At 42.8% G+C, this 72,089-nt stretch overlaps 2 protein-coding genes across 2 annotated transcripts in view; both read left to right on the top strand.

The window, feature by feature from the left end:
* Window positions 1–7,789, top strand: part of LOC125311624 (serine protease HTRA1A) — a 22,045-nt gene extending 14,256 nt beyond the window's left edge. The window contains exons 4-9 of the mRNA XM_048269856.1: window positions 3,608–3,802; window positions 4,466–4,498; window positions 4,678–4,792; window positions 5,023–5,080; window positions 5,333–5,428; window positions 7,099–7,789. Coding sequence (XP_048125813.1) covers window positions 3,608–3,802; window positions 4,466–4,498; window positions 4,678–4,792; window positions 5,023–5,080; window positions 5,333–5,428; window positions 7,099–7,267 — 666 coding nt within the window. The 3' untranslated portion in view covers window positions 7,268–7,789. The remainder of the gene's footprint in view (window positions 1–3,607; window positions 3,803–4,465; window positions 4,499–4,677; window positions 4,793–5,022; window positions 5,081–5,332; window positions 5,429–7,098) is intronic.
* A 6,681-nt stretch (window positions 7,790–14,470) lies between these two features.
* wapla (WAPL cohesin release factor a) lies at window positions 14,471–38,417 on the top strand. Its single transcript, XM_048269723.1, has 20 exons — window positions 14,471–14,754; window positions 15,480–15,892; window positions 17,594–18,227; window positions 18,696–18,997; window positions 20,004–20,116; window positions 21,243–21,332; window positions 22,044–22,256; window positions 22,811–22,947; window positions 24,461–24,572; window positions 24,866–25,093; window positions 25,466–25,577; window positions 25,767–25,864; window positions 26,289–26,365; window positions 26,872–27,044; window positions 30,458–30,573; window positions 31,117–31,329; window positions 33,087–33,297; window positions 34,005–34,093; window positions 34,593–34,688; window positions 35,811–38,417. The coding sequence occupies exons 2-20, from the start codon at window positions 15,502–15,504 to the stop codon at window positions 35,874–35,876; spliced, it is 3,471 nt and encodes a 1,156-aa protein (XP_048125680.1). The 5' UTR covers window positions 14,471–14,754; window positions 15,480–15,501; the 3' UTR covers window positions 35,877–38,417.
* The last annotated feature ends 33,672 nt before the right edge of the window (window positions 38,418–72,089 follow it).

Here is a 72,089-nt window from a genome sequence, read left to right as displayed (position 1 = left end):
GGATGCTGGGTAACTTCTCCTGTCAGCCAGGACTTAACTCATCTGACCTAGCCGATTATGTCACTTCCTTTGCCAAGTGTGGCGTCATTTGACTGGTCAAATTTAAGGCTGTGATTAGTTGGGTGTTTATGAGAGTTTTTTGCAACTGCTTCAGTAGAGTCCACCACATGCCAGACTGCTCTTTCATCCACCAATTTTACACTCCTCCATTTCACACACACACACACTCCTCCATTTCTCTCTCACACACACACACACACACACACACACACACACACACACACAATTTCACACATACAAACAGATGCTCACAAAAAAGTGCGATCCAGCTGTCTCACACGAACAAAACATCTGCCGCACACCCCTTTTCGATACTGTTGCCAAACTCTTGTTTATCTTCAGCCCTGTCAGCCATCTTATGGATCTTTGTCTTTCCATCTCTCACCCTTTCTCTCTCTCTCTCTTTCACTTTCACTTTCACTTATTTTTCTCCTTTAACCAGTTTCTGGGCACCAAGAACAACAGTGTCTGTGTGTGATGGGCAAGATTATCATGCATCTTTGGCTCTGGGTCTTGTGGTATGCGCGGCTCTTCACAGTTGGTTGACTCTGGATGTGTCAGTGTGAATGCATGACTCTACCCTCCTTCTCCGCCTTAATGTGAATAAACACACAGAACCAAGCTGCAGCACTAACACAACACAGCCATAATGCAGCGCTTAAGGCAGGCTATCTGAAACAGCCTTAGGGCTGCATCTTTCCATCGCCGAGGTCTTTAGCATTGAGTCCCTCTGGTAGTCCTCTGTGCTATGCACAGGGATGGATTACTGCACGGGCCTACCGGGCCCAGGCCCAGGGGCCCAAGGGGTCAGGGGGCCCTGAAGCCCAAGCCTTTGCATGGAATCATTGCCTCAATATCAACAAATCAGGATGTAGGCTATGAATCTGATTGAATTTAGTGTTGGCCATCCCCAAAATGCACCAGAATACAGGAAATCACATCAAACAAATTGAAAATACGACAATTAGTGGGGGGCCCTTAATACATCTGGGCCCAGGGGCCCGAAAGTTCATAATCCGCCCATGGCTGTGCACCGAGATCTTTTTCTCCAGCAGTGGGTGAGATAAGTGCGATCGTAACAATGTTTATGCAGCATTCTTAGCATGTGACACGAGCCGCTGTAAACACACGCACCTGAGTGCATAGGAGGTTTATGGGCCAGGTGCTTGTTTGATGTATAGGGCCGGCTGAGGTGACCGGGGCACTGGCAACCGCTGGACAGAATGCACAGCTGCCTCCTCTGGCTCAAGGGATGAAAAACAAAACGGGCCTCTGTTGGAAAGAGATTTTTTTTTCATCTGCAAACGCTACTTATTTCTGGAGATGCTGACTGGGGTTTTTTGTTCAAAATTAATTCTTGAGTCGCAATTGTGGTGAGAGACAGAGAGAGAAAGAAAGTTGGGGGTTAGGGCACTGGCATCTCTTGAAATGGCTGACTAATGTGCTTCTTTAAAACAAAATGGCCCATAATTTTCATTTGTGGTTGTTAAATGACACCCAATTTTGACCTCTGGCTTTTGAGTCATTTCCTGCACTTGCTGAGCAAAGCAATCGATCCACCTTCACACTCGGGAGTAGACCCTGACTCACACTCACTTTCAGGAAGGAAAAGAAAGAGGTCCTTCACACCCATGACTTTATACCTGTCTGTTAGAACCACACCTGTGGACAGCACAAGATGCACAGAAGTATACTCAGGTCTGAGTGTGTGCATGGAAATGCAAATTGGAATTGCTTTGATTGTTTTTTTTTTTCATTCTTTACTTTTCTTATTTTACTCAGAGCTAAAAGTAGTTATAATATAATAATAGCAATTATGATTTCAGAAAATATGACAAGCAAGCAAAGCAAGTCTCTGCAAAAAGAAAGAATAGTCCTAATATCTGGACTTCAGCGGACTTCCTGTCACAGTCCCTCACAGTGTGTCCCTCTCCTCCCGTCTTTCTCTGTCCATCTGTTTCTCCTCTTACCCTCGACTGGGCTCGTAGTGTGTGGGTGGTGGGGGGTTGGGGTAGAGCACGGAGAGAGGTTGTCTGCTAATTCTAGTGCCAGGTCTCCAGGAAGGGGGGAGGGATGTGAGATAGAGGAACGAAAGGTTTCTCTTCTCATTTGCCCTCACCATCAGCACTCTATTTATAAAGACACCTCGTACCTCACGGGTCAAGTTCGCTCTGAACTTCACCATATGACAAACCGCGCTATCCAAACTTTGTGTCCTGTGGCGATTGGACAAACTGATATCGAAGGGCAGTTCTGTCATGCCAGTTCTCAGCTAAACACATTTTCAAGAATGCTTTTGATGCACTTTAAGATAATCATTAGATGATGCATTCAAATATAAAAAAGATGCAATTGCTGATTTTTGCTTTTAGCTCAGATAAATTTGGCACACAACGTGTTGGCAGCACACCCAAACAGGGACTGCCCTGTATGGAAATGGCCTTCATGAGTCAGTGGGAGCAAAGAAATAAATGCATAAATAGAGCACCTAGTGGGAGGTCACTGTTTGTCAAGTAAAGCCTTAACGTGTTGCTTTTTAAGTTCTTACATAATTGCCTCTCAAGGGGAATAATTTTATCTCTTTTTAACTCCCTTTTAATCCATAAGCTTGGCAAGGTTTGCGTTGTGTATGCAAGCCTGTTCCTTCTATATATCTCATGCAACATATTTTATTTTCTCGCAACGGATGTTCTACTAGTGAGACAGTGCCCACAGATTCAGGGTCAGTTTTTTCGGTGTCCAATTTGCAAGCGCTTCTCAGTTACCACGTTGGTGCGGTAACACTATTTTTACCATGAGTAAACAAAACAGACTCGGCCTCATTGGAGGACAGGTCTACTGTTGTCTAGACTTGTATGCGCCCACCCCCTCCTTAGTGATATGTATTCACGAAGAGAGAAGATTCCGGAATTGACTGGAAATGTTCCGGCCTGGAATTTGGAAAGCACATTTCGATATTTGTGTCCCCCAGTGTCCTTGTGTTCCATGACATCATAAAGGTTACCCGGCGATAAGGTTTCAGAAGTACCCCTCTGTGTCTAAAACGCCCACTCCGTTTTGGGAATCAACAAGAGTTGATAGCGGAAATGGGCTGCTAGCGTGCTGACTGAGGACAGACCCAGGGACAGAAGGTTGTTGAGGTCATCAGGGAGGTCACACAGTGCAATTGATGGTTTAGTAGCCTACAATACAGCAGCTTCAGTACCAATCATACATTAAAAAAGCACTAAAAAAGCTTATCAGTAAATGTTGCCCATCTCACCTGTTTTCTTATGAGATGGAGACAGCTGGTCAGTCATTTCACCATCTGTGCATGGCAATTTGTCAGGTATTTCTTGTGCTGGACACTGGACAGTATTTAATGTGTTTAATGTATATTAGGGGTAAATACTGCATCTGCTAATTTAGACCAAGTGCACTTATCTTTTATATGTGACTCATGGCTTATGTATTGGGAGCGGGGGGGGGGGGGGTTGATGGTAAAAATACATGCCAGCTTTTAAACGTTTCCTTAATAATGAAGCCCTGCTGTGTTCCTTTCTCACAGAAAAAGCTGCCAGTGTTGTTGCTGGGGCGATCGGCTGACCTGAGACCAGGAGAATTCGTTGTTGCCATTGGCAGCCCATTTTCCCTTCAAAACACCGTTACCACGGGGATTGTCAGTACCACTCAAAGAGGCGGCAAAGAATTGGGCCTTCGGAACTCTGACATGGACTACATTCAAACTGATGCTATTATTAATGTGAGTCCTCTCTCTCTCTCTGCCACACTCTCCCACTCGCTCTCATGTATTCCCACATGTCAAAATATAGCTGTATTACATGCCTTTAAGTTGTAATAAATCAAAGTGACAAATTTACCTTGATAAGAAATGGTCTAGCTCATTGGTATAGCTTCTTCAGATACCATATCTGATGGTTACGTAGACGTGGAAACATCTATTGATCTGTTTGGCCATCTTTTCTTAAAGCTATAGGCTTTTCAGTCCACACACGTCCTGTACAACCCTTCTATGTGTAAAACCATGGTCAATGACACACACACACACACACACACACACACACACACACACACACACACACACACACACACACACACACACACACACACACACACACACACACATACAGGCAGCCACACATGCATTGATTAAGATCGCCTCTAGGGTTGTGAATACAGTTGCACCGCTGACATGGATCAAAGAGAAGATTTTATCCCAAGTGTTGTGGCTATGACCGTGTTTGACCCGCCTATATCAGTCCTCATCAGGACTGAAGGAATTTACATTGTAAATGACCACCGTGAAATCTCCCGTCTCATCTGTCTCAAGTACACAACCTCAGGCTTTCTCCAGCGCCTTGAATCTAATGTGTTTTTCTCATGGATTCTTCACTTCTTTCCACAGTATGGCAACTCAGGAGGACCTCTGGTCAATCTGGTGAGAACTGTACTCTTTAAAGTTTTTATTTTTATGTTAGCCTTTGTATATGTCAGTATTGGTTAGTGCACAGGGTTTCAAGGGTACTCAATGTTAATAGAGAACTGATAGCAGCTGAATTGATGTAGGCATCCACAGATTTGCTAAGTTGTGCCTGTAAAAACATGTCTGCCTGACAGGACGGAGAGGTGATTGGGATCAACACTCTGAAAGTGACAGCTGGGATTTCCTTTGCCATCCCCTCTGACAAGATTCGCCAGTTTCTTGCAGAATCTTATGACAGGCAAGCCAGAGGTAAGTCCTCTGCATGGAATAAAGTCATCGTGCTGTCACGAATTAATAAAATTGTTTTTCAAAAAGCATTAACCACATTAAGGGGTTAGTCCAAACAGCCCATAATACAATGCCTAGATTATGAAGACAAGGCAGAGAGTATCAAGCCAATAGAAACAGGATTAGCTGCCTCAAGCCAAGAAGAGTTTGTTGTAACTGGCCTCATACCATTGCAATGTTATTGTGTCCAGGCAGAGGAACGGCAAAGAATAGATACATTGGAGTGAGAATGATGACACTAACTCCAGCGTAAGTACGCCAGTCTCCTTCTTTCTAAGAAGCCTGCATAATAGGCCACATCTTCACTTTCCAATTATGAACTTTTTTGAAGTTGTTAAATTTGGTCATGTGTGCTTTATTGCAAGCTATAAAGTTGATTTCACTCTCTGGTCAAATAGTTTTCTGTCGAATGAGTGTGTCCACAAAATGGCTCTTCAACATAACCTTCTTGTATAAATTAGAAGAGCACAAAGGCATGACTATTTGTCCTCTGTTCGCCAGCTTGGCCAAGGAGCTCAAAGGACGACAGCGAGACTTCCCTGACATCACTTCCGGGGCGTACGTCATGGAGGTCATCTCCAAGACACCAGCTGCAGTGTACGTGTAATCAATTCATGGTTACGGGGGTTCTGGGAATTGTAAACTTGATGCAAAAGCAGATTTATTTGTCAGGTTTTTTTTTATTTCACATTGATACTGCAAACGTGACCATGTTGTTTCAGCCACTCCTTGTCACGGTATGGGGGATATTGTCTTTGGCTCCGGACGACATGCAGATGTTGCAGATTTATGAGGCATACAGCCGTCATTGCACGCGCATGCGATCCCACACCCCTTCACAGGCACCCACCCACACACACAGACTCAGACACACACACACACACACACACACACACACACACACACACACACACACACACACACACACACACACACACACACACACACACACACTGCACACCAAGAACACAAATCAGCGCCAGACACACACATATGCACACAAGCCTTTACTAAACATATGGGCCCTCATGCACAGCAGTCAAAACACTGCAACACAAGCCTGTCTGCCATGTTTGTTCACCACACAAGAATCCCCTGCCTCTGTGTTTTCTGTGACCACAGTCATGTAATACCAGGAAGAGTAGGTGGGAATGAGAGAAGGACAGAGAGAGAGGACAGAGAAAGAGAAGGAGATAGAGAGAGAAAGAGAGGAAGAGAGTGACTGAAAGAGAGAGAGAGAGAGAGATAGAAAGAGAGTGACCGAAAGAGAGAGAGAGAGAGAAAGAGAGGAAGAAAGTGACAGAAAGAAAGAGAGAGAGAGAGAGACCAAAAGAGAGGGAGAGAGTGGAGAGGCAGAGGGGAGGGGCTGGAGGGTTTGCACTGGGCTGCTGAGGCAGCATTTCCTAAGCCTCTGGAGAAGCTTTTCTGTGGTGTCTCTCTGCGGTATCCTCCACTATCCGCCGGCTCGCGGCCCCTCTCCCTTTCCCCTCGGCCAGGCCGATTAGGCTCGCGAGACGCGCCCAGGCGCCCCTATAGCCCGCCGCTAGCCGTTATGTGTGACGGCGCATGGGCACAAAAGGGGCCAGAGGCACGCTGGGAATGTGTAAGTCTGGGGCAGAAATGTACAGGGAGTCTGAGGTCTCTGATAACATGCGCTTGCCATTAGGGTTTTGGTTCCATCGTAAAGCGACGCGCTGATAACGCTTCCCGAAAAAACACGCTTGCATCAGTGTAACTTGGCCTGACGAATTTCCACTTTCAGTTCTCCACGTGTCCCAGTGCCTCATGTGTCATGATTTTTCTCTCTCTCTCTCTCTTTTCTCTCTCTTTCTCTCTGTCTCTCTCTAGGTCTGTGTAGGAAGGGGTGGTTATTAAGGGGTCTAAGGAACAAAGGGCTCCTTTGCAGACAGAGCTTGCAGTTTGCATATTTTAAATCTCAGAGCCTTGGTTCTCATGGGTCATTGTGCCTGCAAGTTTTTGACATTTGTATTTCACTTTACGATTGATCGTTTCCAGTTTGAGACGTGTTTTAGTAGAACTGCAAAAACTGGTGATTACTGCCCCTCAATGGCTTTTGTTCTGACATATACTGCTGGCAGGGGACTCAGGTCTGCCAGAGACAACACTGGTATACAGAACAGTTCAGGTCAGAGCACAGGTGGTCTGAAAGTCTTCAACCAATTCTGTGGCCCTTGCCACATTTTTCCAATAAATAACTAATTTATCTAATAATAACTCATTTATTTCTGTTTCTCTCTCTTCTTCAGTGGTGGATTGAAAGAGCATGATGTCATCATCTCAATTAACAGCCATCGGATCTCAACCGCCACTGATGTCAGCAGCGCCATCAAGAGGGACACCACGTTACGTATGGTTGTGCGCCGTGGTAATGAGGATGTCATCCTCACAATCATTCCCATGGAGATTGACCCTTGACCTCAGCTCTAATGACCCTGGCGATCAATAGTGTCGCCGCAGCCATGAACTTAAACAGTAAAACTGGTTGTGTCTGAGACCACACCCTATGGAGGCTATGTGGCCAATACACTCTTGCCTCCAATATGACTGGCTTGTATATGCTCCGCCTCCGCCTGTAAGTGGTAGATTGTACCTGGCACCTATGGGGCTGCGTTTTAAGTATTGTCTCTGATACATTGGATCACTTTTTTAATTTTGTGTGCATTAATAAAATTTACTACTGTTTGCTGTCAAACACAAGCCATTTGACCTGTGTTTAAGGATTTTGTTATTGTTACTGTTTTTTTTATAAGTGAGTTCTCTACTATTGCTCAAAAAGACCCAGCCAAACAAAAATAAAGTGCTCTAGAGGAATATAAAAAAAAAATGAGCACTGAATAGCAGTTTTGTACTTTTTTGTAAAAAAAAATAGTTAATGTGCCTTTGTTCTTTAACAGTTGTTATTTACACAGAACACAATAAAAGATTTTTAATAGTGTCCTTTCATTTTGCAAATATTAAATGGCATTTCAGTGATGTCCACGCCAGCATGGGACAAATAACATTAGGCACTGTAAAAGAGAAATAATGATGTGGGAATAAAGAGTTTGCCTGTCTCTTACCCCAGAATCTACTTTGACCTCAGCTTTAACAATATTCTCACAGGCCCTGCAGAAGCTGTAGAAATTCCTCAAGGCTAGACTCAGAAGTGGAGCCACAGCAGTGCATGGTTTCAATTTGGTTTTACTGCTGTCCAATGGACTCTCAGTCAGTCTGGTGTGTGGGTTAGGATGGAGGACTGTGTGTGCTTGTATGTATGTCTGTCAGTGTGTCCCTGTGTGTGTGTTGGAGAGGGGGCTGCAAGTTTAAAGGTGTGTTTGTACTGACTAGTGTTGGTCTGGGTACGTTATCTATCTGTGTCTACGTGTGAGTTTGTTTGTATGCCTGTTTGTGTGTGTGTGTAATGCGCAGTGCACGTGACCACATGCACTTTTGTGTGTGTGTGTGTGTGTGTGTCCATGTTCATATGTCTGAAAGTGTGTTTGTACTGACTAGTGTTTGTCTGGGTGTGTTTTGTATGTATTTTATCTATCTGTGTCTACGTGTGTGTGTTTGTGTGTGTTGACTCATATTGGGACAGGCAGCCTCTGGAAATATGATTCAGCACACACTTCCCCTCTGACACAGGGCTACAGAGCACTCCCTCACTGCCCCCTTCCCCCTCTCTCACCACAGCCACGGCCACTGTTTCAACCCCCTCATCGGGTTACAGGGACCAGCAGACTCTTACTGCACATAAAACCCTCCAGTATAACATGAGGTTCAAGGTCTATGCAGTCTGTAAACGCATTAGGTGGTTGTATACCAGACACCCTTATAGGGCGAGGGGTGTGTGGAGATAATGAAAAATCTGTAGTTGACTATACTATGAGTAGTCATTTTTCTGTTATACAAATGCACAGAATTGCGGGATAATTTTCATAAAATGTGGGGAAACTATGGCAATTACAGAATTTGGTCCTTGGAGTGGGATAGTATACAGACTCACTTTAGAGTTTTATTATTTTTCTTCATACATTCCCATGTTTAATTAATGCACACCCATAGCCAGGAGGACATCAAATTTTTGTATTTGTTATTCCAAATACTACAAGAAACGCAGATAGGCACAATGTGATTGCATTGCGTCCCTCTGCCGCAAATCACACACTAACAATATATTTGGAGGCATCTCTTGACAAGTGACTGCCTCATTGCAATAACATAAAACGTGTAATTTAATTGTGATGCCTGCAAGCATAGGTGCCATTCCAAGACGTGCACTCTACAGCGTGCTTAAAATAAAGATGAACATGCTCAAGAGAAACCAACATCAACAGTATACCCATAAACACACCACACCATCCCACAACATTAGAAGCATATGGTTCTTATAATTGGATACTAACCATAACTTTGTATACATACACATGGGAGTTATTTTAGTGGGGCACTCTCATTTTGTCTTCCGACAAAATGCTTGCTTAAGATCTTTGTTCCAGTGGCAGAATAGGGGTTTAATGGAATGATTTTTGTGAGGCATAATAAGATACATTCATATCTGCTGGGGGCCTACCTGAAAAGCAGTCAGTCGATAATAAAGCAAATACCTATTTGAGTAAATGAATGTCTGAACAATAAACATTCTGTGTTCTAAATGAATCCATAAAGGCTACTACTCGCCTCATTCTGGGAAAGAGCGTACTGACAAGAGACTGCCCCTCAGTGGTGATCAAAGGACAGTGCAGATTGTGTCTTTTCCCCTCTCCCCCCAAGATCTGCTGCAGCATGGTAAAAGGCGTGCTTGGTTAATTAGGGTGTTGTAGGGTTAGCCTTCTTAACACTATGCAAATTGAACGTTAAGTATTTTCAAATTGTCCAAAGAATTTAAAAGTCTTACCAAATGAAACTGATTTCAAGTACTGAATTCATGACATTGGACATTAAGGAACTACTTGTACTATGTACATATGTACATATGTACATATGTTGCATATGTTGTAGTCCAGAAGATCAGACATGAATGACCTCACAGCTCTTAGAGCAGGGTGTCGCCCCGTTTGCAGTGTGAGCTCAAGCTTTGACATGCTGACCTCTGCCAGCAACAGCAGTGGAGCCATCAGTCACACGCAGGACGGTGACCGCGTTAGGTCACTTCTCACCCCCTGCTCAAAGGAGATGGACACTGTTCAACTGAACGCTACACCGGGTCAGATCAACCGGCACCTAGGTGTCAGAGGTGGATTTACCCACCAGGGCTTGAATGCCTGCCAAGCGTTGACTGGAGGTTGTGGCCTGCCATAGCTGTTGTCGCTGCAAAGACTTCAAAGACTTGCAGCTGGCCAGTGAGGAAAAGGCTGTGTTCTGTCCTCCTTCGACTGACATTTGTTGTCTCCAGCAATAAAACACCTACCAACACAGTCTTAATTATGGGGCAATTACTGTGTCCACCTTCGCACCTGGCCTGTGTGAAATGGGCCTTTCAACGGCTTTTATTCTCCCAGGTGGGAATTTCATTTAGCTCAGCTTGGTCACCGCATTCATCAGTCTCAGGCACAACTGTGTTCATGTTCGGCCAGGTATTTAAGGGAATGGTCATTTAAAGGGAACAGTTACAAAAATAGAAAAAAGGGAAACACCTTTAATGAGTCAGAGTGTATTCACTTTCACTTAGTCTGACAGACTAGTCTGTAATGTGGAGGAAGTTGCAAAGCCACCTCAGTGAGTAGGTAATAAAATGTTTTATTGGGTCAGTACTTCCATGCAGACTAAGGAAGTAGCCTATATGGCTGACTAGGGGGCTACTTTTTAGTTCTTGCATGGTATCAAGGGACCTATGTAAAATGTGTTAAACTGAGTTCAACTGAAAGGCTTTTGTTTTGACAAGGTAACTGCAACAGTGCTTGAAGTAGGTAATTGTTTTCTCATTAACTTCAAGGATGTTAGGCACAGGTCATTCTTAGGGCAATGAAGACTCATCACAACCATAAACAAATAGTGCTTTACAGAGAACAGATGCCATCTCCTGACCTCTCTAAACTGAATGCCACTGTACACAGTATGCTTCTGTTCTCTCTGTGTGTGTGTTAAAGTATTATGGTGTTTGAATACAGCTCTGGCTCTGTAAATGAGAATAAAAAATTGTGTCGTAAAATGATTCCAGTCAAATACATTGCAACAGTAGTACGAAAGCGACATTAGGGACATAATTTGATTTGGTGTTGAGGTTAAATGTACTGTAAACAGAACTTAAACACCTTCCAACATGTATCTATCTACATATCAACCTCCTAGGTATCATAGCCCTCTGAGTGAGTATAAGTAAAGAACACATCCAGTATCAGTGTCCAGTATCAATTTGTCTTAAACTCATCACCGTGTGTCAGGTGTGACTTTTCACATCCATGAGAGTTAATTTTTTTCTCTAAATAGGCAAAAGCTGTGATATTTTTGTAACAGAAGACCATGGAGAGATACAAAAGAGAAAGATGATGGCTGTTTATGACACTAAAAACCAAGTCAACAGGAAATATCAAACTGAAGGATATGACTCCCTCTCCAGGTGGGTGTTGGATCTGCATGGAAATATAATTCTGAGTGATAAAAAATATACAATATGTGTTTAACTGTTGGCTTAAACAAGTCATGTATTATTCCAAAGGGTAATACTATGGTGACATGCCTGAATCAGTTAATAATCATAACATGTACCAGCCAAGCGGAAGAGTCCACTGACATGTAATGTAATGATATGTCTGTAATTGCACTGCACCTACTCTGATATTCCTAATATCTAACGAGGCTACTGAATTGGCAATCAATTGCTCATATGTGTGACAGTAAAAAGTTGAATCATCATAACCAAAATAATTCCATAATTCAGTTTCAACTTGAATTCAGTTACAAACAAATAAATGCAAATGATTTAGATTTAGTTTTTCAATGCAATTATTCAAGTTGACTAATTTTGAGCATTAATTATTCATATTAAGTTTTTTAGTGAAACAAATATTATCCCATGTCACAGTCATTGGAGTGATAAACACATTGAAATACTTCCCTTTAGATGTGTTCCTAAGTTGAACAGGAGGGAGAGGAGATGAATAAAGAAGCAAAACAAAAATGCAGGAAGGAGTAGCTGGGCCTGGAAGCGAATAGAGTGTGACATAATGGCAGATGGAATTGAAAAAGCAACGCAGACAGCTTTATGAGACACTGTGAGATGAAACAGACTCAGACGGGCTGAGAAACATCCCGAGGCATGGGAGGATGAGAGGAGGTGAAAGGGAATGAAGAAGGCATCTCAGGAGGCTATGGTAGCCATATTGCCAGAAGGATGCAGGAAATGAAGAGAGATGGAGTGGGGGATGACCAGGAAGAGAGACGGGAGGGAAGGCAGACAGGTGTTTGTGAATAGGAAATCCTTTACCTCCTAGTTTATAAAACTCTACGCATGGATTTGTAAATTACTTTTTTTTTAAACACCTGTATATTTGTGATCTGTTCTCCATGTTAAATAGTAAAAAAATAGTTAATAGTTAAAAAAAAATATTTTTTTTTTAAATGATGAAATAGATTCACACACCCATTAGTATGAACAGTTGAACTGATGGACATGGTTGTACAAGTCATGGCTATACAAGCTGGTCTGCTTTATAATTTGGTTGACATGCATTACAAATCTATTTCCAAGATTCCCTTCCAAGATTCTTGATCCAGTTGTTAATGCCTAATAGGACTCTGCCCCCAGATTGTTGGATGAAATGAGACAGTGACATTCATGATTGGTTTGACTTTCTTGACAAATATAGCTAATATTAATAGAGCAGGCCTGGCCTATTTAAGTCCATCCTATAGTGAATTTAGGCCAATTGTACAAGTTTTAAAACATGATGACTGAGCACACAGTATCTTAAAATCATAGAATTGATTTTAGTCTGACAGAATGATCCAAACCAGGTAGGCTAGGCTACATCATGTGTGCCAGTGCAGTCTGAGAAGGCCTTAACTAAACAGCAATGTGTTATTAGTAGGGCTGTCAAAATAACTGATTAATTTCGATTCATTAATTTGAGAAAAAAATTACTGAGATAACTAAAATAACGCAGATTAATCGATTCCATATGACCTTTGACCTCGAGCCGTTCTAGTTAGTAACCATTACTGTAAAATGAAGGAGAGAGAAGAAAATGTGCTGCCTAGATCATTGATTGGAACATTTACTTTTAAAAAACGGCCTGATGGTGTTGACAAAAATAAAGTGTTGATTAAAATAAAGTCCTCTGCAATGTCTGCAGCAAGGAATTTGCATATCACCGGAGTTTGTCAACTCTAAAGTCGCACATCAATGGAAAGAAATAGTGTTGACATTGAGGGGAGTGTTCATTTATTTTCATTGTGTCCCCTAGGTTATATCTGAGGAATGAAATGCCTTGTATGTGAAAAAAACTTCTTCCCGAAGCACTTTTGAATTTATTTCCTCAGCATATTAGGTCATATCATAGATTATTATGGCCATTATTTGAACAGTGAAAATAATAATAAAAGAGTTTTTCAATTTCAATTATTCAATGATTCATTTGAATTTAAATATTTAAAATACTTTCTCAGCAAAAATTATATATGCGATTAATTTAGATTAATTAATCACAGGGCATGTAATTAATTAGATATTTTTATATATTTAGATATTATTATATATTAGATATTAGAATATTTCTTAAATTCCCCTGGGGATCAATAAAGTATCTATCTATCTAGATTAATTTCTTTAATCGATTGATAGCCCTAGTTATTAGTTGTCAATTGTGAAATTTTTAGCTGCCAAACACCTTATGCTCACAGTAAAGTAGACTGATGTAGTGTGCTCTAGGGTCCAGGGGAAACCCCGTTGTAGTCCGAGGTCACAATTACTTTTCAGGACATCACAGGAACATTTAGCTCTGTTAGAATAGATTGTATTTTAGTTCCAATGACTCTTTGTGCACCATCTGCTCATCATTGTGACAGACAGTGATGTTGTATGTTTAAGTAGGCCCCATAATACTAAAATTATGCTCACCTTGACAGAGTGTTATTTGGCTTATGTCACATAGGCTTTATGTTGAACTTGATAGCATTCTATGGAGAAACAATTTACAAGGATACAAGGATACAAGGAAGTTTATTGTCACATGCATATAGTTACTGGAAGTAAGAAATGCAGTGAAATTATGTCTGGTGTCAGCCTATTTGTGCAAAGTGTGTGTGTGTGGGGGCACCAACAAGGGGGCACAAACAACAATTTTCACTAGCCTATGCATAAAATAGTCAAAATAAAATCCAAACACCATATAAAATGCAAATGCAGTTATGCTAAATTACTAGATACGCCCAACACAACCAAGACATGTAAAAAAAAAACTGTTAAAATCTTCAATAATTTTGACATAATTTCACAGCTTTGAACTAAATCCTTGGTTCACGACCTCGTATACAATACGTAACCCAGGACCCCATGTTTACAGTATGGGGTTTCCTCCAATTGAAACGCGTAATCTTTATGAATGATCCAATCGCATTGGTTTTTGTTGAACATTCGCTTAACATTCTCAAAGGCCATTGGATAGTGCGCGCGATGCCTCAATGTGACGGAAATGGCAGTGAAGGGGTGAGGGAGGGGAGATTTTTAATGGCAGTCACTGGCGCACAAGAATCGAGTCGGTAGAGTCTGCAACAAACAAACATAAATTAAAACAACTGATCTTCGTCAACAAATACTAATCCAGACCTTCAACTTTGTGGGAATTGCAAGATTATATCAACTGGCCCTTTCTTCCCTCGCAGGACTGAGTTTAACGGTTGTTTTGTAAGGCTGCATCGAGGTCGGAGGCCTAACGTTAGCCGGGAGTCAGTGGGGAGAAGCGGCTTCATCGGAGTTGATATTGGTGAGTGTAAGCTGTGGCCTTCCCGACCGCCAAAGAATGCTATATAGGAAAAGAGATAGAATTTGCATTGTCGTTTAATCAAATGCAAAGATAAGTCGGGGAGTGTCTTTGTCTTACGTAGGCCCCCAGTCCCGTGTCGCTATTATTCAACTAGTTGGTGAAATGTAAACAGAATTGCTAGCACATCGAGATAAACATTAGCCAGATAGCTTTATAGCTAAGTAAGCTAACTATCGAATTAGCTAGCCTGCTCACAGCTGTCAGGTCTAACTCTGTGGAAGGTATCTGCAATTGGTAAAGGAATTACCGGCTCTGGTAATTATAAGATGTTTGTAAATGCCTCATGCGAATGAGTTGAATTGTGATGCTGTAAACATTGGCGACCAGTGTTAGTTTGCCCGCTACTAGCCGACTAACTTTGTATCAGAGTTGAAAGTAGGCTAACGTTAGTATTGGACAAGTTGTCCAGAATTGTGTTGATTGTGTAATCGGAATGGGATATTACGTTGTCTATAACGTGTGGACTATAATGTGTGAGTTTGTTTATTTTTGTCACACAATCCGAATATCAGTGCACTAATAGTAGCATCTATATGGTAACGTTTTTTTTTTTTTTTAGCAACATAACAGTTATTTTATGACATTGTCATGCACTGTCCATAATCCAGTATGGTCATACTGTGCTGCATGCCATGTTCACATTATCTCCTCACGTTCGTTTGCAGAGAATATGTAACAGACGTCAACATGACATCCAGATTTGGTAAAACATACAGTCGGAAGGGCGGAGAAGCCAACTCCAAGTTTGATGAGGTCTTTTCAAATAAGAAGGCCACTCTGAGCACAAAATGGGGAGAGACCACCTATAAGGCTCAGCTGGCCTCCAAAAGGCCCCTGATCAAACAACAAGAGCTTCCAGAAATCTCCAAGAGACCCAGGGTGGAAGAGGATGATGGTTCTGATGACCCATTCGGGTTTGACAGTGATGATGAGTCAAAAGCAGTCACCTCCATAGGCACACCTCAGCCAGGCAATGGATCTGGACAGGACCAGGTTGCTATGGTCACAGAAAAGCCTCAGGCGAAGAGTTCATTCATAAGAAGTTCGCCATCATCAGATTCAGAGAGCTCCAAAGCAGGTGAGGCTCATGCACACACAGACATTCTGTCATCTCCATGATTTAGTTTTTTACAATGTCGAGTGGAGTTCAGTTAATATATGCTCATACAAATGAACTGCCACATCTTTTATAGCTGAAACCATTTGCATTTGTACAGAGAAAATGAAACAAAATAGGCCCCTTTGTGGTAATTAGTCATGGCCAGATCTGGTGTTTATAGGTTTTTTAGTATAGGCATTTCTCCAATATCATTTGCTAGTTCCACAGCTACGGTCAGTCACAGAGAGTGGATATTTTCTTCTCGGTGCATTTTATATCGAAAGCTTAATATGTTGTGCAATGTTTTTTGATTGCTTCACTCACTTCCTAACTACCCCATGATGTATGGAGTAAGGCTGGAACAAGGGTGGATAAGTTATTTAGAGAACTTAGCATACAGTAGTTGAATGCTACCATGCCAGATGTATTTTCTTATGAGATAGCAGGTGCCCACTGCCCACAGTTTTCATTGCAGTGTCCAAAATGAAAGCAGCAGTCAGGTGTGCTGAGTCACATCTCTCCAGTGATGAAGACCTGTCTGATGGGCCTGGAGGTGTAAGCAGCACACTTGGTTTTGGAAATGGCAGTGATTCAGTGGCCTGTCTGCTCTCTCTGCCCTACTGCAGGCATCCATCAATTCCTACCTGTCAAAAGAAAGAACACTTGTCGTCTGTGCAAGAGGGGAGAGAACGGGAAGCGTATAGTGGCATTCAAAAAGCTCCTCTGAGTGATTTTGCTTTGTTTTGAACATTTTGAAAGAGAGCTTCCTGTTGGAATGTTCACCACTTACTAGCCTATTTACTAAAATGTGATGATAATATGGAGTAAACTGTCACACTACCACTTCTGATCCAAACAATTAAACAAATAGATTATTTATTTCTCATCAGGAAGGGGAAATACACTTGCCAGATGATGACCTTTTGTTTTTTTACATGTAAGGATGAGCTTGCATCAGATAGCTTAGCTCTTGCACTGGTAAAAGCACTGGTCTGCTTGTGCGAGGTCTGTGCTGAGAATAGCATCAGTGCCAGACCTCAGATGGTCTGCTGCTGACAGCCCTCTCCATACATCACTTGCTCTGCCGCATAACTTTCAGCTGTCCAAAACATTGACCATCAACCCAGGACATTGCTTCAGCAGCTGCTAAGAACATTTTTTGTTTTTACAAAAATCCAACACCCAAGTCCTAGAGGTGCACTAAAAAGTTCAACACACTCACTTCAAGTGATGGGTATGATGATGACGAAGTAAAACAGTCAAAACACGGCCAAACTGCACAAGGTTACCTCGAGAGTTTTTTTTTTTTTTAAGGATGATTACCTTGATGGAAATAGGTCTCTGTAATTTGCCCAAATATAATTTGTAGGCTTTAAATTCGATTGAACTTTCCTGCTGATTGACCCCACATGCCCTGTCGAGACCGAGGAATCAGTGACCTGTTTACACTGTATCTAATGAGGTGCGACTCTTGAACAGTAGAAGTGTTTTCCGGCTCATAATGGCCTTGCTGGAATGGCTGCTCTGTTCAGATTTAGATTCAAGTGACTTACATAAGGCACTTTCAGGAGAAAGTTGGGGAGGAAGGAGTTAGGAGCTATCCTGGATTGTGCTGCACTCCACTAATGGGCCTTGGGTGTTTACGTAACACTGTCTTCCAATTTTACCTCTCTCTCGTAGACAAGCCGCTGCAGACAACAGTAAACATAAGCTCCTGGTCGAAAAGTGCAAAGCCTGCCTCTCAGTTCACCTCCCTGAAGCCTCTGCCCAAGGACCCCTCAGACGGATGGAACTCGGAGGGCAGCCAGCGATCATCGTCCCCGGGGGAGGACTCGCTGCAGGGCCGCGACGACAGCGGGGAGAGCGAAGGCCCCAGCGGGGTGGCCCAGGAGCAGGGTGACGGAGCCGGGATGCCCCCGCAGCCCGAACCCCTGGACTTCGACCAGCTGCCTCTGCTCAAGTCGACGACCAACCGGACGTACCACCGGCCCAAGAGGCACAAGGACCTGGGGCAGGGGGCTCAAGCTGCCCCTGTGAAGGACAGCAAGCCCGCTCCTGCCCCTGCCCCGGCCAACCCTAGCAGCAGTGGCGTGTCGGCGCCCCCTAGCGCCCCACAGCAGAAAGCTGCGGGAAGAGGCAGGGTGCGGGACTACACGGTGTTGCACCCTTCATGCGTGTCTGTGTGCAATGTCACCATCCAGGACGCCATCGAGCGTACATCCGACGAGCTCACCAGCACTGCCGCACCCACTGACCTCGGAGAGGCCGGCACATTCAGAAGAAAGACCGATGCTGCACCTGCCAAGCCCACCAGGTAGAGAGGGGGGCATGGAAACACAGACACAGACACATGTCGCTGTGGAATAGGAATGCATATATTTCTTGCTTATATGCATACTTATACATATAGAGTATCCGTATAACTTGCAAGTAGAAGCACGTACATACCAATCCACTGAGATGCAGATACAGAGCTGTGGCTATTAAATAATGATATTAATGCAGTAATTTGATTGGAATGATGAAAACTAATCGCTGAGTTAGCTCCTATATATATAATATAATATAATAATGCTCTCATTAGTGAATATGCACTGTACAACACCACAAGTGGCACTACGTTTGCCACTATTAGTATTCACAGCCACAAAAGAAAACAAATTAGACTCTTCACGGTCTCCTGAAAAAAACTCAGATGGGCTGAAGTATGAGTTGAGTATATATTATCATTGCTTGTGGACAGCTACTCAACCCGCTTAACACCTCACCATGTTCTCTTCAGGTTCAGGCCCACTCAGAGCAAGTCCAAGAAGGAGACCAAGCTGGAGTTCTTTGGCTTCGAGGAGAACGAGGGCCAGGAGGCGTCCGGTGAGGCCACGGCGTCCGGCAGCACCAGCTACAAGATCAAGTACTTTGGCTTTGACGAGCTGAGCGAGAGCGACAGCGACGACGATGACGACGTCGCCGCGTCCAAGAAGGCCCGCAAGGCGGCCAGCGCCCAGGCGGCCGCAGCAGCCATGTCCTTCAGCGCCGACAGCCCGCAGATGAGCGACTCACAGGACAGCCAGTCCAGCACTAACACAGGTCTGACCACTCACGCTTAAACTGAATGTGTGCCTTTGTTTAGTGGTAATAAATCTCCTCATGACCATACTGTGGATATATGACAGAATTGTCTGCTTTATGTTGTCGATGTCATCATCAACACCACTTGCCAAAACTGACTACTTAAAGGAGAATTCCAGTGTGATATTGACCTAAAGTGTGTTGAAACATGATACCGAGTGTGAACGTATGTCTCATAGCTTATCTCGGCTTGTCCCCTGCACTCGGAAAGTTGGCGCTAGTTAGCCGATGCTACCAACAGTTTTTTGATGGGGGTGCCTTGGGCATCAGCCTAGCCATGCAAATAAATCACTGTTTTACACCATTTACGAGGCTCAAAGTAGCTCCATACTTTATTGGTAGACTTTCGAGGGCCTTGACATTTAAAACGAGACATTGAGAACTTTGAAAAAGCACTGGTAGTTTATAATTCTGTGGAAATGCATGGATTCCATTTGCTTCCAGTAGCAGCAACTGGAATCCATGCATTTCCACAGAATTATTTTTGGAATCTGATCCCTTATCATACCTGTTCATTCGTACTCGCTGCTCGACTTACCGTGACTAAATTCAAGATGGCTGTGAACGGTAAACTTCCTCAAGGTACTGTCTGTATAAATTGTCGAAAAATTTGATGGCACCACCGATGCTGTTGGTAGCATCGGCTAACTAGCGCCAGATTTCTGAGTGCAGGGGACAAGCCGAGATGAGCTATGAGACATACGTTCACACTCGGTATCATGTTTCAACACACTTTAGGTCAATATCACACCGGAATTCTCCTTTAATGTCAGGTAAGATGTACGCATTAACGCCATTAAGCCAGTCAGTTTTGACAAGTGAAGGTGATTTCTGATGTTGATGCTGGAGTTGCTCTCTGCATGTTGCTCTTGATGTATATGAAGGTCTTTTAAGTTATCAAACACAACCACTCTCAGCATTCTACTGACTGGCTGGATAACACTTGTTTTCTCCTCCACCTCAGACTCCCTCGAGTTCCCTGACGAGTCCATATTGGCAGGCTCCGAGGGCCACAAGACCCAGCAGGGCAAACAGTCCGACAAGTCCAAGGACATCGGTCGCAAGATCTTCAAGAAGGTACGATGGCGGCAACTTCCCTCAGCAGGCATTCTCTGCTAAGCTTTATACAAAGAGCCCTCTAATGTGCCATCATTATGTTCATCATCACATGCAGATAACACAATCTCTGTGCTCCCTAAAGCACATATTCAACTAGACAGCACTATCACTGAATATAACTGGAATATAGCAGATTCTACCCAAAACTCAGTTCATTGAAGCTCAGTCCAGAGCCTGGTGTAGCATTATACCCATTATGGCATTATTTGTGAGGGAATTGTCCATTTTTAGGTCCAGAATGGCTCATTGCACTTAGCGAGCGCCTACACCTGTTTAATAAATAAGGATTTTGGCTTTTGGAGATGCATAATCTTCCTGGTTATATCACATCCGGCCTTATGTTATATCATCCATGGCCCTCGGAAGTGAGTGCAGCTCTATGCGTTGTCGTCGACTCACTGGGAGGCGAGCAGGCAGGCCAGCGAGTCTGTGGGCTTCTTGGCATCTGCCGTTCCCAGAACCTCCCTGCTGCTCGTGCTAGCTGCTGTGACTTGGCCTGGATTCTCCTCACAGCCTTGTTTCGCACAGGTCTCAGCTATGGCTGGAGTGCAAAGAGAACTCTCTCTCTTTTTTCTTTCTTTCTTTCCCTCACTCCTTCGCTCTTTTTTTCTGTATAGCAGTTTGTCTTGGTATCAGATAGATAGATAGATAGATAGATAGATAGATACTTTATTGATCCCCAAGGGGAAATTCAAGGTATCTGTCTAACTCTTCCTCCCTCTCTTTTCTCTTTTCCTGATCACTGCCACAGGCAGGTTATTTTAGCTTAGTCTCTGCAGTTACTCTAGAATCTCTGGTCAATGTGGATGCGAGCCCAAACCAGGCTCCTATAAAACTGCATTGATTTTGCATCTCATCATCTCATTGCAGCCTGGCATGTGTTGCTTTCAGACCTTAATATGAGGCCAAGGATATGGGTTAGGTTGGAGTTGGGGGATGCTACGAAAACACAGTGGATTTACCTTCAGAACTTTATTCGTATAGTTTTGTGTACATCGATTTTGACTACAATTTGTAATGTAATCTTATCACATTGTGACCATTTGTAATGTAATCTTATCACATTGTTACTTGTCTCTTTCAGTCTCCTGCGAAAGCTGTGTACAACGCCAGACACTGGAATGAGCCTGAGGAACTGCCTCCGCCCGCTCCCACCCGCACCATCTCTGCCCCAGTAAGTGCCCCGTTGCATCGCTTCTCCCACATGTCCACATCCACATGGGATCATTTGTGAAGTGACCACTGTGTACCTATACTATGTCTGTCTCAAGTATTACTCTGGTAGACCCAGAAACTGATGCGCTGTTCTGTCTTTACTGTTGTGCTCATCCCATCACCTAAGCATTTGCTTTAATAGTGAACACTCTGTTTGTTGGCATCTTTGCTGAAATGTGATTTTGTCCAGTGTAAGGTATGGTAATATTTGTTTTGCTCTTTCCTGGATTATGGCATAACTTGTGGATTTTGTGTACTTCGACAATTCTCAATATGGATGGGAACCAGACATAGAGAAGACGCTTTTAGTCTGCTATGGATTGGATATTACTACACTCTTTCCAACAGAAATGCTTGTTGTGGAGTTCACACACACACACACACACACACACACACACACTCTTATATTTGCCTCTAATTCGAGATGAGCCGATGCCAAGGCGAAGCTGGGTGGCAGAGCGGGGAATTTATAGATGTTTGCACTGATGAGAAATTTGTTTACAGCCGCAGTGGGCAGCAATATAGAGTCCAGTCTCAGAAAAATAAATAAATAGACCTCTCTTCTGCAATTTTATCCAGCTGTCAGCCAAAATGAAAATATTTCCCCCTCCTCCTGGTTTATATTTCATTCTCTCTCTCTCTCTCTCTGGGTTTGTCTCCCTCCTTGTAGGCTAGCTTATCAAGCAGCAGCGGCAGCAGCAGCAGTGGTAGCGGTAGCAGCAGCAGCAGCAGCAGCAGCAGCAAAGAGACCAACTCTCACAAAGATGATGGGGTCTTCAAAGCCCCTCCCCCACCACCTAAGGTCATCAAGTCGGTCACCATCCCCACCCAGCCCTATCAGGACATTGTCACGGCGCTCAAATGCAGGAAGGAGCACAAGGAGGTGAGCAGCATTCTGGGACATGTAGCCTCTATCCTCTACTCCCCCCCCCCCCCACCCCCAATACAACCCCCCTATTCCAGCTAAGCTGCTTATAGAGTGTAGTTGGTCAAGCGCATCATAGTGATCTCCCAGCCTGGTGCTAATCTGCCCTGCTCCTAACTGTTAGCGTAGCTTAGCACATCCCGGTGAGCCACGCCAGCTTTAGCGGCGGTGGCGGTAATGTGTTAGCTGTTGATGTGCTGATGGCACCACCAGTGTAGCGTGCCAGGGCTGGAGTCTGGCCCGCCTGTGATGACTCGGCTGTTCATAGGGCTGACGTGATTAGCACTGAGTCGCCTCCCAGCGCTGCACTATTGATTAGCTCCTTATTAGCACAGTCAGCGTGCTGTAACACGCGCTGGCCCTGGTACATGCCCAGCCATTTGTGTGAATTGTTCCCTCCTGCTGTTTATCTTTTATTGTAACCGTTTTCTCTCCGTCTGTTTTTATGTTTGTTTTATGCTGTTTATCCTCTTTTTCATTCTCTCTCTCCATCCTCTCTGTGGTGTTTGTAGCTGTATACAGTGGTTCACAATGTGAAGCACTTTAATGACGTGGTGGAGTTTGGGGAGAATCAGGAGTTCACCGACGACTTTGAGTACCTGGAGACGGGTCTGAAGAGTGGGCAACCCCTCAACACACGATGCCTTAGGTGAATATACACACACACACACACACACACACACACACACACACACACACAATATCACAAGTCATACACATGTCCACTCTCATAAGCACATGTGCACAGATTTCCACTTTGTTTTGGCTGAGATAGAGTAGTCGTTAGGTAACGGGAAGGTTGCTAATTCAATCCCAGGCCTTGTGTTGGAAGTGTCCTTGAGCAAGACACTGTGTGAATTGGTACATGTTTAAAGCACTAAAAGAACCTTGAGTGCTCTGATAAGTACAACTCACAAATGCAGTCTGTTTACTGTTACAATGTGCTCTATGACAGTTGATGGTTTGTTGATGTAGTTTGTAATGAAATAATGTTAGAATAAACACTGTGCTTGTCTGGTCCTGCATCATTCTCTCAGTCAAGCTGCCAGAAGCCCTGAGGGCTCCTTAGATGATTGTTCCTTTCCACATATCTGCCTTTCAAGCTGTCAGAGATGGAGGAATAAGACGGTTAACTTGATCTACTCCTACCATGACGTTTGCAAATTCACCCAGCTCACATGAAATAACCCATTGCAGCATTATATACTACTATGGCACTTTTACAGATCAGATCAGAGTACTTAATATACTGCCTGTATTTAATTTGCTGTTGGTAAGTGACCAACCAGAGCTACACACAGTATGCAAAAACACCATGAACGCATATTATAATTTCTGCTTACAACAGTGTAGCCCTAGATCATTTACGTCGGCAGTATAAGCTCTGAACAGATCTTACCTACAAAATATAAATCAAGCTTAAGTTCATTTCTGTTGCGTCAGTCTCTAAATATTGAACTTGTAGATCGCCAGTAAACAGTAGATTAATTACACTTTAAATAATTAATTAATATACTCTTGGTCCAGCAATGTTGGTGAGTTTAATTTAATTTACGAACATGCATAATCGACAGGTTTTACGTATTGACATGACCTGTTACCCTGAGGCTGATATATTAAAAAGGGAAATTATTTTCAAGCCATCTTTTATCTTGAGTTCAGGTAGAGAGAGACAAAACAGATTAAAATTGAGAATTGTTTACAACACTGGAAGAAAAAATGATATTTAAGTCTTTAGCCACATCGCCTATCCCTACATAAAACACACACACACACACACAAGCAAATAAACACACACAGACTCACTCTACATATGCTGCCATCGCTTAATGAGAACACACAGTTTCTACAAACATACTGCCTGAGGTCAGAGAAACCCCTCATGCACTTAAGGTTTTAGCCCTTCGCTAAAAAGAACAAAATGCAACACACACACACACACACACGTGTAAGTCTTGTTTAGACCCACGGGGCCATATTGATCTATGATTTACACTTCACTTACTCTGAAATTCACATGCACTCATGTTCAAAGATGAGGTGAAGTGCCTTGGGTTACATGCCTCGGAGATAGCAAGCACAAAGCACAGTTGGATGCATCCACACAGAAAGCAAGCCTGTTTGCTGTTCTCTGGTTAACCCCCTCCATCATCTCCTTGCAGTATCATCAGCCTGGCCACCAGGTGCGCATTGCCCGGCTTTCGAATGCACCTGAGGGCGAGAGGAAAGGTAGCATCAGTCTTCAAGATGCTCAATGACGCACCACAACATCCAGTGAGTACAGCTCAGCTCAGTTTCTCTCCTCCCTCCACTCTCTTTCTGCCATCCCATCCATCTCTCTCCTCCCCTTAAACATGTAGGCTAATATTACCATAACCTTTAGCTGCTCTTAGGAGGAGGTCCTTTTAAATGTTATAACAGTGGTTAATATACACTGCATTATAAATGCGTTATTTCTCAGTGGTTTGACATTATCATCTTGGCTTTTTCTTGTCTTCATGTCTCTTTTTTCCTCGTCTCTCTCTCTGACGTCTTTCTCTCTTGGTCTCTCTGTCTCTGTGTCTCAGAACCTAGCGCTGTGTACGGCGTCCCTGATGTACATCCTGAGTCGGGACCGCTTGAACATGGACCTTGACCGGGCTTGCCTGGAGCTGATGATCCGGCTGCTGGAACTGGAGCAGGACAACACAGTGGACGACCAGCTGACGGCCAAGGAGATGAGCAAGGTCAAGGAGAAGATCCGCAAGCTCTGCGAGACCGTCCACAACAAACATCTGGACCTGGAGAACATCACGGTCGGTTCACCTTCATAGTTCTGTAAATAGCAGTTTTGCTCCTTTGCACTTTAAAGTGCAAATGTTTGACATGGTAAATTTTGAAGTGGTGATGAAGTTGGTTTTTGGTATTTTTTTCAAATTCAATTTAAATTATCTGTTTAATTAAAAAGTACAAGTGCTTAAATTAATCATTTAATTAAAATTGTCAAGTGTGTGAATTCAATTTAGATTCATTTGAAAAGCCATGTTAATGAGCAGTGTTGCCTATTTGGTGTTTGCTGTTGGCCTAGTTATATTTGGTCTGGTATTTTCTAGTAGCTTTAGGCAAAAAAAAACTTTGGAGACGCACAATCTCTGTGAACACCCTGTCATATGCCGATCTCTCTGCAGTCGGGCCATCTCGCCATGGAGACGCTGCTGTCACTCACCTCTAAGAGGGCAGGAGATTGGTTCAAAGAGGAGCTTCGCCTACTGGGGGGGCTGGACCACATTGTGGATAAAGGTTAGGCGTGTGTGTGTGTGTGTGTGTGTCAGACACAGACACAACCCAAAGGTATTGTGGTTAGATTTGATGGGATGGCAAGCTCTGATCTTGCCAGCTTTCTTTTTCTTTCCCTCTCCTTCTCCCTCCCTCTCTCTCTCTCTCTCTCTCTCTCTCTCCCCCCTCTCTCTGTCTGTCTCATATGTGCAGTAAAAGAATGTGTGCTGAGCTTGAGTCAGGAGGAGGACAAGGAGATGCTGGTGGCCTCCCTGTGGGGTGCAGAGAGGTGTCTTCGTGTGCTGGAGAGTGTGAGTGTTGCCCAGCAGGACATGCACATGTACACACACACACACACACACACACACACACTCTTACACCTACAGAAAATCCCAACCACACATTTTCTTCCCTATCTCATTTTCAGTCTGTTTCAATCTTTCATGCAAAGAGCAGTAACAGAAATGGAACAGGACAGCTGTGTGTGTGTATGTGTGTGTGTGTGTGTGTGTGTGTGTGTGTGTGTGTGTGTGTGTACGAGCACGGCCTTATGCAGCCTTTCTGCTAGTGCTCATTGAAATTATGTAAGTTTATTTTGCAGTTGCTGTCTTTTAATGATTTCATTACACAGCTCAACAGAACTGTTTTGTGTGTGTGTGTGTTTGATCGACTGCTGCTGCCACTGCAGAAGCCTCAGTGTCCTTCTCGACTGATTTTCTCTCCCCGCCCCTGCAGGTGACGGTACACAACCCGGAGAACCAGGCCTACCTGATCGCCTACAAAGACTCACAGCTCATAGTGTCCGCAGCACGGTGAGTGACTGGTTGATGGGACAGGTCCTTTTTGATTAGTTTTGTTCCTTATTCTTTTGTTCTCTCTGTGTGTGTGTGTGTGTGTGTGTGTGTGTGTGTGTGTGTGTGTGTGTGTGTGTGTGTGTGTGCGAGAAAGGAGAGAAGCAACAGCTCCCCCTGTTGTTGTAGCAGTGGTATGACGTCTGTATGTGTGGATGTGTGTAGAGGAGAATTTGTTTGTGTAGCAGCCAGGGTTTCTCTGAGTGCAAACAGATGACTCCGAGGTCTAGTCGGGACGTGCTGTCTGTCCCCCTGTGGGTTGCCTGTGTGTGTGTCGGTGTGTGAGGTGAGAGGGAGGGAGAGAGGGAAAAATGTTTATTTCTCTAAGGCCTGTGACGTGTAAAAGTAATGGGTCACATATGTGTCTACTGCGGTAGAGGCATGCATCACTGTGTGTAGTCGTGACTGTTCGTTCTGTGTGTGTGTGTGTGTGTGTGTGTGTGTGTGTGTGTGTGTGTGTGTCACAGGGGCCTGAGGTACTGCGAGGACATGATCCAGCGCTACAGCCGGGAGGTCAACAGTTCTGTCGTCGCCTCGGGCTCAGCTCTGCCACACTGTAGCCATAGCAACGTGGGCAAAGCTGTGGAGGACTGCATGAGAGCGGTGATTGGCGTGCTGCTTAACCTCACGCACGACAACGGTGAGAACACCAACACACACACACACACTTCTTGCCTGAAGAAGACCCAGCAGGGGCGAAACGTTGCCTGTTGTGCATTAAATATATGGGAGTCAAAAGCAGTGTTGCGGACATTATATTTTTTTCAATTGAACATACTGTATGTCACATTGACACTTCTCAACATGCCATGTAGTTGCATATAGCATCCCACCCCACAGATTGTTTTGAACCTCTCACCACTGTGCTGGGTAAACAGATATGTATTAATACACAAAACAGAAATGTGCTCTCCCTCTTCTTGTGCAACAGTTGCAATTACCAATTGCAATACTCCAAAATCAAAAGAAAGGTCTCTTTCCATGATTACCTAATCAAGGTAATATTACCTTGATTACCTTAGGGTTACCTCTATCGCTACTTAGGGTAATATTATAAAGAAACAAAAGTTCTTGGAAGAGACCTTTTGATTTTAAACAAATATGTTCCCTATAATGAGTAGCTCCTATATACGACTAGCTATTCATTAGCTAATTGCAAATGTGATCAATTGATATTAATTGGTAATTAGGAAACTGTTAACAATCTGATTATTTAAGAAAAATAAATGTCTGTTTGAAATCAAATGGATTTAATTTATAATGTATTTTCCGGCCACTGGTGGAAATTTTGGCACTGTTCCATATTAGCCATTGGAAACTGGTACCAATAATTCAAGCCACTGACTAATGGACTAGAACAGGGGTCTCAAACTCAAATGAGCTGGGGGCCAATGTCATCTGATTGGAGGGCCACGTCAGTGTTAAAGAATAACACAAAAAAAAAGAACGGCTATTTCCTAAAATGCAAGGTTTTTTTTTTTTTTTCAAATACTGTATTTTCAAACACAAGACTACAAACAGAAAGTGCAAGTCTTTTTATATATTTTTAGACACCTGTGCTAGCAACCTTAGCTTATAAATAACATAATGATAAAATAAATATTAATACAAATTATAAAAACAAACATAAAAACATGTAGGCCTATGTGTGTGTTTCACACCAAATAAAAATATGTTCCTCCTAACTTTTTTAAACCTGGCAAACTAGGCATCAGGGTTAAGAAAGCAACACCATTGGATTTGTATATCAACATTTTAAAAGGCCATGGCTTTAAAGTAGTCAGAGATAAGTCCTACTGTAAATGTAAAAATCTTTGAGTATAAACAAAAGTTTATGAAGGGGATACATTTACCCATCTAATTTGCCACTGAATGGCAAGCACCTCAAATTATGCACCTTTCAGTAAATACTGGATGTTGAGCATATTTGGAGGTTTACTTTCTTTTTTATTACATTACCCACATAACAAATTAACAGGAAAACAGTAGGCCTAAGATGTATACCAACAATAGTAAACTATAATTAGCCTATAACCACAAGGCCTACAATAAAGTATCCTGGTCAAATCAGTTCAAATATGATTTAGGGCTGAATCAAATCAAATCAGCCCTATTTCTACTACCCCTGCTGTCTGTAGGCTACCCATGTCCATTACAGACACTATCATCACGATGACGACTGCAACCTCCAAGCTATGTTGGGCAGAGGGTAGAAATAAATAATATAATATAATTATATAATATAATATTTTATTATAAATAAAATAAGCATGGTATGCTTAGTGGACACTGTCGTATACACGCAAAGACGCACCTCCATTCACAGACTCACCGTGACTTTATCACTGTCAATAGAAGGTCGATCATAATCTCCAAAAGCTAGATATTCTCCTTCAGAATCAGAATAGGTGAATAACATAGCCTACCCAAGACCATCACACGTGAACGTTTTTCAGCATTTGGTGTAGGCTAGGGGTGTGAATCTCTCATGTAAAAGACGATACGATTTGCATCTAGATACATGGGCACGATTCGATACAAGAAAAGATACATGTTCATAAAAAACGATTCGATGCAGTTCAAGAATGGAAAGCATTCTGAAAGATTTTTTATCATTTGCTCAAGGTGCACATTAATTTTATATTATTAGTTATCATGGTCATGGTTGTCAATTAGGCAAAAAAAATGTGTGAATATGATTATTTAAACTGAGGTTTGTTTCATATACTGTATTGAAATGAAAAAAGAATAGTCTACATTTCAGTCAAACACAGCAGCCAAATCAACATTTTTTTATAGACTTTATAGATTTTATAGTTATGTCTGATTGTTTTCATGGAGCTGTAGCCTTGTTGAGGTTAGACAATACCGAAATAAAATAAAACAGTGCTTAAGACACTCTTGGCCTTTTCTCATATAGCCTACAAGAATAAAATAGGCCTACATATCAATGAACTCTCTGGGTTTATTTTAATGCCACAAGTCTGAGTGAATATGAACAAAATAATTGGCTAATAATTTGTGCATCGTTTTAGCAAGGGCCAAATTATTATTTAACATTAAGGAAATCCCTTCATCAAACGTAAGGCTATACTCTACAGACTATCGTTGCTGTTTAGTGTTTAATTTTGCGCTGGATTTTGAAAAACAAAAGAGTAAAAACTGTAAAACAAACGACCCGAGTCGCGAGTTGTCCGATGCTTAAGTTGCAGTAAATTTATGGGTAATGAGGTCATTTGACAACTTTGGGCAATGAATGTAGCCAAAAGCGAACTGCATTACCCACAATTCCGTTTTACGTATAGTTTCAAAACCGGACGTGGGATGAGCGCTGTTTGTAACGTAAAATGAGAGTCTGAGCGAGCAGAAAAGGTTGTGAACCGATTAATTAACAAATAAATCGATATAACGACTGGTTCATTTCAGTTTTATTCGATCACGGGCTTCACGTGACGATGTAGCCGTATCTTACGCATTAACAACGGATACCGATACGTATCGGTTCATCTTTACACCCCTAATGTAGGCCTATTTCTGCTTCAATTTGTGCAAAACTATGGCCTGCATCGCTTCCGCGTCATAACAAACAAATGTACGTCTTTGTGTTTCTCGCGTGTAATACAAGTATTTCCTGAAAGCTTTGCGTAGCGATTTTGGGTTTGAATCAAGCTCTGGATGTCTAGCAAATAGTGGAGGAGAGTACAAATGAGATTTGTCACCGTACTTGGATCTATCGTCTATTTTAATTAGTATTGTTGTTTGTCGCAATTAAAAATACCCTCAAGGGCCAGATTACATTATTATTTTGACATAGGTTGCAGGCTGGAATTGGGCCGGACGCGGGCCGGATTTGGCCCGTGGGCCGGGAGTTTGAGACCCCTGGACTAGAATGTTTCTTTACACCCCTGCTCACAGCAGGCTATTCACTTGTTATTCTCATGTTATCAGCACCTTACTTAAACAATTGTAACTATTTGCGTCCCTCTCTCGCTCTCCCCCCTTCTTTCCTTGTGTGTGTGTGTGTGTGTGTGTGTGTGTGTGTGTGTGTCTCAGAATGGGGAAGCACAAAGGCCGGTGAGCAGGAGGAGCTGTTGGAGACGGCGCTCAACTGTGTGCTGCGGGTGCCGCGCTACCTACCTCAGGAACAGAGATTTGACATCCGAGTGCTGGTAAGCAGCTGACCGCCCCCATCCCGTCCCGTCCCGCCGCTCCCATCTTTTCACCCGAGTCTGACTCTCCCGCTCTCTCTTTCTTTCATCGTTCTCTCCATCTCTCATCCGTCTTGAGTTTTTCTCTGTTTAGACACTTGGTATACAGTTGGAATGTACAATAATGCTCTGACGTGTGACAATGTCCGTTGACTTCTCTGTGTTGCTGTCTTTTCTGTCGGTCTCATGGTGTTTGTAGTGCCAGTGCAGTATGAGCATGTGTAATGAATGCGTTTTGGCTTTCTGAGTGGCAGTATGTGTTTGTGTGTGTGTTTGTTTGTGGGTCCTTATCACCTTGCTTAAAATTTGAGTGTGTGTGAGAGAGAGAGAGAGAGAATTATGGCAAAGGTGAGAGTCCTCAACTCCTTGTTCAAAGTGTGTGTGAGGGAGAGAGATAGCGATAGTGTGTGTGTGTGTGTGTGTGTGTGTGTGTGTGTGTGTGTGTGTGTTTGAGAGAGTCCTCAACTCCTTGTTCAAAGTATGTTTGTGTGCTGCTGTGTACAGGGTCTGGGTCTACTGATAAACCTGGTGGAGTACAGCTCCAGGAACCGCCACTCTCTGATGGAGATGCATCTGGAGGTGGAGCTGGAGATGGTGGCCCTCCCAGAGCCAGAGAAGGGTGGAGAGAAGGAAGCAGGAGACAAGACAACAAAGATGGATGAGCAGACACAGCCAGAAAAAAGGCCTGCCTCAGGCGCGCTGGCTGCACTGGTTCATGTAGGTTGTGTGTGTGTGTGTGTGTGTGTCTGTGTGTGTCTCTGTCTGTCTGTGCGTCAGAAAAGGAAATCTTAATGCTTAAATCTTTTCCCAAATTCACATGGCATTGTAGGTGACATCCATTTATTGTTTGAACAAATGCAGTTTGAATTTTAAAGCGAGGACATTTTTAGGACATCATTTTTGAATGCCTCTGTTAGTGCATCCACTTTTTACATAGATAATGGGAACTGAGTTGGTAAGAGTGTGCTTGTGTCCACACAGTTATTCCTGGAACGGGAGAGGGCAGCCATACTGGCCGAGGCGCAGACTGATGAGGTCATAATCGAGGCGCCGAAGCCTCAGGACCAGAGTGGAGAGTGGCAGGAGACGTCGGGGGAGATCCAGTGGGTGGCCTCCGAGAACAACGACAACGACAAAGGACAAGGACAAGAAGGAGGAAGAGGAGGAAGAGCTAGAGCTTCAACAAAGGTAGCACTTGTGTGGCATTGGATGGGCTACATTTGTGTGTGTTTGTGTGTGTGTGTGTGTGTGTGTGTGCGTGTGTGTGCGTGCTTGCTGGTGTGCATGCGTGAGTGTGCTTTTTTGTGTGTTCAAGTGTATATGTATATGTGAGTGTGTTTTGGGTGTGTGTTTAAGTCAGGGCTTGGTGGAATGTAGTGCTGGTATTAGTAGTAAGAGCAGGTGGAATGCTCTAGCACGAATACTGATACCTCTCCTGTGAGATGGAAGTGTGTGTTCCAGTAATTCTCCAGATGAATTATGAATTGCTTGGTGTGCACATATATAATGTACGAGGACGAGTGTTTTGTTGATTCTGGGCTTTTATTTTTAATGTAAATGCTGAACGTCTGTGTCTGTCCGTCTGCCTGTTTGTGTGTAATATTTGATGAGTTGGATCCTTGTATATATTTTTGTGGTGCCATACAAATGAAAATGCCGATATCTGTGTGCTTGTATCTGTTGGCTGGATGTATGTATGGTATAGACGTGTATGTAGTGATGTGCATTTAAGATTTTATGTAAATTAATTCCTGTGTTTCTTAGTCTTTTGTTGTAAAAAAATGTTCTTGGATGTCTTTCTAGCTGATTTGAATGTGTGTGCGCGTGTGCTGGTAGATTTGTATGTGTTGAAAGGTATGTGTGCAGTAATAAATGCTTCTGTGTGTTTGTTTCAGCTCTGCAGCATGCTGGGAAACACATGGAGGACAACATCGTAGCCTCCTACACCGCCCCTCCTGCTGGAGCTGTTTATGTCAGGGCAGTCCGGTAGAAGTGTGGGTCTAACCCTAGGCCATGCATAGAAATGTGCCATTTACAGCACATTTCTGCAAGATGTAATTTAGATGAGAAAGAAAGAGAAAAACGGTAAAAGCCAGATGAGTTAAAAAGGAAAGATGAGAGAGGGGGGTCATGGAAAGTGGAAACAATAAAATAGATGGAAGCTGAAGAAATGGGTGGGAGAAGATGGACAAGTTCTCTTTCTCTCTCTCTCTCTCCCTCTCTTTCTCTCTCTGAGACCATCACTCATCACTGTACTGTCCCCAGTTGGAAAAGGAAATCTTAATGCTTAAATCTTTTCCCCAAATTCACATGGCATTGTAGGTGACATCCATTTATTGTTTGAACAAATGCAGTTTGAATTTTAAAGCGAGGACATTTTTAGGACATCATTTTTGAATGCCTCTGTTAGTGCATCCACTTTTTACATAGATAATGGGAACTGAGTTGGTAAGAGTGTGCTTGTGTCCACACAGTTATTCCTGGAACGGGAGAGGGCAGCCATACTGGCCGAGGCGCAGACTGATGAGGTCATAATCGAGGCGCCGAAGCCTCAGGACCAGAGTGGAGAGTGGCAGGAGACGTCGGGGGAGATCCAGTGGGTGGCCTCCGAGAACAACGACAACGACAACGACAAGGACAAGGACAAGAAGGAGGAAGAGGAGGAAGAGCTCGACTTCAACAAAGGTAGCACTTGTGTGTGGCATTGGATGGGCTACATTTGTGTGTGTTTGTGTGTGTGTGTGTGTGTGTGTGTGCGTGTGCGTGCGCGTGCGCGTGTGCATGCGTGAGTGTGCTTTTTTGTGTGTTCAAGTGTATATGTATATGTGAGTGTGTTTTGGGTGTGTGTTTAAGTCAGGGCTTGGTGGAATGTAGTGCTGGTATTAGTAGTAAGAGCAGGTGGAATGCTCTAGCACGAATACTGATACCTCTCCTGTGAGATGGAAGTGTGTGTTCCAGTAATTCTCCAGATGAATTATGAATTGCTTGGTGTGCACATATATAATGTACGAGGACGAGTGTTTTGTTGATTCTGGGCTTTTATTTTTAATGTAAATGCTGAACGTGTGTGTCTGTCCGTCTGCCTGTTTGTGTGTAATATTTGATGAGTTGGATCCTTGTATATATTTTTGTGGTGCCATACAAATGAAAATGCCGATATCTGTGTGCTTGTATCTGTTGGCTGGATGTATGTATGGTATAGACGTGTATGTAGTGATGTGCATTTAAGATTTTATGTAAATTAATTCCTGTGTTTCTTAGTCTTTTGTTGTAAAAAAATGTTCTTGGATGTCTTTCTAGCTGATTTGAATGTGTGTGCGCGTGTGCTGGTAGATTTGTATGTGTTGAAAGGTATGTGTGCAGTAATAAATGCTTCTGTGTGTTTGTTTCAGCTCTGCAGCATGCTGGGAAACACATGGAGGACAGCATCGTAGCCTCCTACACCGCCCTCCTGCTGGGCTGTTTATGTCAGGGCAGTCCGGTAAGTGTGGGTCTAACCCTAGGCCATGCATAGAAATGTGCCATTTACAGCACATTTCTGCAAGATGTAATTTAGATGAGAAAGAAAGAGAAAAACGGTAAAAGCCAGATGAGTTAAAAAAGAAAGATGAGAGAGGGGGTCATGGAAAGTGGAAACAATAAAAATAGATGGAAGCTGAAGAAATGGGTGGAGAAGATGGACAAGTTCTCTTTCTCTCTCTCTCTCTCTCCCTCTCTTTCTCTCTCTCTGAGACCATCACTCATCACTGTACTGTCCCCAGTTGGAAAAGGAAATCTTAATGCTTTTTTCCAGCAGAGCTGAAACAAACACACAGACAGAAGCATGTATTACTGCACAGACATACCTTTCAACACATACAAATCTACCAGCACACGCGCTGCCTACGCTCAGGCTGTAGTGTCAGTGGTCCCCCTGAGTGTTGTTTAAGGTGAGCATCTGTTCCAGTGGCTTACTGCAGTGTGTGCCTTTGCTCTTGCAGGCAAATGTGACAACCGTAAGGGAGAACCTGCCCAAGGGGGACTTCTCCATCATGACTGAAATGCTCAAGAAGTTCCTGAATTTCATGAACCTCACAGTAAGTGCTTCCACCTATAACACACACACATAAACACTAGGGCTGTAACGATATACGATTCGAACCCGAAATGACACCATTCATATCCACGATACTGTGTCGCGGTTTGAAAAGGCAGAATCGCGACACACCCTTTCTAGAGTTTCACGCACTGCTTTGCAGCTTACGCGGCCGCAAAAGCAACCCACATCTCCCCGCTTTACTTATCGGTAGCCTACGTTGTCCAAAAACAAATAAATAAATAATAATTTCATACCTCTCCTTGCTTTCACTGTAGACTATGTGTGCAACTTTACCAAACATTATAGAAGTAAACACCCTCTCCTTGCCCCGCTCTCTCTCTCGCGCTCCCTCCCTCTCACTCTCCCTCCCTCTCCTGCTCAATGAACACGCGCGACTTAAATAAAACATTCACAATCGTGAAAGCAAGGACGCATAGAAGACGACTAGCTAAATTACTATTAAATCCGCTTAGCATCATCAGCTATCATTGCTGCACATATTTGTTTAAAACTCTTGCATTGAAGTTGACTGATCATCTCAATACCAACGTTTCCCAAAAGGGCCTGTCCCAAGGAGAACAAGTATTATCTTGAAACTTAAACACACATGGGGAAACTGAACAGTCCAATCAGTAGACTATGATAGGCTAATCTAGCCAACTATGCTACTTTGTTTACAACATTTCCAGGCTTCAACCAGACAGCTGAATTAAAGAGGTAGAGTTGTAATACAAATAGTAGGCCTAGGCTATAGGCTAATCTGCATAAAGTGTGCTGTCATATATATATATATTGTCATTCAGACAAATATAAAGGATATAAAATAAAAGATATATTATATTGTAATCTTCTGGTGTTCTAAGGGAGGCTATTAAAATGTTATTTAATAAAATGTCTAGCCCCCAAAAAAAGAAAAGAAAAATCGAGATTCGGATCGAACCGTGGGTCAAAAATCGTGATACACCAACCTCACGATTCGGTTTGTATCGTTACAGCCCTAATAAACACCTCCTTATATTTGCATTGATATACTGTGTTTAACCCCCCCCCTCTTTTCTCTTCTCTTCTCTCTTTCTCCTCTCCATCTCCTCTCCATTTTTCTCTTTTTGTCCTTGTGTAGTGTGCAGTGGGAACCACTGGGCAGAAGTCCATCTCTCGGGTGATCGATTATCTGGAACACTGCTAGCACGCTGGTTCCGAGAGTCACTCTCACCCCCACCCCATCCCCCCTCTCTCTTTCTCTCTCACTCACTCACTCTCACACACTGGGCAGTGTTGCCACCGACCGCTCAGGGGTCCCAGCGAAGCAGTGCCAGCTCTCCCGGCTCCCATTGGCTACCACTGCCGGGGTGAGCATCACCACGGCCATCAACGGGGCCTCGCATTGCATCAGAAATTCATGAGTTGTTTTTTTCTTTTCATTGGTTTTGTTTTTCACCATTTTTTGGCCCAATCTTTAGTTTAGTAAACCCCTTTTTTCCCACCATCACCAGTGTCAGTCAGACTTTCCCCAGCTGTTCTTTTCTCTCTCTCTATCTCTTATTCTCTCCCTCTCATTCTCTAGGTTTGTATTGCCCCCCCCGGGTGCCAGCCGTGGGTTTCTATCTCGTTCCCTCTTCGGTCACTCACCTGACAGCAATTTGTCAGCCCATAACTGCTATCGATGAGACACATACGTATGCAAAAGAAACAGGAATTTCTTTTTCTTTTGTGGGAAATATTTAATATTTTAAATATTATTTAATGTTTATTTTAATTGTGTGACAGTGTTATTCCCTATTTATGCACATATACATTTTATTTAGATTAATTGTAATATCACCTCCCATGAACCATATATGAGATGTTCCCCTCATTCCAAAAGGTATCACCGTTCATTACAAAGACTCAGTCGTGGATGGAAATCAGGCACATAGACATGTTCACGTCTTAAACTGCACAAAAGAACGTTACCTTGTGCGCTTTGGAACCAAAGCCTTGTCCTGTCCTTTCGGCAGATGCTCTTCTATTCTCTGTGCGGCTGTGAAAGGCCAGCTGTCCACTTATTAATAACACTGCAGTTTCCTAAAGGCTGGCAAGGCCACTCTTCTGCAGGGTTGCGTCGCTTTGTTGATGGGGGGCCAATGAGCGGCTCCGAGAGAGAGAGTGTGTCTGTGTGTGTGTGTGTGTGTGTGAGAGAGAGGACTGTTTAAGTGGTCTCTTCATCATCTGTGTATGATGCAAGCTCTAAGAGAGTATGACTGGAGTTCTCTCTCTGTCCCTCTCTCTGTCCCTCCCACAGCCAGCAGACAGTGCTTAGACATGCTTTTCTGCACCACTGAGCACTCTATTTTTTTTTCTCCCTCTGCCTCCCTACTTTCTCTCTTTCTCTCATTTTTACTGAGCTGCTGATAATGCACGCCATCCCATGGTTACCTTTCATCTGGCCATTATCTTTCCTCCCTCTCTTCTGTTTTTATCTCTCTCCCCCCTCACTCTCTCCATCAAACCTTACACCAGAGAGCCTCTGGCCTAACTGCTTTTTGTTTCTTTCTTTACTATGAGCTGTCCTGTCCAACTAGATGAGGACAAATGTTCCCTTTCCCTTTTGATATGTCGGAAAGGTTCTCAGTTTTTTTTCGAAAGGTTAAATGATTTTGAGATGGAACTTTGAATTTGAAGGAGACTGCTTGATTCAAAGGGACAATGGACTGATTTGCTTATCTCATTCAGCCCTTCCCTCGTTTTGACCAGCTCATGTCATTCATTGGACATAATTAAATAATTTCCCATCGATCTTGCTTATTGAGAAGAATTTGTATTATTTGCTAAGGTTTTCCCTTTGAAAATGAATTGTTAAAGAGTATAGTCTTACATGTATCATGAATCAGACTATTATTGGACCATGTTTTTTTTTTCCTTTTATTGATGGTCATTTTAATTTAAATTCATATTTAATTCTAATTCTAAGCTATTTGAATGTTGCTGTTGGATATGTTGGAGTGAGCCTCCATTGTAAATTGTCCAAATGCTTTCAGGAGTGACCATGAGTTTAGTTACCCCCCCTTGCTGCCGTTATCAAACTCAACAGAAAGATTGATTTGATTGATTAAGGAGGTATGGAACGGGAATACTATTTTTGGAACATTTAGGGGTCAATGTCAGATGTCCTGGATAGTCCTTCACTGGCATTCAAGGCCAGACTTAAAATGCTTCCCCTGCACTTGTATAAAGCAGATGTTTCAGGAAGATTGTGACTTAAAAACACTGGGCATAGAACTCTTTCCGTAAGCTAGCAGGTGATAAACAGAGCCATATTCTGTCACAATAATGTTTTATTATATTTGTTACAGGCCCTCTGATTTTTATGCAGATATGAGCATTGAGTAACGTTTTAACCAGAGGTTCAATTTTTTTCAAGCCTGAAATGCGAGTGTGTTAAAACAAACAAAAAAAAAAAAAATGTAAATGTACATACCTCTGTAAATAGTGGCTGTTGGATGTTAGAACGCTAGACTACTTTTTCCTCTGAATCTGATATTTTTGTTTTATACAGTTTTCTTCTCTCAGTTGAGTTATTTGAAGTAAAAGGGTAAAAAAAAACACAGAAAAAGACAGCTGCAGGACATATATAAATAAGTATATATAAAATTCCACAGTTTGTACCAGTTTCATGATGAAAAGAAAATAACTGTCTTTGGTTACATGTAAATAATTTTAATTCGAATAAAAATTGCTACTTTCAGTACCTTCCTTTCCTGTTACTGGTTTGTGATTGTCCTCTTGTATTCTCTTGTGCTAGTTCTTTGTAAGTTACCTTTATAACCTCATGACGCTTCACTCCTTTCATGCTGAGGGTGGAGGTGGAGGCTTGTTTAAGGCTTGTCCTTGAAGGTAGGACTGTGTGTATGGAAGATACTGCATTTTTCATTTCAAGTGTCCTGGTCGGAATTCTATCAAAGTCCTTTTAGGCAAGTCCCTCCTCTCGGCGGCCATATGGCAACGCTTTTTGGGCACTCATCGGGCATCCATCTCGGCAGAAATGCGTGTGCGCAAGGCTTTACGACATCAATCTTGCTCCAGCAGCGAGATCACAACACATGATTGGCACGATGTCTTCACAACACACCACATTATTGGCTCAATGTATTCACAACACAGCACAAGATTGGCTCAATGTATTCACATGTCGACGTTTTGCCGCGGAAGGGGTGTGATATGCGTAGACAACTGCCATATTGGCGTTACAAACTAAGCCCATGCATTTCTATGGAGGATTTTTTGAGTGCTGTGTCTCCTCATTAGAAAGTCTCTGATTCTATCTACCTCAAGAGTCTTTGTGTATGCCTGGAACATACTGTATGTATTATTTGTACTAGTTACCAGTGTATGTCTGTGTGTGTGAAAGAGATGTTAGGATGTGTATGTTTATATACACAAATACATACAGTGCCCACCACAATTATTGGCACCCCTGCTAAAGATGAGTAAATAGGTATAAGACATACAAAGTAAAAGACATTCCTTTGTTTTGCTTTTTTTTTTAAATCAGCATCTCTGACAGATGACAGTATTGTCAGATGACAGCCATTCCATTCCAGTGTCTGTTGAATTCCAACACAAGCACACTATTCTACTTAATGAGGTACTGATTAGGTGATCACCTAAACTAAATTGTATTTAATGGGGAAAAGTATAAAAACCACTGCTGTGGTCATCACTATCTGTCTGTCCACTATCGCTGGTACCTCAAAAGTAATTGGAATCAAAAAATAACTATTGACCATGCCAAAAGAGTTGAAAAGAAAACTTTTGAGTGAGGGAAAGAAGGGTTCAATTATGGCTTTGTAGAGAGATGCAGTGAGTGTCAGGTTGCTTCCATCCTTAACATTTCTAGACGATGGTTCATAAGAACAAGGTCAAGCAGCAGATATCGGGCACAACAAAGCTACAGGCCAGCAGAGGGTGAAAACGACTCTACTGACCGGGATGACCGTCAACTCATTCGAATGTCACTCAGCAACTGTAAGATGTCAAGTGACCTACAAAAAGAATGGCAAATGGCAGCTTGGTGAAATACTTGGTGAAGTACATGGTGAGAACGGTTCGAAACCGTGGCTCGTCATGTAAAGCTATAAAAAGCCCTTCCTCAATGAGAAGCAAAGAAGAGCCAGGCTGAGGTTTGGAAGAGACCATAAGGATTGGACCATAGAGGACTGGAGTAGGGTCATCTTCTTTGATGAGTCCAATTTTCAGCTTTGCCCAACACCGGGTCATCTTATGGTTAGACTGAGACCTGGAGAGGCCTTCAAGCCACAGTGTCTTGCACCGAATGTGAAATTTGGTGGAGGATCGGTGACGATCTGTGGGTGTTTCAGCAAGGCTGGAATCAGGCAGATTCGTGTTTGTGAAGGACTCGTGCAAGCCACATACAAGGTTATGCTGGAAGAAAACTTGCTTTCTTCTGCTCTGACAATGTTCCCCAACTCTGAGGATTGGACAATGCTCCATGCCACACAACTAAGTCAATCAAGGTGTGGATGAAGGACCACCAGATCAAGACCCTGTCATGGCCAGCCAAATCTCCAGACCTGAACCCCATTGAAAACCTCTGAAATGTGATCAAGATGTTAGATGGATGGTCACAAGCCATCAAACAAAGCTGAGCTACTTGAATGTTTGCCAGGATTGGCATGAAGTCACCAAGCAGCAATGTGAAAGACTGATGGAGAGCATGTGGAGAGCATGAAAGCTGTGATTGACAATCGAGGTTATTCCACCAAATGTTGATTTCTGAACTCTAAGTATTGTGTTTGCATTATTTGAGGACTGAAATCTGCTTGACACTGCATCTTTTTGTTATTTCATCATTTTCTGCAGATAAATGCTCTAAATTACAATATTTTTATTTGGAATTTGGGAGAAATGTTGTCAGTTAATCTGTTAATTTTACTCAAAACTCATAGTAACATGAGAGAAACTGATAATTTTGCAGTGATCTTTTAATTTATTCCAGAGCTGTGTGTGTGCGTGTGTGTGTGTGTTCGTTCGTTCTGAAAGCTCTGAAAAAAATACATTTTTCTGATGTCCTCCTACGGTTGCTGACATTCGAATGTGTTGACAGTCATATTCAAATTCGCAGTGGTCTCTTAATGACAGTCAACTCAATGTTCATATATATACACACACACACACACACACACACACAAATAAATAAATAATTAGTATGTGTATAACATAGATGAGCAATGAACACCCACCCCTCAAACATGAGATTGCAGGCTGTCAGGTCAGTCATTGATCCGTGGAGTTTAGAACTTAGGCCAGTAGTTAAACTGCCTTATTGACAAATATATGCTCTCTTTCAAAGTAGGCTTTAAAATGACATGCTTGGATTTACAGGCTGCAATATGATAGCAAGTCTGTCCACAATCAATGCAGCTTCAAATGGGTAGATTGGTTGCAAGACTTTCTTCTAACATCCACAAAACATCTTAGCTTTTGTGGGTACTCAGTGAGTGATCATACCAATATAGAGAAGAAGATGTTAAAACATAAGGCAATGGCGTGCTTGAGATATGCGGTATTGGAGCAGAAGGTCACATCGATGGATAATGGATTTGCTCAAGGTCACTGAAAATCCATAAGAAAGTTGAGATAGAAGCTGTATATGAACTTATCGAATAAAACTCTAGAGGTGACTTGTCAAGACTAAGGCCACTGCAGGCTTTTATGTATTTAGACATAATGCTGGCAGGAATCTTTAAAGGCTTACACAATACCCTGCTCTCCCAATTTAATGTGACAACAATGCAGTATTAACTCTGCACTAAAACATCGCCACCCTCGTCTCCTGCTGTAGTGACTGGCAGTGTCTGACTGAAGTTCACCGTGGGCAGACAGATAATTATTATATTATTACCTGCGACACCTCACCAAGGTGAGAACACTGACAGGGGTGTAGTGGGAAGTACACCGCTACCGCCTCACTCACCGACCATTCTCCTGGGCAGCAGACGGCAGTTCAGATGGATCAGATAATTGTGTGCGTGTCAGTCTTCCAAAATGAAACAATGCTGCAGTTGGGGGAGTTGACACTCAATAGGTTTGACAGCCTTGTCATTCTGAGTACTGAGACGAACAGAAGTGGAAATATCACAGCACAGTAAATGAAGCCAATGCCATGCAGAGTGCAGACATTTGAAAGCTTCCTCCAGAAACACAGGGAATGAGGCAACAGCTGTTAAAACAGAAATGTACTATCTGAAGAAATGTAAGCATGCTTCTCAACTTCAATAACTTTGACAAAACCTATACCTAGACCGTGCTGCGTTAACCTTTGCGGCATATAAACAACAGATATCAGGCTTGTGCAAAATTCCAGAATTGAATTGAAACTGGCTCTTAAATTCCAGTTAAATTCTTGAATTTCACTTGCATTTCAATGCATTCAGGAAGCAGACTTGCAATTCGAATCGTGCACAACCCAGATATGTCGATATTGTTGCAGGATCTGAAACTATATTGTCGCAGGGTGTAGGCAATATTTTGCTCTTAGTCTGGGTGAATCCAGACAAATTAGTCCTGTTATTAAATTAGAATTTGCTCTGTATGTCAACGTCTCAATTGACGTCCGTTTCTATACCACCAAAATCCCAGGAACTTGTTATGACCGCCGCACAGCGGTCATTTTTTTTTTCTTTTTCACATGTCCAAATTTCCGTCAAGGATTCCCGGGACACTTGAAGACCGGGGTACACGAAACTTGGTGAGCATGTAACCCCACATGAATAGCATGGAACCATCGTTTTCGTTTTGATCTGTAGCCCCCAAAAAGGTGGGTAGGGCAGACACAGTTTTCTGTGAATATCTTGAGAACTGTAGGGACTAGGATGACCATTTTTTTCCAAATGTTTGCCTCCAGGGGTCATGTTAACCCATTTCATGTGCACAAACAGATACACACACACACACACATACATTCACAGTAATCATACGTATGACACATACTCACACAGACATATGTACGCTTGCATGCACAGGCACATACGCAGGCACACACACACACACACACACACACACACACAACATAACATAAACATGTACATGCACACAATTCAAGAATTTCTCAGAATTATGAACAGGCAAGATGGAGGTGGGGTTGTATAAAATGAATTTTACATGTGAAATCTATGAACTAATCATGTTTTGGTACTTGTTGTCTAGCAGATACCAGTGAGAATTGAGTGTGGATAATGCAATTTAGTGAGACAGTTAGAATCATATAGGCCTTTCAGCGTGATTTATTTTTGTGGAAAAAATGTGCTGGACTGGGCGGCGGTCGTATTTTGTACCGCTCTGTGGTACATCTAGTTAATAGTAATGTGTGGTGAAAATGTCATGCAAATAGCCTCATTGGAAGTATACTTACTGAAAAAAATGTTGACGTGTTCAATACTTATTTTCCCCGCTGTATGCCTTTCAGCGTGATTTATTTTTGTGGAAAAAATGTGCTGGACTGGGCGGCGGTCATATTTTGTACCGATCTGCGGTACATCTAGTTTCTTTGGAACTTAGTGAACAACTGAATTTAAAACTTTCGTTTACAAGAAAGATGTGTTTGCTGCGCTTCTGAAACAATTTGGTTAGAGTTTAATGCACCAATTCAAGTCTAATTTCACTGCTGGTTACGTGCTTACGTCTCGGGCAAAGTTCGGAAATGGGCAACAATGGAATCCTTTTCAGACAGACCTGCAGAGCAAATTCAAATTGGCTAACATGTCCCTCTGGGTTTCAGCCAGGTTATTTTAAATCTCACTTTTAGCACTTTTTTCACTTGTTCACATGGCAACTATTAGGCTATTATCTCTATGTGATGGACCATATGTTATGTCAATCAAGCAAAATGCCCAGGACACCTAAGTAAAAAAAAAACAGTGGTAATTCCAATGCTGCACAGTACTCTTTCATTTAGGAGTGTAGCCTACAGAGAAGTGTGTGTGTGTCAGAGAAACAGAGAGAGAAAGGTTCTATGCATGTATTTGAAATGCAGCAAGTATTGAAAAACATATGACGTCATATGTGTCCTTTGAAAAATGGATTTGAAATTTAATGTTGTTCTCGTTAATGGACTTTGCATCAAGGCACATATTCTATCAATCAGCAACTATTACCGCGTGCAGTGAGTTCCCTGAATTGAGATTTTCTCAGAAGCTAATTAAAGAGAATCTCAGGTTGAGTATTGGAAAAGAACAACCCCCTCCCCTACACACACACTGACACAAACACAACCTTCATCACATATGCATGTTCACGTACACTTGCCCAACCCCCAGCATCACACTTTGCCTGCCAATCACTCCCGTCGCCACAGTGATACACATAGTGCTGTCGAAAATCTCCTCTACAACCCCATCGCCCTATCGCTTCCTATGCATAAGAAATCTGTGTTGTCTCTCTTTATTTGTTGTTTGCAACTCAGTCTCAGTGTATGTTTGCTCTGGTCGAGTGTCTGATCCTTTCTCTTGGTCATTCAGTCTCTTCCACTCTGCAACATCCTCAGACTCTTTTTCCTGCTCAAGAACAGAACCTTACACTTTAAAAACTGCCAAACGTGGAGCGTCCCTGGCTATTCTGCTTCGGGCATGAAGAACAATTTTTGAACATAAAAGAGTCTGTCTGCCAATGGAAGAGCCAATTCTCAGTGATTCTCAGAGATCATCCGTGTGTGTGTATGTGTGTGTGTGTGTATTCGAGTATATGTGCGTGAGCGAATGAATAATGCAGAAATGCAGGCCCTGAATAGGTAGTGTGGTGGTGGTGCTGAAGGAGTTGGTTGAGGAGGGAAGGGTGTTCGGCCGATACTCCAGCCGTCTGCCTCTCATCCTCGAGGCGCTTTGTAAATCAACCGTGTCCGATCAAACATTCATGAGCAGGGGTATGCATTTGGTACTCATGCTCCATCCATCCCTCCCTCTCGCCCCTCTCTTCCTTTCTCCCCACACATCGCTTACCCCTTCGTTGCTTATTACCACCTTTCTGTAAATGACCTTGCGAGCAGGCCTGTTCAAAGTCAATCACTACTACTTCCAATACTCTTTCATGTAGTTCTATGTGGACACATGTATGCAGGTCTTCACATGCATACTGTAGATTTTAGAAAGCTAGATACAGCATTGGGCTCTGTGTCATTCTTTCACACAAACATACAGGCGTTTGAGGGTGTTTTTGGGCAGTAACCAGGCGGTAACCAGGTAGCCTACGCCATGCTGTTGGAGGTGCAAACGCTGCATCACCATTGAGATCACATAGTAAGGAGCTGGCTCAAGGGTTATAAAAGTATTTGTTGTGTTTAGTTGTATAATGAAAGCACAGTTTTTATAGCCATCCATGCGTGTTCACTTAGGGCTGCTTGGCTATGAATTTGGTAACTATAGCGGGCTATTTGAAGTCTTTAGAACACTAAACATATCGGAGGTGTCAAATGTTGATGTTACTCCAGTCTACATTTTTTGACGTTAATCACTGGAAGTTAACAAATTAACCAAAACTCCAATATTGTTTGCACCTCCAAGTGGTCTGTGATGTATGTTTGTGTGAAAGAATAACTGTCAACCCTCCCTTTTTTTCTGGGTTTCTCATATTTGAACTCCCCCCCGCCCCGCTATCTTCCCGTTTTAATATTTTCCCGAGAAATATCCCGTATTTTAATACTCTCATAACATTTTTATTTATTTTTATTATTTTTATTTAAGATTTATTTAGACATGGACAGTGCACATTAATGAACATAAAAATGTAAATGCGCCAGAATTAGCCAAAATGGCTATTTTGCATCTGTTGTCCATGGGTCGATGTTAACAGGCCAGATGTGCCTAAAAGAAACTCTACACGCATCATTGCAGACCATTAACCCCATCGGACAAGTCAGTCTCTGTAGGCTAGGCTTGTCCTGTCGCTACCCTGTTGCCCTTCCAGCTAAACAAATGTTTGCAAAATGGTAGGCTAATGTTAAAAAAATGGTTCCACGTTGCATTTCCTGTCCTGGCCGCTATCACATAGATGAAACCACGCTACGGTTCTTACAGTAACTGACTCACATTCATGTTGATCTCTATAACTGTTAATTTTTAGTAGCCTATATTCGAACCTATCCATAACCCTTTTTTGCTATTTGACTCATCATTTCACATACAAAAATATAAATAATGTCAGACAGCGAATTAGTAATTATTTAAAAATATATATAATATTTTAAAAAAATATGGGCAGGGGGTGCTGCAGCACTCTCAGCACCTCCCTTCCCGCGCCCTTGCTTTTTGGCGGAGCTCATGGTTGTCATCCTCTAGCTGAGAGATTCGATTTTCAGCTTCATCCAGTCTGAGCAAAACACTATCCAGATCTGTTCGTAGCCCAGCATTGGCATCCTTAATTTCATTATATATATATATTTATATATCCGCTTGCAATGCTGTTCGAAGCTTTCCAACTCTTCCCATCTCTTCCATAGCTTTCTCCAAGGACTGCTGCATAGATGCTAACACATTTTCACTCTCTCCTTTGCTAGCTCCTGCATTGGTAGTCAGCTTGCTAGCTCCGACAGTGCTCTTTTTGCAGTATTTCTTCTCGACGACGACATAGTGCACAATTCAAACCGTCAGACACTAAAACTGTAGGCTATTAATATCAAAACCAAGTATGTCGACTGCACACACTTTCCTAGTGAATTTTGGGTAACTTTGATGGGTTCACGGGAGAGCTCCAACTATGCGACCATCTTGCTCGGTGATCTCACGTGACTCGACAAGTAGATTTGTGACAAAGGTTAAATGGGTTGTAGGCCTAGGCCTATGTTTCAGTTCAATTTAATTCCATTTATATAGCGCCGAAAGAACTGAAATTATTTCAAGGCTTAGGCACTATACTGAGACCTAGAGCAAGTTGGCAGGGCAAGGAAAATCTCCATTTTAACAGGAAGTAACCTGCACTCTTTTTGCAAACTGACAAAAAAAGCTCACAGAAGAAGGGTTCGCTACCCTGTAGCCTCTTTCTGGCCACCTGGTGAATTCATGGGTTTCATCAGGTCCCTTTCCACAGGTGTATTAATGAAGCACCATGCCGTCTGCATTGATAATTAAGGTGCCAGAATTATTGGCACCTCTGCTAAAGTTGACTAAAAACAGGTATAAAAAATAATCCGTTAGTGATCTATCTCACAATGAAAACAATGAGGTAAAATCCAACCTTGAATGGAATCAAATTGAGAAAAAAAGGAAAACACAAAATATTTTTTTAACAAAAACATGTTGCTCACTAGCCTACCTTGGATATGTTCACCCCCTTGGATATTTCCCCTTACTTTTTTATAAATGTAACAGGGTCCCCGCGAATCCTTAAAAAGTCTTAAATACAACTTTCGGGAAATTAAACTGTCTGGAATGTCTTGAATTGTCAAAAGGGAGGTATTACATTTTTGTATGGGACCACGAGCGAGTGAAATGTCTCCATCTGGCTTTGTGTATTTTTTTAACCGCAAATATCTAAGTGACCAGTGTAGCCTACCTTTTGGGAAGCATTTGTTCTGTGCGGGTGTCATCTACATTCCGTAGATCAAGAACTAAAAGGTTACTCAAAGTGTAGCCTAGTGGTTGCAGAGTGAAGGTGCACAAAGGTGTGCAAACGGTAAGAAAAAATATGCCTATCGTGTAGTATAGCAGGCCTGAGAGATACGCAGGTAGCTTTATACACGAGCGGTAGAGTGAGCGGGAGAAGTGGTCAGTCAGTTAGCAATAGTGGTCATATGGTGGTGGCCTACGTCTGGATTTAGGTCGGACAGTCCAGATTTTAAACGCCCTGTCCACCAGCCTCAAGCCGGACACTCATTTGTTCTCCTTCATTTGTTCTCCAAGTTTCGCTGGGCTTCGAGAATCTTTGCTCGAACGGAATACTAGTGGTATCAAATGGTGTGTTGTGAAGGTGGATAATACAGTGTGATGGTTGGGTTGCAACCTTGCGATTTTCAATGTTAAAAGTTGCAATTGGTGAATAATCTGTTTTTAAAGGTGGATAAACTCTAATAAGAGGTGGATAAACTCTATTTCAGAAATTCCAGAGGTGGATGAACTGAGTTTACTTGCGTTTAGTCTCCACTACTATACATCCCTGAACCTAAGGGATTGTCATTTTCATTAAAGCGGGCATCTTTGGTTGGAAAGCTTAGGCTTGAGGATGCTTTGGTGTTGAAGATGTTGACTGGAAGTATTTTTGAAGTGGGAAAACAATTGTCTTATTGGTTGATATGGGGGTGTGATTGTCCTGTTGCTGTCACTTATCAAGTCCAGACCTGTCAGGAGAAATCAGATTTCAACCTAAGCAGGGATGTAGTGGTAAAATAGAAGGTGTAAACTATCTATTCTATGATCACGGTAAGGTAGCGGGTTTTTAAAAAAGGCATTCAGAAAATGTAACTGAACGTATGCAAAATGTAAAGTAGCCTAATGGATTAATTTTGATTTGCTGTGCTGCATATGGGACAATAGATGCACATAGTACATTACATAAAGTAGGCCTATTAAAATATTTAAGATTTTAAGAAGTCTAGATTTGAAAAAAATGTTGAAGGGAATCCAGTCGAGTACACATATCTTTGGCAAGTAGCCTAGACACAGGTGAAGAACAGTCAACCTCAGCCAGTAGCACAACCAGATATGTACAGCCAGATTCAAAAGAAGCAGCCCAGATCCTAACATTGGACATTTATAGCTGTGAAGGTGATTCACACAAAATTATTTTTCTTTCCCCCCAAAAAAATATATTTGGTAGCTTCTGTAGACATCCAAAATGGGGTAGGTGTTAAAGTTAGCAAAAAGAACTATTGCATAAAACAGTTTTAAGTTGTCATATTTATCTTTTTGACATGGTATAGTCTTAAAGTCTCACAATTAATGAAATGGAGATTGCCTGAGTGCCGTGAATGTGTGTAGTAGTAATACCAAACACCATACAACCTGTTTTGCTAAGAGAGAAGCTACAAAGGATGCATGTGGAGACATCCATAACATCATGGATTGTTGATTACCTAACGGAAAGACCACAGTTTGTACGGATGGGAGGATGTGTGTCCGAGAAGGTGGTTAGCAGCACAGGAGCACCGCAGGGGACTGTACTCTCTCCTTTCCTCTTCACATTATACACCTCGGACTTTCAGTACAACTCTGCAACTTGTCATCTGCAGAAATACTCTGATGACTATGCAGTTGTAGGGTGTGTGAAGGATGGGGAGGATACTGAGTATAGAGAACTGGTGAACAGCTTTGTGGTGTGGTGTGGAAACAACCACCTACTCTTAAATGTGGCCAAGACCAAAGAGATGGTAGTAGACTTTAGGAGGGCTAGGACAAAGTTGAACACTGTCTCCATCATGGGGGAAGAGGTGGAGGTAGTGGAAAACTGGGTGTACATCTGGATAACAAACTGGACTGGAAGTGCAACACTGAGGCTGTTTATAGGAGGGGACAGAGCAGACTATACTTCTTGAGGAAGCTTAGGTCTTTTAATGTGTGCAGCAGAATGTTGAACATGTTTTACCAGTCTGCTGTTTCTAGTACCATTTTCTTTGCAGCCATCTGCTGGGGTACCAGTATCAGGGCAAATGACACTAAAAAACTCAACAAGTTGATTAAAAGAGCTGGCTCTGTAATTGAAAGTACACTTGAACCCCTAGAGTTAGTTGTTGAGAGAAGGATGTTGCAAAAGCTCCTTAACAACACCTCACATCTACTGAATGAACTACTGGTCAAACAACAGAGTGTTTTCAGCTGGAGGTTGCTCCAACTTCGCTGTAGCAAGGAGCGTTATAGAAAATAATTCCTGCCCACTGCCATAACTATTTACAACAATTCCCCTTTGTGCCGTGAGAGAAAATCTTATGTTGAGAGTCAATGCAGTTTACAACCTCTTTAACAGAGACTATATTCAATTGTAATTATTATAATTGTAATTAATTTATGTGTGATATATGTTTATATTATTAATTGCTGCTGTAACACCATAATTTCCCTTTGGGGATGAATAAAGTAATCTATCTATCTATCTATCTATCTATCTATCTATCTATCAAGACACCTGTGTCTGGAAGGTCCAGTCACTGGTCAATCAGTATGCCTGGCTATAATTCCACCAAGGGAAGCCACTAAGGCACCTGTGATAACTCTGAAGAAGTTAAAAGCTTCAGCGGCTGAGATGGGAGAAACTATGCATACATACAACTTGTGCCCGAGTTCTTTACCAGTCAAAGATGTGTGAGTGGCAAAGCTGTTATTCAATCTTGACTAAAGTTTGCTCAAAGACGTGGGAGACTCCAAGGTCAGATGGTAGAAGGTTCTTTGGTCTGATGCAACCAAAATTGAGCTATTGGCCATCAGACTAGATGTTATGTTTGGCGGACACCAAATGCTGCACATCACCAAAAATGCACCATCCCTAACTTGAAGCATGGTGGTGGTAACATCATGCTGTGAGGATACTTCTCGACAGCAGGTCCTGAAAGGCTTGTAAAGGTAAAAGTAAAATGAATTCAGCAAAATATATGAAAATCTTGCGGACAATCTGATTAAGTCTGCAAGAGAACTACGATTTGGGAGAAGAATCACTTTCCAGCAAGACAGCGAGCCAAAGCTTACAGCAAAAACATAGAAATGGTTTAAAGACAACAAGGTGAATGCTCTGGAGTGGCAAAGTCAAAGCCCAGACCTAAATCCAACAGAAAATCTGTGGCTGGACATGAAAAGGGCTAAACACACCCGATTCCCTTCCAACCTGACAGATATTGAGGAGTTTTGCAAAGAAAAATAGACTAAAATTGCAGTATCCAGATGTGCAAGCATAATTGAAACCTATCCATGCAAGCTCCATGCTTTTTAATTGTGGCAAAAGGTGCATCTACTAAATGCTGACTTGAAGGGGGTGGACAAATATATATATAGCAGAGGAGGACACACCGAGCGTATGGCAAGCCGATTGAGCATTTATTCAGATATCTTGATATCAGGCATAATTGTCATTTCATGCAAGCCATGTCTGTCCACTAGTTAACTAATGTGAACTAGCCAAAATGCTCACTAGTTAACTAGTAAGGCCCAAATTCTCTCTAGTTAACTAGTTCATCATTTTCATACTAGTTAACTAGTAATGTTTAGCATGTTCACTAGTTAACTAGTGGACACTGAAATGTGCACTAGTTAACTAGTTTAAAGACTTCTATATTTTACTAGTCAACTAGTAAGGTACAAAAATGTTTACTAGCTGACTACTGAATGTCAAATTCCCACTTGTTAACTTCTATGTAATTTGGCCAGCCGCTTGAGCATTTATTCTGATATCTTGATATCAGGCCAACATGCAAGCCATTTTTGTCAACTAGTTAACTATGAGCCATGTTTGTGCACACTAGTTAACTAGTGACAGCATAAATGCCCACTAGTTAACTAGTGAACACATATTAGCTTCACTAGTTAACTAGTGAGAGCCAGAAAATGTCCACTAGTTAACTAGTAAAGGCCAAAATGCATACCAGTCAGCTAGTTGAAGGCTTTTGGGTCTTACTAGTTAACTAGTGACAGCCAAAAATGTGCACATGTTTAATTGTGAAGGCAAAACTCCTCACTAGTTAACTAGTTAAAGCCTAAATTCACACTAGTCAGCTAGTGGCACAGAATTAAAATTAGGAGGCGGAGAACTCTGGAAATTGAGGCTTTCTATTGGCTCCCTATGTCCAAATAGAACATGACAACCAATCACAGCGCAGAATTTCACAAAATCCCACCGACAACATTTGCATGTGGCACACAAGTTAACATGCTGCACTGTGATTGGTTGTCATGTTCTATTTGGACATAGGGAGCCAATAGAAAGCTTCAATTTCCAGAATTCTCCGCCTCCTAATTTGAATTCTGCGCCACTAGTTGACTAGTGTGAATTTTGTCTTGAACTAGTTTACTAGTATACATTTATGACCTCACTAGTTAACTAGTTTGGACAAATGATGCATCAACTAGTTAACTAGTGAGCCTACTGCCATCACCTAGCTAGCTAGTAAGCCATTTATGGTTCACTAGTTAACTAGTGACATTGACCTACTGCAACTAGTTAACTAGTGAGGTGTTTTGCCTTCACTAGTAAACATGTGCACATTTTTGGCTGTCACTAGTTAACTAGTGAGACCCAAAAGCCTTCAACTAGCTGACTGGTATGCATTTTGGCTGTCACTAGTTAACTAGTAGACATTTATGGCTCTCACTAGTTAACTAGTGCAGCTAAAATGTGTTCACTAGTTAACTAGTGAGCCTTTTGGCTCCCACCAGTTAACTAGTGTGCATATTTTGGCCCTCAATAGTTAACTAGTTCACACAAACATGGCTCACTAGTTAACTAGTTGACAAAAATGGCTTACATGTACATGACAATTATGCCTGATATCAAGATATCAGAATAAATGCTCAATCGGCTTGCCATACGAGCGTGGATAGAGGATAACAAACAGCGGAGTGGAGAAGCACAGTGAGAACAGGATGGGAATGGAGAGGGGTTGACAAACAACAACAGATGGAGCTGGAAGAAGCTGTCATGGCGAGGTGCTGTCGGAGGAGAGGAAGAATTGCAGAGGAGAGTGTGATAGTGTATGTGTGTGTGAGCAGGAGATGCCTAAGGGTAATTTCTGTAGTAATGTAATCGGGTACCCAGTGGACTCAGCAGCGTAGGGTCGAGGACGGCAGGGCGAGAGGTCAAGGTGCAACAGGCTCTGGCTCAGAGCCATGACCGTTAAAGCCCAGCAAAGCCATTCCTCCGGCGCCTATTACCAGCGCCGATTTACCTACGCCCATTCAGACGCTTTAATATCATGCCTTAAATCACAGACTTCAATCATCACTGAGAAAACCCCACACTCGCTCACCGCTGGATGTGTTTGTGTGTGTGGATGGTTGTGTGTGTGTGTGTGTGTGTGTGTGTGTGTTCAGTGGGTGTGTACGTATGGGTGTCTGTGGATGTGTTTGAGAGAGACAGATTGCGGCGTTATGTTCAGGGACAAACACTCACAACACGAGAAGCTCGCCCAATGAATTTTAGTCCACACAGACTGTCAGATATATAGAGTATAGAGTACTCCTGCTTCAGCGACTGATTGTGTTTTTTTCCTCTCCTGTGCAGACTTTCTCTTTCTCTCTCTCTCTCTCTCTCACTCTCTCTCTCTCCCTCCCTCCCACACACACACACACACACACACACACTCATTCACTCACTCTGTAGCTCCTAATCGGTTTAATCTCTTTTTATGCAGTGCATGGAGTGTCAGTCTTTCTTCAGTGGTGGTGGTGGTGGGGGGGGGGGGGGTGGAAGTGGTGGATGCACTCTGGGTGGTGGCGGTAGGGAGCGTGAGAGGGGCTGTGGATTGATGGAGTAGCGCTGGATGTTTAATGCTTATTTTCTGATGGAGAGCACACTCTATCCCCTGAATGACCTCATCGAGGCTCGGCGACAGGCCCCCATGGCGATTGCCTCGGGGAGGGAACGGTGCGGGGGATGGTGGGGAGGGGGGCAGTGATCCAATGCATAGGAAAACAGGGACATAGCCAGCAGGCCCATACGCACAGCATGTCAAGCACAAGCATCCAGTGCTAACCAACGCACTTGCTCGCACACCATCACCCATAAACACAGCTGGGCATGACAAACAAACAGGGCCGTATCAGAAATCAAATTCCCCACCTCTGACCTCCAAACGATATATGACTGAAACGAAAAGAAAGAGAGAGAGAGAGGCTAAACGAGAGAATCAAATGCTCCTGAGCTGGAAAAAGAGAGGGTTTGCATTGCTATGCAATCAGAGGGGCTCGAGGTGGTGCTGGTTCAGCCTGAGCTGGATGAAAGCTGTCAGATGTCGATGCACCTCAGCGGGGAGGGGCCGCATGCACAGCTGGGGTGGATCTGGGGGGGCTCCCCTGCACGTGTCTCCTGGCATTAGCAGCAGATTTGGGGATGTGGAGACATACTTTTCCCTGCGGGTGCCAATTATGGGGCGTGATCCAAGTCTGTAGAGAGCACTTCTCCACACCAGTAGCAAGATTCAGACTTCTTTTATTATTCTCTCTCAGGAATGTTTTTTTTCCCTCTCAATCTTATCTGTTCTGCACAGATGTCCACTCACTCACTCTGTTTTAAGCCCCAATGGACATCTCTCACCTGCTCTCTGGCTATTTTTCTCTGTTTCTCCCTTTATATATCTCTTTCTCTCTCGCTCTCTCTTTCAATTCCTTCTTTTCTCTCGCTCAGTCTCTCTGAATATCTGCCAGCATCAGAGCTGTGGAGCTACATGGAGATTCCTCTCTGTCTCTCTCTCCCTCCCTCTCCCTTTCTACTGCCTTCAACTGAAGTGCAGGAATCTACACAGTGAAGGAGTGTGAGAAAGAGAGAGGGGGAGTATAGAGGAGGAGGAGGAATAGTTTAGCTCTCCTCTGTGCTTTGTTCGGGGATTCTTGTGATATTCCAGCTTGGCTACCGCACCAAGTAGGATAAGAAAAACATCAGTAAGCCTGGGTGTGTGGTGGGGGCAAAAGCAGTATCTTTGATGGGAAATGTATGCGTTTGAAGCAGGAGCCAGCTCCCTGTATGTTTCATGACTGGGCATTACAGCTACAGAACCCTATGTGCTCGCTGTTCTATGGGATCAGATCAGAATTACATGAGGAATGGTCAAGCCGCTCCAGCGCATAGGGCAAACATGGAGTTATCTTTTAAGTCTATTCTGTGTCTTTCACATCACCACCTAATCCATTGACTTCAGTCATCACAGGAGGGGGGCAAGGCGGGAGGATTATTCCTCCAGGCCTCTTTTTCCTACAAAAATTTCACCATAGAGATTCCCCCTTCTTGGGATGAGAAACGTTCAACTTCAAACACGGCTCATATCAAAGATGTCTCTTTTTGCACTTGAAGTCTAGTGCTTCACAGCCGTGAGTGTGCACAGGACCAGCAATGGCAGCAGGACTCCTTTTTTTTTACCCCACTCACTCCTTTTATTTCCACCAGACCTCCTCAGAGAAGCAGGGTTTCAGTTGAAACAGCAGCGTCACAAAATGAAGGACAGAAGGAATGAGAGAGAAAGAAAGAGAGAGAGAGAGAGAGAGAGAGGACAGAGGCAAAGGGAGAAAAGGACCGTGTCACTGACAATGCTGTTTTGCAGGTAGACAGGATTTTTCCTGAAGAGAAGAAAAGCAGACCGGAAAGACCTTGTATTTGCATTTGGTTGCATAATTGAATGTGGGGAACAAATTTGAGAGGAATTAATATTAATCCTGCCTCCCAGCAAGGTGTGCCGTCAGGCCGCTGTAACCGCAGAGAACACGAAGAGACAGGGGGAGAGGGAGAGAGGCGGGATCAAAGGGCAGCACTAACACACACACACACACACACACACACACACACGCACACATGGCAAAGTGGGGGAAAAAAGGTAGGCAAAAAGGCTGTTGATGGCGTGCGTGTTTTAGTTTCTTCGGGAGCGATAACGTGACTGAAATGAAGAATACTCCAAGGTGTTGGTATTCCAGTAAGAGCTGAAGATGCTCTTTGAGGGGGTTGGTCACGTGCATACGAGCAGGGGATTTAAACAAGAGGAAAGACTGACATTCAGCATGGAGCAAGACACAGCTGAAGAGGCTGGGATATGACGTGAGAGAGTGAAACAGGAGATGAAGTGGCTTCATTACACTTTTTGCATGTGTTTGTAGAGCGCTTGAGTATGTTTGTGTGTGTTTGTGTGTGTGTGTGTGTTTTCAAGGCTCCAGGGCTTCCCGTGGCTAGAGTAATCGCTGATGTTTTTAATTGCTTGTAGAAGGCACGCGTTGATTGACGGGACATTAGCTTTGTGGTGATGGGTGATAAATAAGATTCATTTGGTCGGGCCACTGAGGCAGAGGGGGCCTGCAGTCTGGAGCACCCATTCCTCTGCTGCGATGATTATAAATGAACTAATTTCAGAGGACTGGGGAGAAGTTCAAGAGGAGTTGGAGCTGCTGCTGCAGTTTCCCCTGTGGTACAACTCTCACAAACCCACACTCTGATGCACAGTATGAACCTGATCAGCTCAGAGGTGGGATGTTGTCAAAATGTTGTTACATGCAACTAATGAATAAGTAACTGTATTGAGCTATATGTGGTTTTACCAGGGGGTTGGATGTGTGTGTGTGTGTGTGTGTGTGTGTGTGTGTGTGTGTGTGTGTGTGTGTGTGTGTGTGTGTGTGTGTGTGTGTGTGTGTGTGAAAGAGAGAGAGAGAGAGAGTGTGTGTGTATACAGTATATTGTTGTATATATTGTATATAGACAGAGAGAGAGAGAGTTAGGGGATGAGTTTAGGCTGAGAGGGTGATTAGGACCCAGGAGAGCTCTTCATCAATACTGCATGAGTGGGAACACAGAATGAGGACAAGACAAAGTTTGTCGGAACACTCAGCAGGACGTCTGCCTCCACATACTGTCTTCCCGCACACACGCGCGTGCACGCACGCACGCACGCACGCGGGAAGACAGTATGTGGAGGCAGACTCTCCAGGGTCCTAATCTCAACCTAAACCCATCCCCACACACACACACACACATACATACGCTCGCTCACAATACGAGATTGGGTGAAAAGGTTGGAGAAAAGGCTTGTGCTCTTTGCAAAAGTGCAGACCCCCTGCCACTGTCAGTGTAAGTGATGGTGGCCACCCTCTCTGCTCCCAAAAGCGCACCACCTAAGTACACGGTGCCAACATGGCCGGCATCTCTCTCGCTCTACCCTGTGCGCTGATGGCTAAGCTGTGACACCTCTGCGGCCTTGTGCTTCATTCCCAAAACAACCACGTACACACACCAAGCCACCTACTCAGCAGAACACACACACACACACACACACCACTCTCCACTCTGAGCTATTTGTTCCTCGCAGCCAACCGTATGGCTAATTTTAGACCCCCTTCCGCGTCACCGCTGGAGATCACATCATCAGCTCTTCTCAGGGGTGGTTCTCTCCCTCCCTCTCTCTCTCTCTCTCTCTCTCTCTCTATCTCTATCAGTCTCTCTGCTGCTGGACATCCGTCCATGAGTGGCGCTGTGCTCCAGGGAGACGGACGGAGCGATTAAACTCTTTCACACTCCCGCCTCGGACTCCCTCACAGAATCCCAGACTTTTCTTTCATAGAAGAAAACCCATTATTTGGGTCTACCTATGGAGCTCTGAAGGCCTCGTCAGACAGAACAGGTATCTCCCCTACAGGTGCAAACCTAATTATTTCACATGGCGGCCGAAAACGTTGTCGTCCTATATAATGGAAACAAACTGCACAGAATGCAGGGGTTGACTGACTTCTCTCCATAGGTGGCTGCATCTCCTCCCTCCACTGTGTTTCTTTTATGTGGTAATGCATCGAGAGTCTCTTCCCTTACCTGAAGTCACCCCTGAGTACCCAGCAGAACTTCCTCTCTTCCCCCAGCCCCTGCCCCTGCCCCAGCCCTGCGTGTTTGAGAAATGCTTTGTGTTCTCGGAGTACCAGTGGGCATCAAAGATGGGACTAAATCTTTCATGTTGTGGCTTCAGAGGCAATGCTAATTTTCAGCCGCTGGTAATCTGCGATTTGTGGGAAAATCCTGCCTGTTGTGCCTCATTTTGCCCTTCGTCGGAGTGTGTGTGTGTGTGTGTGTGTGTGTGTGTGTGTGTGTGTGTGTGTGTGTGTGTGTGTGTGTGTGTGTGCGTGTGTGTGTGCGTGTGTATCCAAGTGTGTATACATGTGCATATGGATGTGTGTGTGTGTGTGTATGTATGTATTTATATGTGAACGTACACTATGTGTGTGTGTGGTTGTGTGTATGAACACATGCACACTCACAATTGCAGATTTCATCTTGGTGCTACTGTAGATGTTTCCTCTGCCCCACTTTGAAGAACAATAATGGACCAGTAAGGCCTGGTAGCCTTTGGGTGGCATACTAATTGTACCTGGCTGCCTGTAATTTATTTCATTTTCAAAAAAAGGAAGAAATCTGCAAATGCAGCAAATATGTTTTTTTTTCCCCACGGAGCAAAAGGTCCATCTCACACTGACTGAAGCTCCTGTGAAAAGCCCAGAGCCAATCCTATCTATATCCACTTCCGCAGAACACTTGCTTACAAAGTCTCACCAGAATCCGATCATTTGCAAGTCTGATGTGCCCATGTTAAGGCATTAGCCATGCAGAAAGCCCCATAAACGCTGTTCAACTCTGTTAGGATGAAGCCCTATTTGGGCTGAGTAATGGGAGCGATGGCTGGAAGCCACGGATCAAGAGGTTTAAAAGTTTTGTGTGTGTGTGTGTGTGTGTGTGAGAAAGTCCAGGTCAGAGTATTTGTCTGTATGTCTAGTGGTGTGTGTTTGTGTGTATATGCGTTTGTCAGCATTCTTCAGTTGACTTTGGAAACACAAACTCACACAGACTAATGCGGCTTCACTAAATAGCACTGTGTCATTTTTTACCACCTTTTGAGTCTCTTTCATTATCAAAATGGTCTCGCTTCTGTTTGTAAATGTGTGAAGTTGTGTGTATCATACAGTTCTGGCTAAGTACAAGTGTTCACAATTAGCTTAAAAGAGCGATTTGTTACCGAACGTTCTGTAGGCCAAAATTAAAACACTGGTGAATGTTCTCAAGACTACAAGACGCGAGCCTCTTCTGGGTTGCCAGATATAATGCAGACTTAGCTAACGTTAGTTGACCTGCAGCTGCTTTAATGTTTCTTCAACCATGACCCAGCTACACATTACGGAAACAGTGAAAACAAAAAATACCTCTCTAACCAACGTAACATATTTAGCTGAAGTTAGCAGTGCAGATGGAGTTTAGCCTAGGCTACTGTCGTGGAGATATATGGCCAGCTCTGCGTCAGACTTGATATTCTTCGTTTGACGAAGACGTCATCTCAGGAAGCTCCTCCGATGTCCACTTAATTTGTTTCTTGTTTTAATTTTGGAAATTTGCCTGCCTCTCATTGGCAGGCACCCATTCGCGCTGCGCACCAGAGCGTTTGAGTGCACGTACCGACACGGGACAGGAATGACTCAACTCTTGAAAGTTAAGGTAAGAACATATATTACTACTGACATTGGGTGGTGTGTTCCTTTAAAATATACTATATATGCAGGAAACATGTTTATACATATGTGTGTGTTTGTGTGTGTGTGTGTGGGGGGTTGTATGTGTGTATGGGTATGATTGTATTGCATGTGTATGATTGCTTTAGTACACAGTCATTTGTGTGTGTGTGTGTGTGTGTGTGTGTGTGTGTGTGTGTGTGTGTGTGTGTGTGTGTGGGCAGTAGGGTGAGATAAAGTGCCCGGCCCCGGTGTTTTTGTGGGCAGTGGCAGGCTGCGGGATCTTGAGGCTCATTGACTTCTTCCCCTGCAGGCTTACACTTCTAATGGCCTCTCATCGCATTAGGGTGGCTAAGCCCCTTGACCTCCGACAGCTCCAGGCTCTCCAAGCAGCTGACAAGCCCAGTGAGAGGCATCGATGTTGGGCATGGCTGGCCTCAGTGCCAGCCTGCTGTGGATCAATGGCTGATCTGGCCCGGCACACCAATGCTGACAGGCTGGTGACTGCAGTGTGAGGAAGAAATGTGATGTGTGTCCACACACTGATGTTCTCTTTCTCTCTCTCTGTCTGTTTCTTTCTCAAATATACTCCCCCACACACACATACATTTTCTCTCTTTCTCTCCCTCTCTCTCTCTCTCTGTCCCCCTCTCTCCCTCTTAGTGTTTGTCTGACTCATTCTAAAATAGGTACAAGTCATGCACAGTTCACCTCAGTCTTCCTTATAAACACACAAACACACTTTCATACACACAGATACACTGTCACATGCACAAGCACACAGGCGCACACACATGCATGTGCACTCACTCACACACACCCTTTCTTATTACCTCCTTATATCATCTGCATGCCTCCACTCTCTCCCTCCATTGCTCCTTCCCTCCACTCTCTCCCTCCATCCCTCTCTCCCTCCCTCTCTGCCGCCTTTCCTGCTTTTGGTCTTTTTCTATTAATTTCCGCTGCCTAATTGCATGATGAGGAATCCCCAGCAGTAGTTTTCGCTCAGCAGAATGTTTGTTGAGGTTCAGCGGCAGGTTTCTGGGTTATAGCCTGCAAGAATTATTGAGTCAGTGAGAGGCAAATTTAGGCAGAAGGAACCAGAGGGAGGCTTCCTACGATTAGCCAATAAGGGGGGTTTGATTAGTGAAGATGTTCGGTATTGACCATGGTTGAAAATGATAGGGGGGTGGGGCGCTAAAGGAGGAAGAGATGAGAGCCTCTAGCACACAAAAAATGAATGCATGAATCTATGCATGTATCTACAGTGTAATCAAGGCAATGCTATGGGGAGAAAATTGTAATAAGTCCATTTAAGCCAAGGTTGTATCGTGTTGGTTGCCTGACCACTCCGCATCCTCCATAGGGTTCATAGGTTTTATGATGCAGATCAGTCGCACAGTGCATTGCATCCAATTAGACTGTGAGCACCCGAGACAAACAAGCTTTTTGCGTGCTGCGCAGTGGCTGGAGTAGCATTGCTTTTTGAATGTTTAGGGTCATTAGACGAGGCTTGCTGTGACTGCTGTGCCATTTCAGTTTCAGGAAAGACAGAAGCAGCAAGCTGGTCTTGCGAGGGCTGCCAGAAAACCCAAGGTGATGCTGAGACGGGAGGAAAAATATCCGGGCCAAAACAACACAGATGCTCCACTGGGAGGTGGAGAGAGAGAGGGAGATGTGGTTATGAAACCGTGCGAGTGAGTCAGGTGATCTCTGCAGGCTTCTCACAGGAGGTAAGGACAGATGTGGTGTCATCGTATGACAAGCTCGCTGACGGACCGGTGTAGTTAGGCGCCGGGCGCTGAGCCTGCGTGAGTGACAAGCGCGGCTGTCGCCGTGCAACGGGGATGTGATCGGCGGAAATTGAAGGCGGCTCCGGGGAGTCCCCGGGGAGAGGTGTGGGGAAGGGGGTTTCGCCGCCACAGTGTTGTGATGCAATTAAAGAATTCCCAGCGCCAGACGCAGCATACCGATCCCCGCGCTGCAAGCACGCCAGTCGCCCGGGGGGGGCGAGATGAAGGCCGCACGGTGAAAATGAGGAGAACCTCATTTCCTGCTGCGCTAGCGGATCTCAATCAAAACACCTGAGCACACACACACACACACACACACACACACATATACAGACACACAGATACACAACACATTCTCTCGCGAAGTACACATGCATCCATGCACACTCACCCTGTTTACCTTCTCACACGTGCGCCCAGTCTCTGTCCATCTCTTTCTTGCACACCCACTGCCTCCATTTCACATATGCATACTCACATACACACACTTTCCGTTGCTATGCAGCTACTGTACTTGGAAATGGAATAGAGCCAACACCAATAAGCCCCAAAAGGGAAATGTGCAAATGTGCATATAGACTACAGTATATATATTATCATAATGTAAGATTACATGTCTGGCTGGCAGAATGTATGCAAGCATGCGGTATAGCTGAGCTAACTGACTCTCCCTCACATTTTCATATTTTTCTCAATTTCCACAATCGGGAGTGAACTCTCAATCTCTGATTTGATGTGATTGATGAGCTGCATGAGAAATTCTGCACTCACAAGGTCTTATCAAGCATTTCATCCATAAATGAGCACAGACACTAGGCTCGACTCAAAATATATACTATCATGCTGCCTCTGACAGCCTATCCTCCTGCATAATATGATATACTGTACATATCACTTTTAAAATCTAGAGGTAAACCTGCCTTTGGGTTCAATTTATCAATATGATAAAGTTATGTGAAGGGAATGCCAAGCTCACAATGTAGCATTTTATTAGACCATGTAAAAATACATTAGAGACAACTAAAAGACCAACCTTATTGTCTATTTTTCAGCACACCTAACATTATTTGTAAAACAAATGTTGCAGTTAGAATTTCTCAACAAAAGCATGACATACATCGAGAATAAATAAGAGACAAAACCACTTGGCAGTTGGAGCATGGCATCCCTTATGCTTAAGGGGCTAGTGTGAGTTTGACCTCTATAAGAAAGCCTTCAGTGCCTTGTGATTCTGGATAAAGTGCAGTCGTGCTAAGGGAATGGTGGATGTCTGTAGAAGCACCATGTGCAATTGCATGTGTCCTCTTAAGGTCTATGCCATTTGGTCAATGGAGTATGGTTTGATAGGTTTTGAGGCTGTGTCAGTCGTGCCACACTCATGTGATGTTCTCTTGAGTCATATTCCTATTGACCCCAGCCCACCCCCACCCCCCTGGCTCTGTTTACTGTAAGTTGTCTCAGCCTGTACCATAGGGACTTTCATAGCGGAGTTGTGAATGAACTCAAAGGCAATAACTCTTATCTTCTGGGTGTGCATTTTGTGCTGGAAAGAAGTACTTTGGAAATATTACAAGCTGTGAGCACTGAGTTATTGGGTGATTCTGGTTCTCTTTCGGCTTTGAAACACAGTAATGTTTACTAAAGATCAATATGTAAACCGTAACAAAAATCATTGGGTTGCAGCTGCATTTGGATAGAAAGTGAACTGTTCTGTGTGGGATTGTTAGTCACTGTTTGACAGTCAGAAATAAATCACCTGGCTCACCAACATTATTAATGACACCAGTATCAAGTTATATAATGCTCAAACGTGGCTCTATATTGCTGTTTGGTGTCATAAGCACATTCTTTTACTTTTGCTTGTTTATGTTCATGATTATGAACATTTATATGCGGCCCGACTCTGGTGGTTTATTTAAAGCATGAATATGCATCACACATTATGTTGTACCCTTATGCCCCAGCAACTGATAGAGCCACATTGCTCAGTAACACTGATGCAGTGAAGACTGTGTGTGTGACTGGCTGTGATTGTATATTAATACACACTATTCGTCTTGTTCAGAGTGAGGGGGCACCAGTGAGAGTTTCCTCATGCATCATTTTCCACGAGTAGCTGAGTTTTTATTACGGCTGTATATTGCTTAAATGGCTTGTGTGAAAACAGATCTACTCGAAACCAGAGCAGCCTACATATAGACTTCAGCAGCATTCTTCCTGCTATTCTCCTTGGCAGTTGGTCCATAGCCTTACCCTCAGTGACATCGTTTTTCTATAGATAGAAACATGCCCCTTTGCAATATTTTTGTAAAGTCTTTAAATAAAAGAGACCAATAAAAGAGACCAATGCCAAGCGACAGGGTTAGTAAGGAATATGTACTGCACGAACCATTCTGCTTACCTGGCCTGAACAGTATAATTCAGCCTTCAGTATACAGTAGATTGCATACAGTGTATTGCATTCTGTTAAAGCCAGTCTTAATATCAGAAATGATACAGATCATTCTTATGCATTTGTGCTGTGGTCTCAATATCACACAAAGAAAATACATTTTGACCTTCAACGATATTTGGTTACAAGTTGCTCCCAAGCCATTTGCCAACATATCAAAATGTCTCCTTGATGAATGGAACTTTCAGGGGAAATGGTTTTCAGGGAATGATGTAAAGGACGCCATTGCTTTTTTGCCCGTGCAAATCGACTGGCCTTAATTAGCAATCATTACTGTTCTCTGCTCATGCAAGAGTGGTCTCCATTAGCCACAGAAAACACAGGTCAAACTAACAGCTTAATGCACGAGACCATGGAACTCTTACCTAAATGCCTTTAAAAAAATGTTTTAAAAAAATCAGACACCCAGGTTCTTGGTTTTTAAATACAGCTGTGCTTTTCAATGAAGCCTTGTCAAATAAACAAGTATTCCAAAACGAAAAGAAACCTTCCGGCATTCCACAGATTCACATTCCACTGAAATGCATCTGTCTGTCTGTCTCTCTCTCTCACTCACTGACATTTTTTATTTATTTATTTTTACATTTCTTTTAGCCTCTTTGCCATGAACTGCATTTGCATTCACAACATCAAGTCACCTGTCAGGAGCGAGTGCATGTGCTGAATCCATATGGCTCTTTATTTCCCCTGCCCTTTCACATTAGCACTGTCATTACATGCATCCGGTAATTTTCCGTCATAAATTATGCACAGTCATGTTTGTGGTGGTGGACTCCCCAGCAATGTGTGGGCAGAGGACCGTGGAATGTTTTGCAATTGTCTGGCATATGCTCAGTATGGCTGTTTATGTGCCAGAGTCCATGAGCTGAGCCTTTTGGGAGTGTTGGGGTTTGGGCATCACCAGTTTGGAGGCTTGCTTGGACCCAATTGTGAGAAAAGTTTAGAAAACTTGATTTTGAAAAATTGAATTTGACTTAAAGTTCAGGGCACATCTGGTAGGTATTAAAAATGACATTGTAATGGACATGGACAGCGACAACCATTTTTATCTTGGTTTTGTTGAATAAGGAGAGTTTGGTGCATGGCCACAAACGTACTGTGAACAGAAAACACAGTTGTTTCCTCCTTCATATGTAAATAACTTTCTTTGAAATGACCACTAAAAATGGGTGAATATGAACAAAGACAGACTGTAACACAAATACGGACTGACGCATACTATCCCTCTTATAACCACCCCACTCGCACGTTACAATGTTCAGGATTCAGGAAGATTCAGGAAGAAGTTGCTGGAGCCTATTGTGAACAGTCCTTGGCTGCAAGGCTGCCAATCAGCTTGAAGCACACTTAATTGTTCATGTGGGTGCTAGGTAACCATGAGGGGACGCTAGATATCTGCTAAAGTGGGCCGTTTTATTCATTAGCCTAATAATAGGGTTGTAAATGGGCTTGTTAAATAGCATCTGAACATATTTTTGACAGACCAAAGTTACATACCTTATATGTTAACATCAGATAACAAAGTTAAATACTCATGTTCATCCATTTTATGTCATCTTTAAGTATGTGATGATCCTGAGTGTACTTGGTCTTGAAATGACACACACATATATATATATTGTTTTATATAATGTTACTGTTATTATTGCCTGAATTTGGCAAGCAGTTCTTAGAGCTGCAGCACCAAATTAAATCGGCAGAAAGTAACTACTCCTCAGTTCAGTTCTTTTTTATGCTTTCATAGAAGCACCAAAGTGCTGGTGTCCTGTACATGGGTTAAGCCTACTACTACACTACAATATAACTTCAGATCTCTGTTGAAAATATAGTTGTACTTGGTATAACTAAAAAGGGTCATTCCACGTCAATTCAACCAGGGTCCACGCACTTAGGTTTCAAAAAAATCTGAAAAAATTACCAGGTACCTATGTTACACAGGAGACACACTGTAAAATTACTTGATGTGTATGTAAAATCAATACTTTCCAAGATACTGCCAGTTTTGCGGGGGGAGGGGAGTGTCGCTTTTGTTCAGCCTCTTTTTTTTTGTCAAAGTTCACAAGCCCATAGCGCAATAACTAAACCATGTAGGAGGCTCAAGTTTTGCATGCTGGTACATAAATAGGAATAGTATGTAGCGAAATTGTCACATTTGGTCTGGATGATCCTGTATGGTCATAGCTGTCCCTCAAAGTTGACCAACATTTTATTTTTTGGCTGGGCTCTGTTTAGGCCTTCAGAAGACATATTTGTACTCAAATTTATTTTCCTTACTGAGATAAGTAGAAACACTCTCACAAAAAGCAATGAACAGACAATAAATTCCTTCAGGGTCTGAACAGCAGACCTCACAAGTCTGAAAAATCATTTTGGTTCTCATTTTCAGAGCACCCAAACACCTTGTGGGAATATACAACGATTTTTTTTATTCTCCATGATCCCTTCTTTTTAAAAACACCAATTTGACTTGTCTTATGCAAATATTTCTGTTTTATTTTCCACCCTGAACATGGGCAAAATGCACCATTGAGATCAATATGTTCTATATAGAATTACCACAGTGTCACCTGTGGTTGTATAGAATTGACGTGGAATGACCCAAAAGCCTTTTACTTATGATGTAATATATATTATATACTGATGAGCATGTTGCTGCAAAGCACAGGACCATCTTGCTCGGTTATTTCCCGCCACATCTGGCCATAGGCCACAACCCATTCTGTTAGAAAAAAAATTAAAAGGTTAACTGTGGACATGAACAAGGAGTTTATGGTCTATCTATGCTACTCCCATAAAAGGTAAACTGTGGGCATAACTTAGCAGTGTGAGGTCTATGCTACTTGCATTCTTACTTGCTGGTTCACCAGGCTGCACATCCTTTCTGGCATCAGTCTTTTCCATGTTTTCCCTCTCACTGACTGGTCTCTCCTTGTTCACTGATGACCTCTGCTCCTCCATCAGGTGGTCAAGGGCCCATTCAGCTGGGACATGGTAGCTGGAGCCAGAACTGGCTGCTACAACAACAACAACAACAGCAACAACCACATTTGAGTCAAACAGGCAGTGACATTGGACATCGACTCATTTTCTCAATATCAACGTCACTGTCAATTTACGCAATATAAGGACATTAATAACAGTGGCAGATGACCAAAGTGCTGGTTTCCTATACAGTGTTGGCACCCCTTTAGAAATGTTGTTTTTTAAGGAAAACACACACACTTTTGGAGGTTTTTTGAGAAAACAAACAAACCAGGACCATTTCAATAGCTCAACACAACTGAAACAACAATTGGTTTTCCCAAATTCAACACAAAATATCACCAAAATGCTGAGGGAAGTGAATACTGTCAAACTGAAACGGTCAAAAATCTTGGCACCCTTCACAAAAAGTGGTGGTAACTTTTCGTTGTTAAAATCCAGTGCTACGGTTATGGGTAGTCAGATGTCAGCTGTGGTAGCATTCCTGAGAAATATCAGTCCATTTCTAATGGACAATAGACTCAAGTTTACTCACTTTACATTTCTACTGGTTTCTATGGACAGTATGATGTTTGAATGACTCAACCTACCCCTTTATATGCAGCTGATTACCAGTGCCAGAGGAAGCAGAATAGGCTTAGAGTATCGGCCTAGTTATTGCCATGCATCAGTTTAGACAGGGTGCACTTTTCAGTGTATGCTTCATTCTTCCTCATCTAAACATACTGCTGTTATTTAAGCATGAACAAAACAGAATACTGAGCAGAGAACTGACCAAAACCATATAAATGAGTGACAATACACGGGTTTCCCGTTTACCAACAAAACGAGATGCGCGCGCAGCCGTGGGGCAGAAGACGCTTGGTGGCCGTCCACAACGTCATAAACTTAACCTAAATAGTTGGCTGCTGTAAGCTACAATCGGAATTTTTTGTATACCCCTGTTGTCTCAATGATAATAACATCTAATTTCAGGCTATATTTCAGAGTTTGCCGTTCATTTGCATTATTAATATAACATCGTATTTTGTCATTTTTGGCGAAGACATGCATTCCGTTAGGGATATTGAACATATTGAACATTCTCTAACCATCGTGATTTCGAATTGGTGCAGTTTTCAGCACAAAAACTCATTTTATTCTTTTCATGGAGAGCATTGCTCTATGCTGTTTTATGGTGCTTTCTGCCTCTTAGTTGCGCACGCATGTTTTCGTGAAGTTGCATAGAAATCCATGTATAGGTTTGTCAGTTAATGCTATGGGAAGATTCCACTAAACCTTACTTTAGAAAAACCTGTTTGTGACTAGAGTATAGCCTACATACATCTACACTTGCTTATTATTTGAACTCATAAGCAAAGTGAAACTAACTTCACCGTGGTCTCATAGTCAACGACAAAATTTCACTGACAAGGAGTTACCATAGAAAACGTAACCTGAAAAAAGCAACATTTACCCCAATAATGTTCGAATGACTGAATAAAAATCCGAAGGATATTTATCCTGGAGAGGAGTTGCTGCTTACATCTCGTGACAGTGCGTCTTCAACTGTGCTTTATATGCTCCTTTTGCTATAGACCTGGGGCCGGTTCCCCAAAACGTTAATATCGCTAAGTAGTTCTTAACCTATTCCTTAACCTCTCTCTTAACGTTATGGCACTATTCCCGACATGTTCGTACGTTAAGTATATCTTCTGTAAGTCACACTTTCGTAAGGTTGGTCTGGACCATTCGTAAGCTCTCTCTTAGCGTTGTTTGAGCTCTCAAGATGCTAGTCGCCGCCACTGTACAGCAGTCTTTAGAAATCAGCGCGCAAATTGGCAATCACTTTTGATAATTAAAAGTTGGCAAAGAATTTGCCTCTAAATGGCTAAGATCTATAAATGGGTAAGCATGGTGGTGTCCAGTAAGCGACCAACTAGGCCTATGGCAGCGATCCAACGTGTCCTTGTATTGAATCAAAACGCGGCGACCGCTGGAGCCGTAGTCCATGTCGCCCATAGCTCTTTTTTGTTGCTGTTGCACAAGTTATTCCGAAAGCTGGAAAACACTGTCACCTTGTGCAAGCTCACCTCATCCAGTAAAACTTCAAGTTCCTCTGACGAGAAGCTTGGTGCCCTTTTTTACGTTGCTTCCCCACCATACTGTATCTAACTCTCTGTTCATTGTAGATAGGTTGCTTTTTATTGAAAACATTAACCAATGGCAATCAATACCGCATTAAACAGAAGTAACTGCAGCTGCTTGCCAATCAATTCTAATTGTAAGGTACCTTACCATTAATATAAAAGTGTATTACATATTTTTTATGTAATAAGTAATAATAAGTCATTAAACCCATGTCAACAAGCGGCACAAGTGGCACAACGGGATAAGGAGAGTGGATGATTAGCAAGGGATAGGCCTACCCGGTTAGTCTACCCGTCACAACATATCGTGTGAACATATTACTGACAATTTGATAATTTAGTTAATAGTCTATATTTTACTGATAACTTAAACTATGTTAAAATAAATGTTACTGGAATAATTTGAGGAATGTTTCATTTGCATAGAACGTGTTGTCTTTCTTAACGCCGTCATGCACCTTCACGTAAAGTAGAAAATCGATTCCTGAGCAATCGATGCCAACTAATTCAGCACCTTCACTTGGGACAGCGCCTTCGTAACGTCGAACGTAAGAAGCAGCTTCCTAAGGGACACTTCGGGGAACACACTTCGGAACATAAACAACTTTGGAAAGATATATCTTTTGAGTCTTCTTAGCGCGCTAAGAGTGAGCGTTATCGGTAACCGCCCCCAGATTTTTCTTGGTCAGTGGCGTAATGATTTTTAGAAGTTGTAAGATAGAGATTTTTGGATCATGCGCCAGACCACACCTTATGTTGCTAATTACCACACCCCTGGGCGCAAGGTTTAATAAAAGAAAAATCAACACTTTATTGAGTGTAGGATAAAATAAGCTTTGTGTTGCGCTTTGCGCCACCTTGCGCTGGGTGTACGATAGTGGCCCAATCATTGGGTAAACTATTAAAAATGCAAAGCATGCAAGAATACATGCATTCAGCCATTAGATATCAAATTGTACATCTTACCATTATCATTACAAGTAGAGATAAGCTCACCACTTTTGTGAGAAGTTTGCAAACATGGAGGCAACGAGAGTAAGAGGGAAGTAGGAAAAAGAGGAAGAGGATGAAGAAGACAAGGGCGAGAACAGAGAAGGAGGGGAAAGAGTCATTGTAAATGCCCCCAGGCTGTGTAGGGGAGATATTGCCTTGTGTGTAACTACACGGAGTTCCCCATGACTATACTAGAATGCAAGAATGACAAAAGGATTGTTTGGTTTCAATTGAATTTGAGTTTCCCTTTGACGTAGACGTGAATCATTCCCAAATGTTTGGTCTTATTTGGCTTGTATGTAGAGTTTTGACACAATGAACCGTAATGAGTCTGCAAAATGTGTGTATTGCAATCAGCAAAAACTGTTATTGAGATTATGATTATTGAGATACTCATCACCATTGCTGAATGGTGTAATTTTGCCTTCATGATGATTTGAATACAACAACACACTCATAGAAACTGTCCCTTGAAAAACTAAGGAAACAGACATGCCCACATATTCTTATTCACACAAGGCAGAAGCTTTTAATTAATACTGATGGAAATTCAACACGTCCCTAAACAGTCTGAAATATGCCGATCAGCTTTTTTATATAACTTGTTTGCATAATATAAATGTGCACATGTTCATTCACATGTGGGAGAGCAGTCTCATTTGCATGAGCACAAAACAAGACATTTTAATAACTTCTCTTGGTCCATCCTCTGAGATACAATGGTTTAGCTGGCAAAGCACAATGAGTAAATTGAAAAATTAAAGATTCAGAGTAAATATGCATATGGGTATTTACCCCAAAGAATAGATGCAGGCCTATTGGAGCTGAAGGCCTTCCTGATGGTAAGAATATTTCATGGACATTCTTCATGGTGACAGAACCTTTGTGTGTGTGTGTGTGTGTGTGTGTGTGTGTGTGTGTGTGTGTGTGTGTGTGCATGCTGGAGTGTGTGTCTCTGTCTGTGTATGTGTGTGTGTGTGTGTGTGTGTGTGTGTGTGTTTTATGGTGTGTGTTCCTCCATAAGATGGGGTTATTTACTTTAATATAGGCAAATGGACTGTGGGTGAGCGGTTATTCTCTGAATTTGAATCAGAGGCGACGCAATGCTCACAGTGGGGAACACAGCTGAGGGGGTGCTCTTCTCTCTGAGGTGTTTTTGAGCAGAACTACGGTTCTAATCAAATTACTGAATCAAAACCTGAAGGTCAGAGGAACAACAAGGGTGTGACTACAGGCTTTGGGTGAGCTCCATTGACTTGTGATTATATTAAAGCAATGTACGTATGATAGAGGCACAGAGAGGGGAGGAGGACAAGATTTCATGATAAGAAATTGGAGACACAATACAAGATGTTTAGATTTTTGCTGGGTTTTGTTTCTACAGGAATATCATATATATCTCTGTAGTTGCATTTGTAATTATATATATTTGCAGTTATGCAATTCACAACCATTCAGCCAGTCAGTCCTCAGTGCTTGTCTGCAGGCAAAGTTAATGCATGTTCCTCTCATTAATTAAGGGTCTACAGCAGGCATTCAAATAGCTGTCAGGAAGTGGTTTGTGTTTGTGTGTGTGTGTGTGTGTGTGTGTGTGTGTGTGTGTGTGTGTGTGTGTGTGTATGTGCATGTGCATGTGCATGCATGCCTTTTGTTGGACCTGATTTACTGTAATGTGACAAATGAATGTACTAGAAAAACATCTTATTTTGACAATGCTCACAGATACATCCACATCTCTTGACACTAACAAACCACCTATTTTGAATGTCAGGAGTGGTGAATTATAAATGAGTACAGAGTACTCATTTATATTTCATCAAATGAGATTATGGTTGGAAACCAATTAAGTGAGTGACAATGGCCCATTAATTACAGTTAAGATGTGCATCCCAATTACGCCATCTGAGGGTATCATTTGAAAGCAAGAGTTAAGTGAGACAAATTAGAAACAGCGCACCTGGCAACCCTGTGCCCTGTGAACCCTGGCAGTTGCGCAACGCTGGCAGTCAACAACCATGTAAAGGGCGTATTGTCACCATATCTCATTGTGCGGTGGCATCGTATCTCATTCTGCGCAGTTAGTGCACTACGTGCGCCCGCCTACCGCCCACACTCGTGACTTTAGTAGTTTTTTCACCTATCAAGTGATATTGAATGGCTTTGTGTTTGCGAGTGGTTTGTTCTCCTCCTCCGCCTCTGGTCTGTCTGGATAATTAAATGTATAATGCATGATGAAGCTAATCATAAGTATGCTTTGGGTAACGTTTGAATGCTGACAATTAAGAATGTGTATGGAGCATTCCGAGCATAGGCTTGTTTGAGGGTTACATGTTTATGGGGGACTTGGTGCCTTTGCAACAGTATCAGTAACCTGACTCCGCCAGATGGATTGCTTCGTATTTGCTCCGCATATCCATCTGGGAACTTTCCGTTGGAGAACGTTTGGGAAGGGGCGAAAATAATGGTTAGCTGATTGGATAAACCATTTGTCTAACACCACCTATGTTGGTGATAGACGGGCCAAATCAACCAATCAGATCAACAAAGCGTTCTTCTAATGCCATATTTTAACATACAAGTTAGGTAAGTAGCTAACGTTAACGTTTTTAAACTTACCATTTGTATGTGACATGAACCTCATCAACAACAATCCCCACCAAGTTTGCATGGTAGGCTACACTTCTGAAGAAAGCATATTCCTTCTCGGCAATTATTCAATTGGATTATTCAAACTGGAATTGGCCGTGGAGGATGTCTGTGTCCTCCCAGCTACATTGCAGAGACTCCTAGCTTCCCCAGGAATACTTGAATATTCGGATAAAACTTCAGCGATAGCTTTGCTCATCTCATCCGTGGAAGTCACCATGTTGTTAGATTGAACAGTAGCTTCTCGTTGCATCACACCTATGTAGT

This window comes from Alosa alosa, chromosome 18 (genome assembly GCF_017589495.1).
Source record: "Alosa alosa isolate M-15738 ecotype Scorff River chromosome 18, AALO_Geno_1.1, whole genome shotgun sequence".
Lineage (NCBI taxonomy): Eukaryota > Metazoa > Chordata > Actinopteri > Clupeiformes > Clupeidae > Alosa > Alosa alosa.
This window is presented reverse-complemented; position numbering and strand designations above follow the sequence as displayed.

Bases quoted from the DNA above. Each gene is read 5' to 3' on its own strand.
- wapla (XM_048269723.1), top strand. From the start codon at position 15,502: ATGACATCCAGATTTGGTAAAACATACAGTCGGAAGGGCGGAGAAGCC. The intron at 22,257-22,810 runs GTGAGCAGCATT...TGGTGTTTGTAG, and splicing joins GCAGGAAGGAGCACAAGGAG to CTGTATACAGTGGTTCACAA. The intron at 31,330-33,086 runs GTAGGTTGTGTG...GTGTCCACACAG, and splicing joins CGCTGGCTGCACTGGTTCAT to TTATTCCTGGAACGGGAGAG.